Source organism: Boleophthalmus pectinirostris, unplaced genomic scaffold (genome assembly GCF_026225935.1).
Source record: "Boleophthalmus pectinirostris isolate CB_2022bp ecotype Guang Dong unplaced genomic scaffold, ASM2622593v1 HiC_scaffold_13, whole genome shotgun sequence".
Classification (NCBI taxonomy): domain Eukaryota; kingdom Metazoa; phylum Chordata; class Actinopteri; order Gobiiformes; family Gobiidae; genus Boleophthalmus; species Boleophthalmus pectinirostris.
The window spans coordinates 2,253,508-2,323,156 of NW_026571036.1; the positions used below are offsets into that span (position 1 = coordinate 2,253,508).

At 43.3% G+C, this 69,649-nt stretch overlaps 5 protein-coding genes across 5 annotated transcripts in view; 2 read left to right on the forward strand and 3 right to left on the reverse strand.

Moving 5' to 3' along the window:
• Nucleotides 1-3,107: 3,107 nt before the first annotated feature.
• Nucleotides 3,108-20,189, forward strand: LOC110164254 (disintegrin and metalloproteinase domain-containing protein 17-like). Its single transcript, XM_055149747.1, is given in 20 exon segments — nt 3,108-3,383; nt 4,523-4,655; nt 5,645-5,775; nt 5,853-5,941; nt 6,689-6,886; nt 8,273-8,377; nt 9,602-9,688; nt 10,424-10,534; nt 12,378-12,522; nt 12,761-12,852; nt 13,604-13,756; nt 13,895-14,094; nt 14,254-14,364; nt 14,366-14,389; nt 15,009-15,112; nt 15,206-15,333; nt 16,459-16,626; nt 17,046-17,102; nt 17,373-17,648; nt 19,330-20,189. Coding segments are annotated over 20 exon segments (2,676 nt in total). The 5' UTR covers nt 3,108-3,292; the 3' UTR covers nt 19,603-20,189.
• Nucleotides 20,190-20,349: 160 nt separating this feature from the next.
• taf1b (TATA box binding protein (Tbp)-associated factor, RNA polymerase I, B) lies at nt 20,350-35,235 on the forward strand. Its single transcript, XM_055149802.1, has 16 exons — nt 20,350-20,566; nt 21,979-22,077; nt 22,784-22,868; nt 23,986-24,083; nt 24,797-24,895; nt 26,601-26,772; nt 27,356-27,515; nt 29,015-29,114; nt 30,442-30,589; nt 31,198-31,378; nt 32,265-32,299; nt 32,382-32,469; nt 32,796-32,866; nt 33,011-33,077; nt 34,114-34,281; nt 34,578-35,235. Exons 1-16 carry the CDS (start codon nt 20,549-20,551, stop codon nt 34,915-34,917), a joined length of 1,929 nt encoding a protein of 642 aa, XP_055005777.1. The 5' UTR covers nt 20,350-20,548; the 3' UTR covers nt 34,918-35,235.
• A 2,745-nt stretch (nt 35,236-37,980) lies between these two features.
• LOC110164261 (cytochrome c oxidase subunit 7A2, mitochondrial-like) lies at nt 37,981-42,599 on the reverse strand. The gene is made up of 4 exons (XM_020929297.2): nt 42,451-42,599; nt 42,057-42,143; nt 38,445-38,529; nt 37,981-38,244 (listed from the first exon to the last, which is right to left on the reverse strand). The coding sequence occupies exons 1-4, from the start codon at nt 42,466-42,468 to the stop codon at nt 38,186-38,188; spliced, it is 249 nt and encodes an 82-aa protein (XP_020784956.1). The 5' UTR covers nt 42,469-42,599; the 3' UTR covers nt 37,981-38,185.
• A 6,575-nt stretch (nt 42,600-49,174) lies between these two features.
• Nucleotides 49,175-66,111, reverse strand: LOC110164252 (cell cycle control protein 50A-like). Its single transcript, XM_055149477.1, has 8 exons — nt 65,836-66,111; nt 63,108-63,395; nt 61,704-61,823; nt 59,355-59,462; nt 58,761-58,848; nt 55,356-55,499; nt 53,415-53,630; nt 49,175-52,246 (listed from the first exon to the last, which is right to left on the reverse strand). Exons 2-8 carry the CDS (start codon nt 63,348-63,350, stop codon nt 52,053-52,055), a joined length of 1,113 nt encoding a protein of 370 aa, XP_055005452.1. The 5' UTR covers nt 63,351-63,395; nt 65,836-66,111; the 3' UTR covers nt 49,175-52,052.
• A 1,943-nt stretch (nt 66,112-68,054) lies between these two features.
• Nucleotides 68,055-69,649, reverse strand: part of LOC110162152 (filamin-A-interacting protein 1-like) — a 39,324-nt gene continuing 37,729 nt past the window's right edge. The window contains exon 8 of the mRNA XM_055149475.1: nt 68,055-68,265. Within this exon, the coding sequence (XP_055005450.1) occupies nt 68,089-68,265 (177 nt within the window). The 3' untranslated portion in view covers nt 68,055-68,088. The remainder of the gene's footprint in view (nt 68,266-69,649) is intronic.

Sequence of the window (69,649 nt, forward strand, 5' to 3'; positions counted from 1 at the left end):
CAGGACTAAACCCAGGACTAAACCAGGACTACACCAGGACTAAACCAGGACTAAACCAGGACTAAACCAGGACTGAACCAGGACTAAACCAGGACTAACCAGGACTAAACCAGGACTAAAACCAGGACTAAACAGGACTAAACCAGGACTGAACCAGGACTAAACCAGGACTAAAAGCCAGGACTAAACCAGGACTAACCAGGACTAAACCAGGAAACTAAACCAGGACTAAACCAGGACTAAACCAGGACTAAGGACTAAAGGACTAAAGGACTAAAGCAGGACTGAACCAGGACTAAACCAGGACTAAACCAGGACTAACCAGGACTAAACCAGGACTAAACCAGGACTAAACCAAGGACTTAAACACCAGGACTAAACCAGGACTAAACCAGGACTAAACCAGAACTGAAACCAGGACTAAACCAGGACTAAACCAGGACTAAACCAGGACTAAACCAGGACTGAACCAGGACTAAACCAGGACTAAATCAGGTCTCAGAGGCAGCGTCAGCTCCGTTGGACTCTGCAGTTTTCTAACACCAAAGTCGTTGCACTTTTTTATTTTATTTCGTTGTTTTAGATCAATATCGTGATTTAAAATGTCATAATTATAACAGAAGGATCCACAGGGGTCAGAGGTCACAATAAAGAAAACACAAGCACTACACAGCTGATTTAAATTAAAATAATTGATTTAAATGTATTTATTTATTTATTACTGTTCCCGTGTGAAAACTGCATCATTCTGTGACACTACAGCGCCCCCTGGAGGAGAAGCACGATCATCCGTTTAATATGAGGCTTTTATTTGAGATTCATTTTTAGAGGAAATGTTTTTTGTTTTGAAACTTTTCATCAACAGTCCCCGGGGGCGTGATTCTAACTGTAGGCACTGCTCTGTCTGAAGAACTGTGACTCGAGGAAGATTTTAATCTGAGCTTTAACACAATCTAATCTAATCTCATCTAATCTAATAAATAAATAATAATAAATAAATAAATAATAATAATATGACAAGGCAGTTATGAGGATTTTGAATTTATTTATCGACAAAATACCGAAATAAAAACACCAGCATCATGTAGAGCAACGTAAAGCATGATCATGTCCTGGTTCAGTCCTGGTTCAGTCCTGGTTTAGTCCTGGATTAGTCCTGTTTTAGTCCTGTTTTAGTCCTAGTTTAGTCCTGGATTAGTCCCTGTTTTAGTCCTGGTTTAGTCCTGGTTTAGTCTTGGTTTAGTCCTGGTTCAGTCCCGGTTCAGTCCCGTTTTCGTCCTGGTTTAGTCCTGGTTTTAGTCCTGGTTTAGTCCTGGTTTAGTCCTTTTAGTCCTGGTTTAGTCCTGGTTTAGGTTTGTCCTGGTTTAGTCCTGGTTTAGTCCTGGTTTAGTCCTGGTTTAGTCCTGGTTTAGTCCTGGTTTAGTCCTGGTTTAGTCCTGGTTTAGTTTGTATATAAAAGTGTGTACAGTGCGCGTGCCTCGGTGCAGGTCCGTGCGCGCGCGCAGGGGGCAGCGGTAAAAGCGCTCGTGAGCTCAGAGTTAAAAATAGCGTCGCAGATGTCGCGCTTACGTCACGTCTTAATAACACTCACGCGCTGTAAACATAAACACTCACGCGCTGTAAACATCTGTAGGATCACATTAAACACGTGTGTAAATGTGTGCGTGTGTGTGTGTGTGTGTGTGTGCGTGTGCGTATGCGCGCGCGTGTGTTGCGGTTGCACGCGGAGGATTTCTGGCACTTCGCAGATTCCACATGTTTGACTCACGCCGCGCGTCAAGTTTACGCACAGCACCGACGCAAAGTGACGCGTTCCTTTCAAAGTAAAGTGTCACGTAAACAGCCTAAGAGTTTATATAGAAGTATTAGTAGTAGTAGTAGTAGTAGTAGTGGTGGTGGTAATAGTACAATAGTAGTAGAAGTAGTCGTGGCAGTAATAGTAGTATAATTGCAGTAAAATAGTAGTTATAGTAGTATATTAGTAGTAATAATAGTATAATGTAGTAGTAGTAGTAGTAGTAGCAGTAGTAGTAGTATAATAATAGTAGTAGTAGCAACAGTAGTAGTAGTAGTTGTTGTATAATAGTAGTAGTAGTAGTATAATATTAGAAGTAGTAACAGTAGTAGTAGTAGTAGGTAGTGGTGGTATAGTAATAGTAAATAGTAGTAATAGATAGTAGTTATAGTAGTATATTAGTAGTAATAATAGTATAATGTAGTAGTTGTAGGAGCAGTAGCAGTAGTAGTAGTATAATAATAGTAGTAGTAGCAACAGTAGTAGTAGTAGTTGTTGTATAATAGTAATAGTAGTAGTATAGTAGTAGTAGTAGTAGTAGTAGTAGTAGTAGTAATAGTAGTAATAGTAATAGTAATAGTAACAGCAGTAGCAGTAGTGGTAGTAGTAGCAATAGTAATAGTAGTACTATAATAATAGTAGTAGTAGTAGTAACAGTAGTCGTGCAGTAATAGTAGTATAATAATAGCAGTAGTAGTAGTAGTAGTAGTAGTAGTTATAGTAGTAGTAGTAAGAGTAGTACTAGTGTAGTACCAGTGCTAATAGTAATAATAGTAGTATTAGTAGTAGCAGTAGTAGTAGTAATAGCAACAGCAGCAGCAGTAGTAGTAGTAGTAGTAGTAGTAGTAGTAGTAGTAGTAGCAACAACAGTGGTAATAGTAGTATAATAGTAGTAGTAATAGTAGTAGTCGTAGTAGTATTAGTAATAGTAGTATAATAGTAGAAGTGGTACTAGTAATAATAGTATAATGTAGTAGTAGTAGTAGGAGCAGTAGGAGTGGTAGTATTAGTAATAGTAGTATAATAGTAGAAGTGGTACTAGTAATAATAGTATAATGTAGTAGTAGTAGTAGGAGTGGTAGTATTAGTAGTATAATAGTAGTCAAAGTAGTAATAGTAGTGTAATAATTCGTCAGTCTGTCCCAGGGCAGCTGTGGCTACAGTAGTAGTTTACACCACTGAGTGTTGAGTGAATGAAAAATGAAGTGTTAAACACTTTGGGGATCTTGAAAAGGCGCTGTGTAAATGCAACGATTAATTAATTAATAATAGTTAATAACGTTAGCAGTGGTAGTTTTATTGTGAAGTTGTGTTTCCGGTGTCGCGTGTTTCGGTGGAGCTTTCCTCGCGTGTCGCTCGTGTTTCTCTTCCGGCTCTTCGGTTCTTCTTGGGATTTTCGCTCTTTGTACAAACCTTTCCCGCTGTAACTCTCCCCAAAAATGACTTTAAACTAAACTTTTTGACTTTTTGAATCCCGCTTCAGTCCGCGGATCCACGATGGTCCCGCCGCGGCTCGTGTGCGCGTGTCTGTGGGTTTGGGTCGCGACAGGCGCAGTTTCTCCGCCGCAGCCGCCGCGGGAAGAGTACGGTGAGTCCAGCCCGTGTACGTGAAGAGCCAGGCCGTGTACGTGAAGAAATGACGAAATGAAAGTGTAAAAGTTTCGTGCGAAGTTTAACCCGCAGCGGAATACGGAAGCCCCGAGGCGAAAGCGGAATCTGTGACAGCGAGATTTTAATTATCATGTCTGGGATAGTCCCGGTTTAGTCCTGATTTAGTCCTGTTTAAGTCCTGGTTCAGTTCCGTTTAATTCCAGGTTAAGATCTGATCTGGTTAAGTCCTGTTTAAGTCCTGGTTAAGATCTGGTTTAGTCCTGGTTCACTCCTGGTTAAATCCTGTTTAAGTCCAGGTTAACGCCTTATTTAGACCTGATTAAGTCCTGGTCTAGTCCTGATTACATCCTGGTTTAGTTCTGCTTTAGTCCTGGTTTAATCCTGGTTTGACCCTGATTTAGTCCTGATTGAGTCTTGGTTAAATCCAGGTTCAAGTTCTGTTTACGTTCTCGTTTAGTCCTGTTTAAGTCCTGGTTAAGATCTTGTTTAGACCTAGTTAAGTGCTGTTTAAGCCCAGGTTTACTCCTGGTTTAGTTCTGTTCAAGTCCTGGTTTAGATCTGGTTTAGACATGATTAAGTCCTGGTCTAGTCTTGTTTAAATCCTGGTTTAAGTCCTGGTTTAAGTCCTGATTTTATCCTGATTTAGTCCTGGCTAAGTCCTACTTTAGTCTTAAGTCCCGATTGAGTCCCGATTGAGTCCCGATTGAGTCCCGATTGATTCACGATTTAGTCCTGGTTTAGTCCTGGTTTAGTTTGTCCTGACTTAGACCTGGTTTAGACCTGGTTAAGTCCCATTTGAGTCCCATTTGAGTCCTGGTTTAGTCCTGGTTTAGTCCTGTTTTAGTCCTGGTTTAGTCCTGGTTTAGTCACACTTTAGTCTTAGGCTTTTTACTGCCTAGGTACTTCAGTGATGTAATAATATTTTGTTTGTGGTTCAGGGTATTTATTTATTTTATTTATTTATTTTTTTTTGGTTTTAGACTTGGACTTTATGGATCCACAAGGAAATAATTTGATGTTTTTTATTATTTGTTTTGTAAATGTCGTCACGTGCTGTTGATGTAAATGTTTGTGACACACTGGGAGGGCATCTGACTCACTCTGATCCCGTCACAGACTCTCTGTACTCGCGGCTGGAGGACTTCGAGGTCTTGCCCTGGTCCGGACTTCAGACTCACTCGGTCCGACGCCGGGACCTGGAGCCTCAGAGCCACGGGGAGAAACTGCTCAGCTTCAGCGCCCTCAGCAGGTGACGCCCACACGCCGCGCCCGAAAAGTGACGCAGCGCAGCTTTAATGCTCCTGTGAACTCTTTAAAGCGCCTGTAAACCCTCTGCAACCCTGTTCTAATGTGAGGAAATGTTCCGCACTGAAGCTTTAACCCTGTTGTAAATTGAACCCATTTTATTTTGAGTTATAAAAGCTCTGATTGGCTGTTGTTTTCTCACTCTGCTTTGTGATTGGCTGTTGTTTTGGCAATCTGCTCTGTGATTGGCTGTTGTATTCTCACTCTGCTCTCCGATTGGCTGTTGTTTTCTCACTCTGCACTGTGATTGGCTGTTGTTTTCTTACTCTCCTCTGTGATTGGCTGTTGTTTTGGCAATCTGCTCTGTGATTGGCTGTTGTATTCTCACTCTGCTCTCCGATTGGCTGTTGTTTTCTCACTCTGCACTGTGATTGGCTGTTGTTTTCTTACTCTCCTCTGTGATTGGCTGTTGTTTTCTCACTCTGCTCTGTGATTGGCTGTTGTTTGGTCACTCTACTCTCTGATTGGCTGTTTTATTCCCACTCTGCGCTGTGATTGGCTGTTGTATTCTCACTCTGCTCTGTGATTGGCTGTTGTATTCTAACTCTCTTCTGTGGCTGGCTGTTGTTTTGTCTCTCTGCTCTCTGATTGGCTGTTGTATTCTCACTCTCTTCTGTGATTGGCTGTTGTATTCCCACTCTGCGCTGTGATTGGCTGTTGTATTCTCACTCTCTTCTGTGATTGGCTGTTGTATTCCCACTCTGCGCTGTGATTGGCTGTCATTTTCTTACTCTGGTCTGTGATTGGCTGTTGTATTCTCACTCTGCTTTGTGATTGGCTGTTGTTTGGTCACTCTACTCTCTGATTGGCTGTTGTATTCCCACTCTGCTCTGTGATTGGCTGTCGTTTTCTTACTCTGCTCTCTGATTGGCTGTCGTTTTCTCATTCTGCTCTGTGATTGGCTGTCGTTTTCTCACTCTGCTCTCCGCTCAGACACTTCCGGTTGTACCTGCGGACCAATGAGGAGCTGTTCTCCGAGGGGTTCAAGGTCGTGGTCGTTGAGGACGGAGTCGAGCGCGAATATCCCGTGAACCGCAACAACTACTACACCGGACACGTCATCGGTCAGACCTGGTTTAGTCCTGGTTTAGTCCTGGTTTAGTCCCGGTTTAGTCCTGGTTTAACCCGGTCTCTGTTCTAGGCGAGGAACACTCCAGAGTTCAGGCGCTCATCGATGACACGGAGTTCTCGGCTCGAATCCTCACACACGACGGAGAATTCAACATCGAGGTACCAGACCAGGACTAAACCAGGACTAGACCAGGACTAAACCAGGACTAGACCAGGACTGAACCAGGACTAGACCAGGACTGAACCAGGACTGAACCAGGACTAAACCAGGACTAGACCAGGACTAAACCAGGACTGAACCAGAACTAAACCAGGACTGAACCAGGACTAAACCAGACTGAACCAGGACTAAACCAGGACTGAACCAGGACTGAAACCAGGACTAAACCAGGACTGAACCAGGACTAAACCAGGACTGAACCAGGACTGAACCAGGACTAAAGCAGGACTAAACCTGGTTTAAACCAGAACTGAACTCGGACTGAACCAGGACTGAACCAAGACTGAACTTGGACTAAAGTAGGACTAAACCAGGACTAAACCAGGACTGAACTTGGACTAAAGCAGGACTAAACCTGGTCTAAACCAGGACTAAACCAGGACTGAACTTGGACTGAACCAGGACTAAACCAGGACTAAACCAGGACTGAACTTGGACTGAAGCAGGACTGAACCAGGACTATTCTAGGACTGAACCAGAACTTAACCAGGACTGAACCAGAACTTAACCAGGACCGAACCAGGACCGAACCCGGACTAAACCCGGACTAGACCAGACTAGACCAGGACTAGACCAGGACTAGACCAGGACTAGACCTGGACTAGACCCGGACTAGACCAGGACTGAACCAGGACTGAACCAGGTCTAAACCGCCTTTGACCTTCGACCTTGTGTGTGGCGTGCAGCCGTTGTGGAGGTTCAGCGCGGCGCCCCCTGATGGTCGTCTGCTCGTCTATCGCTCTGAGGACATCAAGAACCTGAGCCGAGTCCACCAGCCCTCGGTCTGCGGCTACACGACCTCTGACCCCTCGCTGCTCCTGCCCGACGCCGTGAGGGAGGGGCTGAGGGAGGCCCAAGAGACAGGTGAGACAGGGACTGCTCCTGCCCGACGGGGTTAGGGTTAGGTTAGTCCTGGTTTAGTCCTGGTTTAGTTCTGTTTAGTTCTGGTTCAGACCTGTTTTAGTCCTGGTTTAGTCCTGGTTTAGACCTGGTTTAGTCCTGGTTTAGACCTGGTTTAGTCCTGGTTTAGTCCTGGTTTAGACCTGTTTTAGTCCTGGTTTAGACCTGGTTTAGTCCTGGTTTAGACCTGTTTTAGTCCTGGTTTAGTCCCTGGTTTAGTCCTGGTTTAGACCTGTTTTAGTCCTGGTTTAGACCTGGTTTAGTCCCTGGTTTAGTCCTGGTTTAGTCCTGGTTTAGACCTGTTTTAGTCCTGGTTTAGTCCTGGTTTAGACCTGGTTTAGTCCTGGTTTAGACCTGGTTTTAGTCCTGGTTTAGACCTGGTTTAGTCCTGGTTTAGTCCTGGTTTAGACCTGGTTTAGTCCTGGTTTAGTCCTGGTTTAGACCTGTTTTAGTCCTGGTTTAGACCTGGTTTAGTCCTCCTGGTTTAGACCTGTTTTAGTCCTGGTTTAGACCTGGTTTAGACCTCTGGTTTAGTCCTTGTTTAGACCTGGTTTAGACCTGTTTAGTTGTTTAGACCTGGTTTAGTCCTTGTTTAGACCTGGTTTAGACCTGGTTCAGACCTGGTTTAGTCCTTGTTTAGACCTGGTTTAGACCTGGTTTAGTCCTTGTTTAGACCTGGTTCAGACCTGGTTTAGTCCTTGTTTAGACCTGGTTTAGAGACCTGGTTTGGTTTAGACCTGGTTCAGTGAAGACCTGGTTCATGTTTTCCTGAATTTCGTATTCGTATTCGTACTGATGAAAGTTTAATCGTAAATTTTCATTTCGTGATCATAATTCTTGACGTTGTAACTTTTCAGTTTGTGTTCTGATGGATAAAATACACACAATATATTTTATGTACAAGTCAATTCATTCCAGAGTTTATGAATATTATTTATTTATTTATTTTATGCTCAACTACAGACAAACCTGCACCGATTTCACAAATATGTAAACAAATATTTCTGAAAGTTTTTTTTACTCCATATGGTTTAGTCCTGCTTTATTTCTGGTTCTGGCTCTGCTCCTGCCTCACCTGTCTGCTCCTGTCTCACCTGTCTCACCTGTCTCACCTGTCTCACCTGTCTCACCTGTCTCACCTGTCTGCTCCTGTCTCACCTGTCTGCTCCTGTCTCTGTCTCACCTGTCTGCTCCTGTCTCACCTGTCTGCTCCTGTCTCACCTGTCTCACCTGTCTGTCTGCTCCTGTCTCACCTGTCTGCTCCTGTCTCACCTGTCTGCTCCTGTCTCACCTGTCTGCTCCTGTCACCTGTCTGCTCCTGTCTCACCTGTCTGCTCCTGTCTCACCTGTCAGAGTGGAGGTGCAGTCAGACGTACGACCACAGCAGAAACACCTGCCCGCTGCTGCTCGTGGCCGATCACAGATTCTTCAAAAACATGGGACGAGGAGAAGAAAGTATCACCCTGAACTACCTGGTACGAGACAGGAGCGCACCTGACACACAGGAGGGCACCTGACACACAGGAGGGCACCTGACACACAGGGAGGGCACCTGACACACAGGAGGGCACCTGACACACAGGAGGGCACCTGACACACAGGAGGGCACCTGACACACAGGAGGGCACCTGACACACAGGAGGGACACCTGACACACAGGGAGGGCACCTGACACACAGGAGGGCACCTGACACACAGGAGAGGGCACCTGACACACACACCTGGACACACAGGAGGCACCTGACACACAGGAGGGCACCTGACACACAGGAGGGCACCTGACACACAGGAGGGCACCTGACACACAGGAGCGCACCTGACACACAGGAGGGCACCTGACACACAGGAGGGCACCTGACACACAGGAGGGCACCTGACACACAGGAGGGCACCTGACACACAGGAGGGCACCTGACACACAGGGACCTGACACACAGGAGCACCTGACACACACCTGACACACAGGGAGGGCACCTGACACACATGACACACACACGAGGGCACCTGACACACACACCTGACACACACGGGAGGGCACCTGACACACAGGAGGTGACACATGACACACAGGAGCACCTGACACACAGGCACCTGACACATGTGACACTGACACAGTGACTGACACACCAGTGACACTTACACACAGGTGACCTGGTTTAGACTGACACACAGTGGTGACATCCTGGTTTGAGTCCTGGTTTAGTCCTGGTTTAGACCCTGGTTTAGACCTGGTTTAGACCTGGTTTAGACCCTGGTTTAGACCTGGTTTAGTCATAGTTTAGACCTGGTTTAGACCCAGTTTACATCTAGATTAGACCTGGATTAGACCTGGTTTTAGACCCTGATTTAGTCCAGATTTAGACCCTAGTTTAGTCCTGGTTTAGTTCTGATTTAATCCCTGATTTAGGACAGTCAAGGAGCATTCAGATTCACACGGGGAGGCGGTGGGAGGGCATCTGACACACGGGGAGGCGGTGGGAGGGCATCTGACACACGGGGAGGCGGTGGGAGGGCATCTGACACACGGGGAGGCGGTGGGAGGGCATCTGACACACGGGGAGGCGGTGGGAGGGCATCTGACACACGGGGAGGCGGTGGGAGGGCATCTGACACACGGGGAGGCGGTGGGAGGGCATCTGACACACGGGGAGGCGGTGGGAGGGCATCTGACTCTTTTGTAAAGGCAGATCTCGTTGCAGATCGAGTTGATCGATCGAGTCGATGACATTTACAGAAACACGACCTGGGACCAAGAGTTCAGCGGATACGGAGTCCAGATCCAACAGGTCAGACCCCGATTAGACCTGGTTTAGAACTTTTTAGACTCGGTTTAGACCTGGTTTAGACCTGGTTTAGACTCGGTTTAGACTCGGTTTAGACCCAGTTTTGTACCCATGTTTAGTACTGCTTTAGACCTAGTTTAGATCCAGTTTAGACCCGGTTTATACCTCGTTTAGACCTTGTTTAGACCTGGTTTAGACCTGGTTTAGACCTGGTTTAGACCTGGTTTAGACCTTGTATAGACCTTGTATAGACCTGGGTTTAGACCTTGTTTAGACCTGGTTTAGACCTGGGGTTAGACCTGGTTTAGACCTTGTTTAGACCTTGTTTAGAACCTTGTATAGACTGGGTTTAGACCTGGTTTAGACCTCATTTAGACCCGGTTTAGACTTGGTTTAGACCTCAGTTTAGACCTCGCTTAGATCTCGTTTAGACATGGTTTTGTCCCAGTTTCGACCTGGTTTAGACCTGGTTTAGACCTGGTTTAGACCTGGTTTAGACCTGGTTTAGACTGGGTTTAGAGCTTGTTCAGTCTAAACCAGGATATTTAATTTGTGTGTTTGTGCTTTTGTCTGTATATTTGTTTGTTTCTGTATTTGTCTGTGTTTGTGTGTTTGTATATTTGTGTTTTTTGTGTTTGTGTGTTGTGTTTGTGTGTGTTTTTGTGTTTTTTGTGTTTGTGTGTTTTTTGTGTGTGTGTGTGTTTTGTGTGTTTTTTGTGTGTGTTTGTGTGTTTGTAGATCCTGATAGAGAAGACGGCGACTCCGGTGTCTCCAGGACAGAGTCACTTTAACATGGAGGGAAGCCCAGTGCCCGGGAGAGACGTGTGGGACGTCAAGAGGCTGCTCGAGGTACTGCACCTGCCCCCGCGTGTGTCAGGTGCCCTCCCCGTGTGTGTCAGGTGCCCTCCCCGTGTGTCAGATGCCGTCAAAATTTTCCTCCACTCGAGTATTTTCTGTGTTTTTTTAACATGTGAGAGACATCCGCCGCAACTTCCTGTTCTCTGCCTCTAAATATTAATACATTTTAGCACGACTCAGCAAAAAACACCCATAAATACAGCTGAACAGGAAGTAGTGACGCTCACAGTGATTCTGCTGTTGCGCAAACACACAGTTAGGGTTCTGTTCTCTACTTCAGGATGTGTGTAAAATCCCTCGGTCGTGCAGGCAGAGTCCATGCTTCAGTTCCGGTCAAAACGCGGTTGGACACGTCCTTATATCTGCCTGAGGGGAGGAGCTAACTACACTGAAACTCCTCTGAACCTAACACACACACTTGTTTACAGTTTCTGTTTATTAGCTCGGCCTGTTGAACTTGCACTGAGCGTGAGGTAGGGACTGAATATTCAGCAACTGAATATATTTGGCTGAATATTGCAAAAAAAAAAAAAAAAAAGCCACATTTGGGCTTCCGGTGGACTGTAAGGCTACGTTCAGACTGCAGGGTTTAACGCTCAATTCCGATTTTTTTGTGAAATCCGATGTTTTTTCGAGGTTGTTCACATTTCCAGTTAAATGTGACTTGTATGTGACTCCAGTGTGAACATTAAACGGCCCAAAAGTGTCCCACATGTGACACTGGAGACACGACGACGTCAACCGCAGCGAGCGTCTCTGTGTTTACACAAGTTGAACAAACATGGACGCAGCATCGAGCACCTGGAGATTTTAAAGTTCCTCTCGTACCGGAGCCACAACATGAACAACTGACTTGTTTTAAGGAGGAGATTGAGAAGGAGAAGGACCAGGTTTTTGGTCGTGGTGTTTTGTGGTGAGTGGAGATGTGCTTCACTTCAGTGACAGAGTTCGTGAACAGTTTTCTCCTACTTCAGTGCAGAATAGTGACGTTTGTGTCTTGTTGATGACGTGTAGGTGGATGAATGTGACCTGACCGTTCACACTGAAGTCACATGTCAAAAGATCAGATATGGATCAGTTTCAGGAGCACAGATCCAAGTGTCCTGGGTCACATGTGAAAAAATCAGATCTGTGTGGTTCAGACTGACAATAAAAGATCAGATACAGGAACATAGAGGCAAAAAAATCGGATTTGGGTCACTTCAGGTGCAGTCTGAACACAGCCTATGTAAGGCCGAGTAGCGGTGTCTGACGCAGTGACGTAAACAACCAACGTGCAGTGACGCGGTGATCTGATGCCTTCTCTAAAATGTCGGCAGTGTGGAAATACTGAGGGTGCGCTCACGTTCCGCTCTCACACCTGCACAACCGAACTGGGCCACGGGCGATGACGTCTTCACACGACGGTGTTTGTTTACATGCGACACAGTAGAGCTGTCGCTTTAGCGGAGAAAATAAGTCCAGCGGCAGAAATATCTATTAAGTAGTGAGGCAGATGTGCGTCCTTTTATGATCCGCGCTCCTCCGTGAGTTTATGGAGATAAAAACGGCGCGGAACAGTAATGACAGCCGGAGACGAGAGGCGGATAAACTTCGGTCGTCACAGTCGTCACTGAAGGTCAGCGCGGACTTGCTGTATGTTTTAGGGCGGATTTTATTCACTGTTTTCTGGTAAATAGTAGTTTTTGCATGAGCTCCCCCTGCAGGCGTGGTGTTGTAACTGCAGTTTGGGTCAGATACACAGAATAGTATTGAGAGCTTTAGCCCCGCCCTCTTGGTTTTGGTGCATGTGTCTCTCTGACGGCCCGTGGCGCTCGCTCTGTCCTCTCTGCAGCAGTTCTCTCTGGACATCGCGGAGAAGGCGTCCAACGTGTGTCTCGCTCACCTCTTCACGTACCAGGACTTTGACGAGGGGACGCTGGGACTGGCCTACGTCGCCCCCTCCAAACCCGACATCCCCGGAGGACTCTGCTCCAAACGTGAGGACGGGTTTAGACCCAGCTTAGACCGGGTTTAGATCAGGTTTAGATCAGGTTTCAAACTGGTTTAGATTGGGTTTAGACCGGGTTTAGATCTTTAGTCTTCCTTTAAACTGGATTAAGACCGGGTTTAGACCAGGGCCTAGTTTAGACATAGTTTACACCTGCTTTAAACCTGATTTAATCCTGGTTTAGTCCTGGTTTAGTCCTGGTTTGATGTTTGTTCTTGTTTTTGCAGCGTGTCCGACTTCTTCAAACATTCAAAAGGCGATTTACCTGAACACAGGACTCACCAGCACCAAGAACTACGGAAAAACCATCCTGACCAAGGTGACGACCCACAGAGGCAGTAGTAGTACTTGTACTAGTAGTTGTAGTTGTACCGGTAGCAGTAGTAGTAGTACCTGTAGCAGTGGTAGTAGTAGTAGCACCTGTAGCAGAAGTAGTACCTGTAGCAGTAGCAGTAGTAGTAGTAGTACCTGTAGCAGTAGTAGTAGTAGTAGTAGTACTTGTAGTAGTACTTGTAGTAGTAGTAGTAGTACTTGTAGTAGCAGTAACATTAGTAGTAGTAGTAGTAGTACCTGTAGCAGTAACAGTAGTAGTAGTAGTACCTGTAGCAGTAGTAGTAGTAGTAGTACTTGTAGTAGTACTTGTAGTAGTAGTAGTAGTACTTGTAGTAGCAGTAACATTAGTAGTAGTAGTAGTAGTAGTAGTAGTACCTGTAGCAATAACAACAGTAGTAGTAGAAGTAGTAGTAGTAGTACCGCCTGTAATAGCAGTAACAGTAGTAGTAGTAGTACCTGTAGCAGTAGTAGTAACTGTAGCAGTAGTAGTAGTAGTACCTGTAGCAGTAACAGTAGTAGTAGTAGTACCTGTAGCAGTAACAACAGTAGTAGTAGTAGTCGTAGTAGTAGTACCTGAAGTAGCAGTAACAGTAGTAAAAGTAGTAGTACTTGTAGTAGTAGTAACAGTAGTAGTACCTGTAATAGCAGTAACAGTAGTAGTACTTGTAGTAGTAGTAGCAGTAACAGTAGTAGAAGTAGTAGTACTTGTAGTAGTAGTAACAGTACTTGTCCTGCAGGAGGCGGACCTGGTGACGACTCATGAACTCGGTCATAACTTCGGGGCGGAACACGACCCGGACAAAATGGCGGAGTGCGCCCCCCGAGAGGATCAGGGCGGGAAGTACGTGATGTACCCCATCGCTGTGAGCGGAGACCACGCCAACAACAAGGTGAGGGGCGGGGCTTACACCGGGTTTAGACCGGGTTCTGTTTTAGACCTGGTTCAGTCCTGGTCCTGGTTCAGTCCTGGTTCAGTCCTGGTCCTGGTCCTGGTCCTGGTTCAGTCCTGGTTTCTGGTTCTTCCTCAGCTCTTCTCCGTTTGTTCCAAACGTTCCATCGTGAAGCGTCTGAGGTGGAAAGCTCCGTCGTGTTTTAAACCTCGGACGGTGAACGTTTGTGGGAATTCTCGGGTGGAGCAGGGGGAGGAGTGTGACCCCGGACTCCTGCACCTGACCTCTGACCCCTGCTGCACCAGCACCTGCCAGCTCCGAGAACACGCCCGCTGCAGGTGAGACGCACCGCACCTGACGCACCTGACGCACCCGACGCACCTGACGCACCCGACTCACCCGACTCACCTGACACACCTGACCCCACCGCTGTCAGAAGCACCAGTCTGTACCTTCCGCTGTGGTTTTTACGGCTCATGTTCTCTCTCTCTCCTCAGCGACAGGAACAGCGCCTGCTGCAAAAACTGTCAGTTTGAGGTCAAAGGTCAAGTGTGTCAGGAGCCAATCGAGGCCACGTGTAAAGGCCACGCCCACTGCACAGGTAACACCCACCTGTCCCACACCAAGGACCGGGTTAGTCCCGGTTCAGTCCTGGTTCAGTCCTGGTTTAGTCCTGGTCTAGTCCTGGTTCAGTCCTGGTTCAGTCCTGGTCTAGTCCTGGTCTAGTCCTGGTCTAGTCCTGGTCTAGTCCTGGTCTAGTCCTAGTCCTGGTCAGTCCTGGTCTAGTCCTGGTCTCCTGGTCTAGTCCTGGTCTCCTGGTCTAGTCCTGGTCTAGTCCTGGTTCCTGGTTCTAGTCCTGTCTGGTCAGTCCTGGTTCAGTCCTGGTTCAGTCCTGGTCTAGTCCTGGTCTAGTCCTGGTCTAGTCCTGGTTCAGTCCTGGTCTAGTCCTGGTCTAGTCCTGGTCTAGTCCTGGTCTAGTCCTGGTCTAGTCCTGGTCTAGTCCTGGTCTAGTCCTGGTCTAGTCCTGGTCTAGTCCTGGTCTAGTCCTGGTCTAGTCCTGGTCTAGTCCTGGTCTAGTCCTGGTCTAGTCCTGGTCTAGTCCTGGTCTCAGTCCTGGTCTAGTCCTGGTCTAGTCCTGGTCTAGTCCTGGTTCAGTCCTGGTTCAGTCCTGGTCCTAGTCCTGGTCTAGTCCTGGTCTAGTCCTGGTCTAGTCCTGAGTCCTGGTTCTCCTGCCTGGTCAGTCCTGGTCTAGTCCTGGTGACAACAGTTCGTGTTTGGACAGCGGGCGCTGCGAGGGCGGAGTCTGTGTGCCCTTCTGCCAGGTGAAGCTGCAGGTGCCGCCCTGCGCCTGTAACGGTGAGTGCCCTTTGACCTTTGATGCGTGACCTTTGACCTGTGACCCCAGACTCATGTGGCGTGTGTGTGTGTGTGTGTGTGTGCGTGTGGCAGAGACACACTCGTCGTGTAAAGTGTGCTGCCTGACCAGCAGAGGGCGCTGTGAGCCGTACAGAGACGCTCAGGGACACCTGTACCTGAGGAAGGGCAAACCCTGCACCGTGGGATTCTGCGACGGAGAAGTGAGTTTATTTATATTTATCCAACGGTTTTATCGTCTCTGTGTCACCTCCGTGTTTCTGTGGACTTTGATCAGTTTAATGCCTCATTGTGGAACATTCCAATCAAATCAGTAACATCTCCATGGAGACGAGCACGTGGTAGAACCTCCTCCAGAAAAGTTACACACTGCAGCTTTAGGCCCCGTTTACACGTACATGGGTTTTTTTTAAAAACTGAGACATTTTCCTTCATTTGTTTCCATCTTTTACACACAAACAGCGAATTCGCCTCTGAAAACAAATCTTTCTGAAAATTCCGGCTCGAGTGGAGATTCTGGAAAACTCCGGTTTCACGTTTGTGCGTAAAGTGAAATAAACTGAGTTTTAGGAGCTGAGGCGCTGAAAGTGCGACCGACGTTTACCTTTTGTTATGATGACGACAGTGCGGGAAAGTGAGAATGTTCTGTGGACCACAGGTCCGGCTGCTCTGGTCCTCCGCGCTCGACCGCGGCTCGTTCTGAGGTGCTGCAGCGTCCGGACAGAAGTGTGAATCCTGTTTGTTTCGTTGTGTTGTTCTGAGCGTCCGTCTGCACACGTGTTGTGAAGGGAGGTACTGGACACCACCCCCCACTTCAGCTCATCTGTTTGTTCTGCTGAAACACTTTTCATGTGTTTGTATTTTCACACACTGATGGATCAGATCCATGAGCAGAGATGAACAAGAGCTCAAAGGTCTGTGATTTTACCACTTCTTTAACAGATCTGTGGAGAGGCGAGCCGCTCACTAATGCACGTTTTACAAAGTATTTTTGAGTAATCCTTAAAACTGTAATGAAATAAACGCTACAGGTTTGAATCTAATCCAGCTGCGCCCAGAGGTTTGGTGTAGTTCTGACGGCGCTCGATGGAGGATTTATGCAGGTCGAAGTAAACTAAAACTTTATTGAAAACGATGCTGCACGATGTGATTGTGGAAAACAGAGGGAGGGAAATATTTGTTTTTTAAAATACCCGACTCTGTGTAAACGTCGCCTTAATCACAATGATCTGATTTAGATCATTATGACAAACTCTTCCTCTCCTCTCTCTTCTTTCATTCATTTGTTTATTTGTTTGTTTGTTTGTTTGTCCGTTCTTTCGTTCCAGGGTAAGTGTATGAAGCAGGTGCAGGACGTGATCGAGCGTCTCTGGACTTTCATCGATAAACTCGACATAAACACGTTCGGGAAGTTTCTGGCCGACAACATCGTGGGCTCGGTGCTCGTCTTCTCTCTGCTCTTCTGGATCCCACTGAGCGTCCTGGTGCACTGTGTGGTACGTCCACAAAGTCCCGGTCTAGTCCTGGTCTAATCCCGGTTTAGACCTGGTTTAGTTCCGGTTTAGTTCTGGTTTAGTTCTGGTTTAGTCCTGGTTCAGTTCTTGTTTAGTCCTGGCTTAGTCCTGGTTTAGTCTTGGTTCAGTCCTGGTTTAGTCCTGGTTTAGACCTGGTTTAGACCTGGTTTAGTCCAGGTTTAGTCCAGGTTTAGACCTGTTACAGTCCTGGTTTAGTCCTGGTTTATTACTTGTTTAGTCTTGGATTAATCTTGGTTTAGTCTTAGTTTAGTCCTGTTTTAGTCCTGGTTTAGACCTGTTATAGTCCTGGCTTAGTCATGGTGTAGTCCTGGTGTAGTCCTGGTTTAGTCCTGGTTTGAATCTGAACTTTAAACTCATCCAAGTTTCTTTTTCTGTTTCAGGACCGAAAACTGGACCAACAATACGAACAGAACACCAAGTCCCTCTTCTTCCCCAGTGTAAGTCCCACTACAGGACCAGACCAGGACCAGACCAGGACTGGACCAGGACCAGACCAGGACCGGACCAGGATCAGACCGGGATCTGTCCTTGTTTAATCCTTGTTTGGTTTTGGTTTAATCTTGGTTCAGTCCTGGCCTAACCCTTTTTGAGTCCTAGTTTCAGTCCTAGTCTACTCCTGATCTAGTCCTGGTCTAGTCCTGGTCTAGTCCTGGTCTAGTCCTGGTCTAGTCCTGGTCCAGTCCTGGTCTAACCCTGGTCTCTTGCAGAACGGGGAGCTCTTGAGCAGTCTGGACTCGGCCTCCGTTCGGATTTTTAAGCCCTCGTTTCCGTCGGCGATGAAGTTCCAGTCGGCGTTTGGACCGAACCAGACCAGCACCCCCCCCGTGTCCTGCTCCGAGGGCCCGGACCCCCACAGAGACCCGCCCCACAGGGACCCGCCCCACAGGGACCCGCCCCACAGCGACGCCCACAGGACCCCCTCCACAGAGACCCCACCCACATGGAGCCCCTCATGGTACCTACAACTCTTCTACTGTATGGATGTCTATGGCTCAATGTTCAGCTGTTACCATATTCTGCTTGGATTTTCCATGGAAATAATAATGTTGAATTGTTGTTTCCGTGTTAAACTCGTTAAATCGTTTTTATTTCATGTGTGTGAGCGTCTGGGGGGGGGAGGTTCTGATTGGACAGAGACGCCAACGGATTTACGTCTTTGTGAAGAAAACACACACTTCATCTGCTCCCGGCTTTTCTGTCGTCTCAGTTTGTCGTTCCTCCACGGACACAAACACCGTCCAAACTTTTCCCGCGGTGATTCTGATGATTGTGAAGCAGCGGCTGGAGAATCGTCTCATCACACTTTAGGTCTGTGAGTTGAGGAGGAGAAGGGAGGAAGAAGACAAAACCTCAGTCCACTCCCACATCCCGCTCACAAATCCAAAGAGACGTGGATCAAAGTCCCGAGACACGACTGGTGGAGCCGGATCGAAGGACGACACGACGAACATGAAGCACCAGCAGCATTTTAACAAGAACAAACCACAAACATGATCCAGGAAGAAAATCATTCAACTTTAAAATCAGAATAAAGTAGGGTTGTCCCGATCTGATCACGTGATTGGAAATCGGCGCCGATCATGTGACTGCGGACTCGATCTGGACTCGGACATTATGTGTCGATCAGGTATCGGATAAATAATATATGTATATAACACACAGGACATAACAAGTTTTTCTGAGGCGCGGGATTTGCTCCGTCCCAGCGTCTGCTGTACTAGAGGTGCACTTACATTGGGACTTTTGGGTCGTGTCGTACTCGCCGCTGTTACCTGTGGTTCTGTGTTCTGTGTTCACACCTGCGCGGCCGATGGCGTCATTACACGTGCGCATGTTGCATTGCGGAGTTGGCACTTTTGGCGGAAAGGGTCCGTCCAGGGGCAGGAAGTGTCTATTGTCAGAATTAAGTTTAATTCCCAATAATCATTTTTTATTATGATTTAAGTGTTTACATGGACTTTTTTTAAAGCGGAATTCATTTTTATACAGAATTAAAGATCAAAAGGTGAAAAAAGTTTAAAGATTGTCTCAAAATCCAGATTAAAGTCTAACGGAGCCTCAAACAGCGTCTGTGTCGAGTATCATAGCAACCAAAGAGCCAATCAGAATGCTCGGGGAAGGAAGGCACCTGATTGGTCTGTTTTTAATGTTTGTAGCTATTCCACACTATTCCCGACTTTTGGCACAGTTTAGGAGTCACGCCGTGGGGACTTAAAGGCCAGTTGGTGAAGTAGTGCGCTCAAAATTTCCCACAATGCAACTTTAAAAGTCGTGTGCATCGGTGTCTCTAGAGCGAGCAGTACAGAGTGAAGTAAGTGTTTGGTTTATTCACATTTTAAAGTCGAATTAATTTCTTCCTGGATCATGTTTCTCGTTTCTTCTTATTAAAAATAATGCGGGTGCTTCGCATGATGAGATGATCAGAACCACTGCGGGAAAAGTTTGGACGGTGTTTGTGTCCGTGGAGGAACGACAAACTGAGACGACAGAAAAGCCGGGAGCAGATGAAGTGTGTGTTTTCTCCCCAAAGACGTAAATCTGTTGTTGTCTCTGTCCAATCAGAACCTCCCCCCAGACGCTCAGACACATGAAATAAAAACGATTTAACGACTTTTCTGTGGAAACATCAAGTCGGAATTATTATTTGTTTTTTGTTTTTCCCAGAATGCCGAGCTGCGCGGCCTCATGTCGGCGGACGGACACCGAATGGCCACGATCGAGGAGCAGCCCGACCTGGACCAATCGCAGCCCAGCGACCCCGAGCTCGACCAATCGCAGCGCAGCGAGGGGGCGTGGGCCAAACGGTCCTTCGACGATTTGACCGAAAACAAACCCAAGAGCCCGGCCTTCAGGGACCAGACCAGAACTAAACCGGGACTAAACCGGGACTACAGACTCCAGCACAGACAGCTCAGCCCCAAAGAGACACAGTGCTAGACCGGGACTGGGGCTGGACCAGGGTTTAGACCGGGTTTAGACCGGGTTTAGACTAAACTTGGTCTGGATGAATGTTTACTGAGCTAAAGACAATCATTAAAAAACAGCCATATAATTCTGTATATGAATGTGCCGGACTAGACCAGAACTAAACCAGGACTATGCCAGGACTATGCCAGGACTAGTCCAGGACTAGACCAGGACTGGACCAGGACTAGACCAGGACTAAACAATAACAGTAAAATCTTGAATCTGACTCTGGCCAGGACTATACCAGGACTATACCAGGACTGGACCAGGACTAAACCATAAACCAGGACTAAACCAGGACTAAACCAGGACTAAACCAGGACTAAACCAGGACTGAACCTGGACTGAACCTGGACTGGACCAGGTCTCTTTTGCCACATGTAAACCTTGAGTGTGAAGCTTTATCTGTATTTATTATTTAGTATTTGTTATATTTTTGTTGTTTAAATGTTTGGTCGTTTTGTTTTCAAAGTGCCTTAACGTCATAAATGTGTTTTTTGTTTTGTTTTGTTTTTTTGTCTTTGCTTTTACACATAAAGATTTAAAAAACAAAATCAGTTTTTTTTTTTAAACTGTTTTTATTTACATAGAGAAAAATCCCGCACACCGTCTTACTTGCAAATTGTGAGACTTTTGCAAAATCCTGATGAGCTCATTTCAAGAAATCAATTTATTCTCTCAAAATAAAAAATAAAAATAAAAGAGTTTGACTCCAGCTGCGGTTCCGGTTCCGGTCTGATGGGGGCGCTGTTGTGTCGTGCTGAAGCGGAAGTGAACGAAACCCAAACAAATTCACGTGGGGCCACAGAGCGGAGCACGGAGGAACAGACTCGTGGATTTATTTACTTTTTTATTTTTTTATTTTTTTTTACTTTTATTAAACTTTTAAATCTCTAAACTGCAGATTCCCGCGGACATGGACGAAGAGCTCACGGTGAGACGCGGCGCTTTTCTCTTTTTTTTAACGGGTAAACGGCGGGAGTCCGGCGCTACGTGCGGATTTACACTGGGTTTTACGTCACTAAGCCAGACTCCGCTTTCGTTCTTTTACAGTTTAATTTTGAACTGTTGATACTAGAATAAACTTATCATCTAGTTTAAAGATAACTTGATTTCTAATACCATAAACGCATGTGAAATCATTCGGTGCAAGTATATTTAGATGTTGTGTGTATTTTAAGTACATATGTGTCATATTTGTTGCCATGTTCATACAGTTGAATAAAATAAAAGCTAAACCTGTAGATAAGTTATAGCTCATATGTTATTTAGTTTTCTTTTTTCTTTTTTTTTTTAATACTAAGGTCTGGATAGAGATGGTTATTTCCGCTGATTTGCTAAAAGAAAACGAAAAAGTCCAGTCTTTACTTAAATATATAAAAATATTATTGACAGAGAAATTATTTTTACATGAGACACTGCTGCTTTAAATGATGTCCATCCTAATGTTAATGTCATATTGTTTAGTCCTGGATTAGTCCTGGTTTAGTCCTAGTTTAGTCCTGGTTTAGTCCTGGGTTTAGCCTTGGTTTTTGACCTGGTTTAGTCCTAGTTTAGTCCTGGTTTTAGACCTGGTTTAGTCCTGGTTTTAGACCTGGTTTAGTCCTAATTTAGTCCTGGTTTTAGTCCTAGTTTAGTCCTAGTTTAGTACTGGTTTAGTCTTGGTTTAGCCCAAAATGTGAAAACAGGAAAATCCCTCTGTGTAATCCATTTATTTCAACAAAGTAACTGTAATCCAATTACCACTCACTGAAACAGTAACTGTAACTGAATACAGTTACTTATAATTTGTACTCTGATTACTTAACTCCGGTACATGTAATCTGTTACTCCCCAACACTGCCCACGTGTCTCTATTTTTGACCAACCTGATCTAAACCAACAGTAAAAAGAAACATAAACTGTCATTTGTTTCAGTAAAATACAGAAAAGCTGCTTAAAAACGACCAAAACACAAAGAAAATGTGACTAAACTGACTCATAGTTTTTGTCATGATGGTCTCAGCAGAAACGTTTTCCTTAATCACGAACTCGTTTCACAATTTAATTATTACCAACAGGCACAACTGTACAAAAATATGAGGTGTCGCCCTGTATCTGCTCAACCTATATTTGATTAGAATATTATATTATAAACCAAAAGGAGAAATTAAATTTGTCAACTGGGCAAAAGTTTATTTGGTCGAAATGTTTCTTTCTTTTGTCCAGTTTCTTTTGCCGTGGATTCTATCTGAACGACTGAGTGATTTTAAACACATTAGAATATAAAGTTAATTAACTTTGGGGGGAAAAAACGCTCCAAACTCGTGTTGTGAGTAAAATCCTGTGGTTTTTTCTGTGTTTCAGTCGGGATACTCGGAGCCGTGTCCGCGCTGCTCTGAGACGTTCTGGGGAGTCACAGACGATGGACAATTCTTCTGCCAGAACTGCCACAACGTCATCGAGGTGAGCCACAGACGCCCCGGGGCAGACAGGGGCAGACAGGGGCAGACAGGGGCAGACAGGAGCAGACAGGGGCAGACAGACAGACGCATCTCAGTAGTGTTGTCATGATACTACAGTTTGTCTGGCTAAAACGTGGGGAACAAATGACATATTGTGGGAATGAAATAGTAATTTGAGGCCACGATTTAGTATCTTTTTTTTTTTTTTTTTTTTTTTTTTTTGCGCACATCATTCGGCGAGCTCCCTAGTTCTGGTTTTCTAGTCGGCGACCGAAGTAATAAGACAAGTTTCCAATCCACAATAATTAAAATAAATAGAGATGTGCGTGTCTAAAGAGCAATGGGGAAAAACAGACAATAATTATATTTTAAAAAACAAAAAAAAAACAGAAAAACAGTGCATTATAGTGAGGCCCCCAAACTCAAGTTCACCCAGGGCCCGCAAAATGCTGATTCTGCCCCTGCTGATTCTGATCCCACAATGAGAATAAAAACTCTTCCTTTAGACAACAGAATGCGATTTTTCACATTAAATCAAAATACTTTCTTTTCTATTCTAATTTTAATTTACTTAAAATTTTAACTAACATTTCTGTCTGATTAAATCCTTTTAAATGTCGTTTTAAACACTTCAAACTTTCCAGTGTTGATGCTTTGTCCGTATTTAAAAAATGCATAAATGAAAACTGACAGATTTGTTTTCTCAGAGGACGAGAGACGTCGTGGAGGCCGCTGCCCCGGGGATGTCCAGAGTGTCCAGCATCAAGAAGGGCCCCAGAGTCAAGAGAGCAGGTACCAGACCAGGACTAAACCAGGACTAAACCAGGACTAAACCAGGATTAAACCAGGACTAAATCAAGACTAAACCAAGACTAAACCAGAGCAAAACCAGGACTGAACCAGGACTGAACCAGGACTGAACCAGGACTGAACCAGGACTAAACCAGGACTGAACCAGGACTGAACCATCAAGAACTGTTTAATCCAGGAGTGTTAAACTCATTTTGTTCCGGGGTCGTTTCCAACCGACTTTGATCCAAAGTGTCCGGATCAGAAAACTCATGTCATATAAACCCCAAAAATAACAATAAGTTCAAATATTTGTGCAGAGAAACACAAATCTATTACAGAAATCTTTTTGAATTGATGAACTCTTTCTTTTACAAAATATTATAATATTATGAACAACCTGAAACTTTAACAAAAATTTAATTTCAACACAAAGTTTTAACATGAACTTGTATAAACAGGAATAAGTCCATTTTTGTTGTAAAATCCTGCACTCGGCTCCACTTTTCTCATGTTGGACATTTTTCTGATGAGGGTGTCACGGTCAACAGTCAAAACGATCGTCCTTTAAGAGCGTTTGGAAAGAGACAAGTCTTCATTTGTGCTGCTCTGGTGGGAGGGGCCACGTACAGAGACGCTGGAGACGCTGCTGTGATAAACACCACAGAAAATTAACACGATTTTAATAGAAAATATCATTCAAATATTTTAATAGAAAATCAGCAGAGGGCCAGATTAAAGGTCTTGGAGGGCCGGATCTGGCCCCCGGGCCGTATGTTTGACACCCCTGATTTAATCCATAAATGTCTCATTTGTTCTCTTGTGTCTGTGTCATTTGTCTGTTATTTGTGTGTGTTGTGTGTGTGTGTGTGTGTGTGTGTGTGTGTGTGTGTGTGTGTGTGTGTGTGTGTGTGTGTGTGTGTGTGTGTGTGTGTGTGTGTGTGTGTGTGTGTGTGTCTTGTGTGTGTGTGTTGTGTGTGTGTGTGTGTGTGTCTGTGTGTGTGTGTGTGTGTGTGTGTTTGTGTGTGTGTGTGTGTGTGTGTGTGTGTGTGTGTGTGTGTGTGTGTGTGTGTGTGTGTGTGTGTGTGTGTGTGTGTGTGTGTGTGTGTGTGTGTGTCAGAGGGGGGGCGTCAGTGGTTCGTCTGTGAGGGGTTCCAGTTCATTCTGAAGTCTCAGGCTGAAGCTCTGGTGCAGCTCGGAGTCGACCACAAGTTTAAGGTAAAGTTTCTAAAGTCCTGGGTTAATCCTGGTTTAGACCTGGTTTAATCCTGATTTAGTCCTGGTTTTAGTCCTAATTTAGTCCTGGTTTTGCTCTTGTTTAGTCCTGTTTTAGTGCTGGTTTAGCCTTGGTTTAGTCCTGGTTTTGCTCTGGTTTAGTCCTAAATTAGTTCTGGTTTAGTCCTGTTTTAGACCTGGTTTAGTCCTGGTTTTACTCTGGTTTAGTCCTGATTTATTCTTGGTTTAGTCCTGTTTTAGTTCTGTTTTAGACCTGGTTTAGTCCTGTTTTAGTTCTGTTTTAGACCTGGTTTAGTCCTGGTTTTAGTCCTAATTTAGTCCTGGTTTTGCTCTTGTTTAGTCCTGTTTTAGTCCTGGTTTAGTCTTGGTTTAGTCCTGGTTTTGCTCTGGTTTAGTCCTAATTTAGTCCTGGTTTAGTCTTGGTTTAGTCCTGGTTTTGCTCTGGTTTAGTCCTAAATTAGTTCTGGTTTAGTCTTGTTTTAGACCTGGTTTAGACCTGGTTTAGTCCTGGTTTAAACCTGGTTCAGACTTGGTTTAGTCTTGGTTTAGTCCTGGTTTTTGTCCTAATTTAGTCCTGGTTTTGCTCTTGTTTAGTCCTGTTTTAGTCCTGGTTTAGTCTTCATTTAGTCCTTGTTTCATTCCTGGTTCAGTCCTGGTTCAGTCCTGGTTCAGTCCTGGTTTGTTTCTGGTTTCAGGACGAGGTTCTGGTCCGTCTCTGGAGGTTGTATCTGCAGAAGAGTCGTCAGGCGTACACCTACAGGCCCGTGTGCAGCGCCTCCTTCAGGATGGCCTCTGTAATTACACTCACTTTAATGCACATTTATTCTGTTTCATTCACACACGTTTAACACTCAAACCCTGCACATTTACAGTTCTGAGTTCTTCTCTCAAACAGAAAACACTCTGTTCCACCTTGTGATGTCATCATGTGGTGATACAGGAAGTGCTCCACTGTGTTTTTAAACTCCACACACCTTCACTACCTTCACATTTGGATCATTTCAGCCGCTGGAGTCGCCGATTTCTACTGAACTAAACATAAAAACGGGCTGTTCACTTGAAAACTACCACTTCATGACATCACAAGGTGGAACTTTGGAAATGTAGACAGACTAATAATAAAAAAGTTACTCAAACATGTGAATTAAACAAAACGCAACTCCAGCGTAAAGGGGCTGGATTACGGAAAAAGTCATTATCACGATTATTTTGGTCAATATTGAAATCACGATTATTCAAACTATTATTTTTTTAGTTAAACGATGTATTTATTCAGCATTTCTCTCTCAAAAAAACCCCACAAACTTTCAAACTGAAAATAAATTCAGGCTGCAAATATGAACCTTAGAGCAGTGAACATGAATGTATCTAAAATAAACTGTACATCCAGCTGTTCTACAAGCTCTATATAAAAAAAATAAAATAAATATACTTATTTATATCCAAAATATCCCAAAATAAACTAGGACTTTAGAACCGTGTCCTGCTCAAACACGACTGAACGGAACTGAGCCACAGCCCGACGACGTCATCACGCGGCGCTGTTTGTTTACACGTGGCAGCAGAGTGTTTTATGTTTTAGAGGAGAAAATAAGTCCAGCGGCAGAAACATGTGTTAAATAGTGAGACAGATGTGAGTCCTGCTGCAAAACTCTCCTCTGAGTTTATGGAGATGATCAGAACCGTAACTCCACATCACTCACAGAGCACAGGGCTACGGAAGCCGAGAGGGTCACAACAAACGCAAACGCCGCAACAAATACAAATGCAACAACACGACAAAAAGCCACAACACGACAAAAAGCCACAACACACCAAAAAAAACCACAACGGAAATGACCACGGGACTCTATTTTAATGCAAACGCCGCAACAAATACAAACGCCACAACACATCAAAAAGCCACAACACATCAAAAAGCCACAACACATCAAAAAGCCACAACACAAAAAAAAAGCCACAACACATTAAAAAAACAAAGCCACAACACATCAAAAAGCCACAACACATCGCCACAACACACTCAAAAAGCCACAACACATGTGGTCACTTCTGTTGTGGCTTTTTAATGTGTTGCGGCATTTGCGTTTGTGTTGTGGCATTTGCATTCAAATAGAGTCCCGCGGTCATTTCCGTTGTGGCTTTTTTTGGTGTGTTGTGGCTTTTGCGTTTGTGTCGTCGCATTTGTATTTGTTGCGGCGTTTGCGTTTGTTGTGGCCCCTCTCGGCTTCCTTATAGGGCACCACGTGAATCCTCATAAAACTACGGTCGTCGTGCCTCAGTTATCACTTTCGCCGGCACATAATAGTTTCAACTCGATTTTATGAGTTTGGAGGTCGTTTGACACACAAATCGAAATCACGACTTAACTCCAGATCTGTTTTTGAGGAGGGAGCAACATTCGAACATGACCTAAAGCTCACAGGAGTCACTTTTACGTGATATTGGACCTTTTAAGTTAAATTCTTTTTTCTGGTTCTGTTTGTTCCTCTGAGTCAGGCCAGCTCGGACTCAGAGGGCGGTCCGGACTCAGGATCTGGTCTGGACTCGGTGTCAGGTCTGGACTCTGGGTCTGAACTGGACTGCAGGTCCGTAGCGGGATCTCAGATCTACAGCCAGGACTCTGACGGGTCTCAGGTCAGCGCAGTCGGGTCAACGGCCTCTGGCAGGGGTAAGAGCACACGGGAGGGCACCTGACACACACGGGGAGGGCACCTGACGCACGGGGAGGGCACCTGACACACACGGGGAGGCACCTGACGCACGGGGAGGGCACCTGACGCACGGGGAGGGCACCTGACGCACGGGGAGGGCATCTGACACACGGGGAGGGCATCTGACACACACGGGGAGGGACATGTTACGGTGTTTGGAGGAAATGTTGTGCCCCTAACTCTCTGATTGATTCGTTTGGGTTCTGAAGCTCTCTGATTGGTCCGTTTGTGTTCTGAAGCTCTCTGATTGGTCCAATTGTGTTCTGGACTCTCTGATTGGTCCATTTGAGTTCTGGACCTCTCTGTTTGGTCTGTTTGTGTCCTCGAGCTCTCTGATTGGTCCGTATTTATTCTAGAGCTCTCTGATTGGTCGGTTTGTGTTTTCCAGCGCTCTGATTGGTCGGTTTGTATTTTCCAGCGCTCTCTGATTGGTCGGTTTATTTTTTAGAGCTCTCTGATTGGTCCATTTGAGTTCTGGACCTCTCTGATTGCTCCGTTTGTGTTCTAAAGCTCTCTGATTGGTCGGTTTGTATTTTCCAGCGCCCTCTGATTGGTCGGTGGGCTCGTTGGACAGCGAGGCGTTCGTGTCTCAGTCGGGGAGGAGGAGGAGGGGGCAGATGTCCATGAAAAAGACTCTGGCTCTGCTCTACGTGGCTCTGGTCTGGAGTCGACAGCAGCTCACGCTCACCGACCTGCTGAGGTAAAGACACACACACACAAACACACACACACACAAACACACACGAGCGCTCGCCTTTCCACAGCTCTCACTCGGGACAGAACTCTACTTTACATTTTAAAGAGGAGGTGTGTGACTTCTCTGGGGTTTTAATGTCACATATTTAGATCACCTAATTCCTTTTATTGTTTTGAAAATACTATATTCAACCCTTTGCTCCCTGTGCTGAGTAGCTCCCCCTTCAGAGCACTATCACCGTACAATCAGCGTGCGTCCCGATAATAAAAATACTGCACATCACATCAGGTTTGTCAAGTCGCTGTGTACAGTTTTGCATTATTATTTTTATTTTTATAATTATTATTTCAGTTTTTATAATAATTATTATTAGCATTTATTATTATTATTATTATTATTTATTTTTTTTAATGTATTTTTATTGGTTTTATTTATTTATTGCTATTCTTTGATTTTGCTCTTATTTTATTTTATTGGTTTTATTATTTTAAGACTAGTATGATTATTTATTTTATTTTGTATATTTATTTTATTATTGCTGTTATTATTATGTATTTGTGTAGGACTTTGGAAACTGTTTGTGAAATGTGCGACAGAAAAGTGGATTGGATTGGAGAGTTGTCGTGTGGGAGTATGTGGGACGTAGGCTTGTGGGCGGAGCCTCGTACAGACTCGTACTGCCGCGAACCGTAGAGGCCTGTTCATACTTCATAACAAGAAAGTTTGTTTGGGCTCCGACATTTCGTACTTCAAAAGATGTTCTACTGGCGAACTGCCCCGCCCCCTCGCTCTAGCTCCGCCCCCCTCACTCTATACTGAGGGTGTTTCTTTTGTTTTTCTCCAGCCCGACCGCTTTTTTTTGTGTGTGTGACTTCTGCAAACTTGTCACCGAGGTTACACGATTATTACTTTTTTTTTACACCGCTTTTCGTCCGAGCCTAAATTGTTTACGATCTCCATCCGTGATTTTCTTGCCACGTGGCGTCTTTATCGTCATCGAGCGTCGTGTCGTACAGATGTTTGTATTGTCTCAACTCAACTTTTTTTTTTTTTTTTTCCTTGCTCCGCACTGGCGAGGAAACGGATAAACCACGCCCACATAAACAACCAATCAGAGCCAAGATGTGGGACGAAGTTGTGCTCAGTTGAGGCGTCAAGAACAAACCACAAGAACCAACCGGAGCTGGACCAACAAAACGACGACATTTTGATCATCCAGCTCTGGGTGCAAAAACAAAGTTCTTATGAAGTATGAATAGACTTTTAGGAGGGATTGAATAAGGCCTAGAGAGATCACTAAATGATTCAGACATGTATTTATGACTCGAAAACATCTTCAGGCGGGTTTTTGATGAGGAACAACGTTAGAACATGAGAGAAATATCCAGAAAATCACTTTAACAGAACACCTCGTCTTAAAGTTTGTTTCTGTTTCTGGTTTCTCATTTGTTTTTGTTTTTTTTTGCTTTTTCTTTCTGTTTTTCTGTTTTGTTTTTCTTCAGTCTGGTGGAGCAGGGCCTGGTGCCGTACCTCAACGCCTACGAATGTTTCCCCGAAGAAATGAAACTCAACAACAGAGACGGCCTCATCTTCAGAGTCCTGGTCTGAGCCGCGAGAGTCCTGATTTAGTCCTGGTTTAGTCCTGGTTTAGACCTGGTTTAGACCTGCTTTAGTCCCTATTTGGTCCTGCTTTAGTTCTGCTCTAGTACTTGGCGTAGTCCAGCTTTAGATCTGGTTTAGTCCCTGATTTAGTTCTGGTTTACTCTTGGTTTTGTCCTGGTTTAGACCTGGTCTAGTTCCTTGTTTAGACCTGGTTTAGTCCTTGGTTTAGTCCTGGTTTTAGTCCTGGTTTAGACCTGGTTTAGTCCTTGGTTTAGTACTTGGTTTAGTCCTGGTTTAGTCCTTGGTTTAGACCTGGTTTAGACCTGGTTTAGACCTGGTTTAGTCCTTGGTTTAGTCCTGGTTTAGTCCTGGTTTTGACCTGGTTTAGACCTGGTTTAGTCCTGGTTTAGACCTGGTTTAGACCTGGTTTAGTCCTTGGTTTTAGACCTGGTTTAGTCCTGGTTTAGACCTGGTTTAGACCTGGTTTAGACTTGGTTTAGACCTGGTTTAGACCTGGTTTAGTCCTGGTTTAGACCTGGTTTAGTCCTGGTTTAGACCTGGTTTAGACCTGGTTTAGTCCTTGGTTTAGACCTGGTTTAGTCCTGGTTTAGACCTGGTTTAGACCTGGTTTAGACTTGGTTTAGACCTGGTTTAGACCTGGTTTAGTCCTGGTTTAGTCCTGGTTTAGACCTGGTTTAGACCTGGTTTAGACCTTGGTTTAGACCTGTTTAGACCTGGTTTAGACCTGGTTTAGTCCTGGTTTAGACCTGGTTTAGTCCTGGGTTTAGACCTGGTTTAGACCTGGTTTAGACCTGGTTTAGTCCTTGGTTTAGTCCTTGGTTTAGTCCTTGGTTTAGACCTGGTTTAGACCTGGTTTAGACCTGGTTTAGACCTGGTTTAGTCCTTGGTTTAGTCCTTGGTTTAGACCTGGTTTAGTCCTTGGTTTAGACCTGGTTTAGACCTGGTTTAGACCTGGTTTTGACCTGGTTTAGACCTGGTTTAGTCCTGGTTTAGACCTGGTTTAGTCCTGGTTTAGACCTGGTTTAGACCTGGTTTAGTCCTGGTTTAGTCCTTGGTTTAGACCTGGTTTAGACCTGGTTTAGACCTGGTTTACCTGGTTTAGACTGGTTTAGCTGGTTTAGACCTGGTTTAGACCTGGTTTAGACCTGGTTTAGACCTGGTTTAGTCCTTGGTTTAGACCTGGTTTAGACCTGGTTTAGACCTGGTTTAGACCTGGTTTAGTCCTTGGTTTAGACCTGGTTTAGTCCTTGGTTTAGACCTGGTTTAGACCTGGTTTAGACCTGGTTTTGTCCTGATCTCTTTTCAGTCCATCCCGTCTTACTCTGTGATTCACTCCGAGTCCAAAAAACTGGTCAGTTTCCTTCAGCTTCCAGCTTTTCCTCCGATCACCTCCCAGAGTCTCCTGCACCCGCTGAACCTGAGCCGCAGATACATGACGGAGCTCAACCTGCCAGGTACGACCCTCTGACCCTCTGACCCCCTCTGACCCTCCTCTGACCCTCCTCTGACCCTCCTCTGACCCTCCTCTGACCCTCTGACCCTCCTCTGACCCTCCTCTGACCCTCCGACCCTCCAACCCTCCTCTGACCCTCCTCTGCTCCTCCCTCCCTGACCCTCTGACCCTCCTCTGACCCTCCTCTGACCCTCCCTCCCTGACCCTCTGACCCTCTGACCCCTCCTCTGACCCTCCTCTGACCCTCCTCTGACCACCCTCCTCTGACCCTCCTCTGACCCTCTCTGACCCTCTGCTCTGACTCCTCTGACCCTCCTCTGACCCTCCTCTGACCCCCTCCTCTGACCCTCCTCTGACCCCTCTCCCTCTCTCTGACCCTCCTCTGACCCTCTCTGACCCTCCTCTGCTCCTCTGACCCTCTGACTCTGACCCTCCTCTGACCCTCTGATCCTCCTCTGACCCTCCTCTGACCCTCTGACCCCCTCTGACCCCCTCTGACCCCCTGCTCCTCTGACCCTCCCTCCGACCCTCCTCTGACCCTCCTCTGACCCTCTGACCTTCTCCTCTGACCCTCTGACCTTCTCCTCGTCTGTCGTTCTTCTTCTTCAGATGAAATGTCCAAGTGGGTGGAGTCGGTTCTGGACCAGGCCGACCTCATGACCTCCAGCTGTTTGACCTTTGACCCCAGTCGTCGTCCTAAGCCCCGCCTTCCTCATTACGAGCTGCTGGCCGCCGCCGCCATCGTCGTCGCCATGAAGCTCCTGTTCGGACTCGACGACAAAACCGAGTGGTACTTTTACTTTGGTTTAGTCCTGGTTCAGTTCTGGTTTAGACCTGGTTTAGACCTGGTTTAGTCCTGGTTTAGTCCTGGTTTAGTCCTGGTTTAGACCTGGTTTAGTCCTGGTTTAGTCCTGGTTTAGTCCTGGTTTAGACCTGGTTTAGTCTTAGTTTAGTCCTGGTTTAGTCCTGGTTTAGACCTGGTTTAGACCTGGTTTAGTCCTGGTTTAGTCTTAGTTTAGTCCTGGTTTAGTTCTGGTTTAGTCCTGGTTCAGTCCTGGTTTAGTCTTAGTTTAGTCCTGGTTTAGTTCTGGTTTAGACCTGGTTTAGTCTTAGTTTAGTCCTGGTTTAGTCTTAGTTTAGTCCTGGTTTAGTCCTGGTTCAGTCCTGGTTTAGTCTTAGTTTAGTCCTGGTTTAGTTCTGGTTTAGTCCTGGTTTAGTCCTGGTTTAGACCTGGTTTAGACCTGGTTTAGTTCTGGTTTAGTCCTGGTTTAGACCTGGTTTAGTCCTGGTTTAGTCCTAGTTTAGTCCTGGTTTAATCCTGGTTTAGTTCTGGTTTAGTCCCGGTTTAATCCTGGTTTAGTTCTGGTTTAGTCCTGGTTTAGTTCTGGTTTAGTCCTGGTTTAGTTCTGGTTTAGTCCTGGTTTAGTCCTGGTTTAGTCCTGGTTTAGTCCTGGTTTAGTCCTGGTTTAGTCCTGGTTTAGTTCTGGTTTAGTTCTGGTTTAGTCCCTTTTTAATCCTGGTTTAGTTCTGGTTTAGTCCTGGTTTAGACCTGGTTTAGTCCTGGTTTAGTCCTGGTTTAGTCCTGGTTTAGTCCTGGTTCAGTCCTGGTTTAGTCTTAGTTTAGTCCTGGTTTAGTTCTGGTTTAATCCTCTTGTATAATCTTCTCTTTGTTTCAGGGAGTTGTCTTCTGAAGCCTCCTCAGATGAATCAGGTCTGATTTATATATTTTTTTAAATATTTATACCAAACATTTTTTTAAAATTTTATATTTAAATGTATATGAAATGTTTCAGGAGACGTGTTCAGTGTGAGGAGGTGGTATCGTCTGCTGCAGGCGGCTCTGCTCCGGAGCCACAGGAGGAGACTCCACCTCAAAGCCCAGTCAGTCCTGATTCAGTCCTGATTCAGTCCTGATTCAGTCCTCATGTAGTCCTGCTTTATAGTCCTGGTTTAGTTCTGATTCAGTCCTGTTTTAGTCCTGTTTTAGTCCTGGTTTAGTCCTGATTCAGTCCTGTTTTAGTCCTGGTTTAGTCCTGGCTTAGTCCTGATTCAGTCCTTGTTTAGTCCTGATTCAGTCCTTGTTTAGTCCTGGTTTAGTCCTGGTTTAGTCCTGATTCAGTCCTTGTTTAGTCCCGGTTTAGTCCTGGTTTAGTCCTGGTTCACTTTTGTCACTCTGACTTAATCTTTTCTAATTGTTTTGTTCACAGGAAGCAGTGGGTCCCAAAGAATCCGTTTTATTTCACTCATAAAGAAAAGATCGTGGCTCTGAAACGCAGACGTGAGTTTAGAAACACTGATCACTAATCAATACTAAAAAGACCTGGTTTAGACCTTGGTTTAATCCTGCTTTTTAGTCCTGTTTTAGTCCTGTTTTAGTCCAGGACGAGCGAGTCTCACGCTCTGCTCTCATTGGTCGTTTCAGGAGTGTCCGTGCAGCTCACTTCCTGTTTCAAACGCCTCTCGTCCGATCGTGACAGCGACACCCACAGGTGAGAACGAGACACTGACACATTATTTTATTATTTATCTGACACATTATTTTATTATTTATCTGACTTATTATTTTATTATTTATCTGACTTTTTTTTTTTATCTAACACATATTATTTTTTTATCTCACATATATATATATTTTTTTATCTCACATATATATATTTTTTTTTATCTCACATATATATATATATATATATTTTTTTATCTCACATATATTATTTTTTATTTCACATATATATATTTTTTTATCTCACGTATATTATTTTTTATTACATATATTATTTTTTTATCTCACATATATATATATTTTTTTATATTTTCACATATATTATTATTTTTTTTATCTCACATATATATATATATATTTATTATCTTTTATCTCATATATTATTTTTTAAAAATCTCACATATATATATATTTTTTTATCTCACATATATATATATTTTTTTCTCACATATACTATTTTTTATTTCACATATATTTATTTTTTTTTTATCTCACATATATTATTTTTTATCTTACTTATATATATTATTTTTTTTATCTCACATATATAATTTTTTTATCTCACATATATTTTTTTTTATCTCACATATATAGTTTTTTTTATCTCACATATATATATATATATATTTTTTTTTTTCTCACATATACTATTTTTTATTTCACATATATATATTTTTTTGATCTCACATATATTATTTTTTATCTTACATATATTATTTTTTTATCTCACATATATATTTTTTTTAATCTCACATATATATTTTTTATTTCACATATATATATATATATATTTTTTTTGATCTCACATATATTATTTTTTATCTTACATATATTATTTTTTTTATCTCACATACATTATTTTTTTATCTCACATATTTTTTTATTTATTTAAAATCAGGTTTGCGTCTCTTCAGGCTCCAGACTGAACGTGGATTTATTCTGTAAAAAACACACAGGGACATAAAACCCCCGGAGACTTTTGTTGTTGTTGTTGTTACTTTTGTTGCGTTTGTTTTGTTTTTCAGTGCGGCTCAGAGGGGCGGGGCCTGCACCTCTCACTTCCTGTGGGGGCGGGGTCTTGATGCGGATGGGCGGAGCATGCGTCACATGACCCTGAAGGGCGGGGCCAGGATCTCAGCGGCCAGTCAGCTTTCAGACGAGAGCTACTGGCACGCCCCCTTCACGGACTGTCGGTAAGTCCTGGTTTAGACCTGGTTTAGACCTGGTTTAGACCTGCTTTAAACCTGCTTTAGTCCGAGTCTTAATTCCGTTCTGGTCTCTGGTTTAACCCTGGTGCAAAACTAGTCCAGTCCCAGTCTAACCTTGGTCTAACCCTGTTTCTGGTTCCTTGTCTGGACTCTCTTCTAACCCTGGTCCGGTCTCTAGTCTCTGGTCTCTGGCCTTTGGTCTGTGGTCTGGTCTGTGGTCTCTGGTCTGTGGTCTTTGGTCTGGTCTTTGGTCTAACCCCGGTCTCTGGTCTCTGTCCCAGGAGGCACCTGTGGTCTCTCCGGGCCGACGTTCCTCGGATGTTCCTCTGGCTCCTCGACCTTTTCTGCTTCGTGCTCCAGCTGAAGTGGGACGTTTTGTTTCAGGCCGTGTCGACGTTGGAGCGAATCCTTTTCAAAAGCCAAAACCCACGGAGCCGGAAAAATCTCAAACGACGACAGAAAAACACAGAAACGCGGGAAAGCCCTGAAAAACCAAAAAGCCCCGAAACACGAAAAACCCCGGAAAGACGGAAAAATCCCACACGACTGAAAAGCCCCGAAACACCGACAAAGAGACTCTTGAGACGCTGCAGGGCCGAGCGTGAAGAGGGAACGCTCTGAATATTCCACGGATACACGGACTTTTCAAACTTTTCTGGGAATAAAGAATGTAAAGATTTTTAATTTTATTTATTTTTTTAATTTACGGTCGTACAAATGAATAATAATGTTTATGACGGCGCAAAAGTTTATTGTTTTATGATCGAACAAAATAAACCTCAATGACAATGAAAAAAATGTTAAGGATTTTTAAATTTTCTTACTAACTACTTACGAACTAATAATGATGATAAAGACGGCACAAAATTTTATTGTTTCTGATCATATCAAAATAAAAATTCATGTTAAAATGTAAAATAAAATCATGTTTTTAGTTCACGGTCGTGTTTTATTTGTGAGGACTGTGGATCTTCGAGGTATTTCCGTAAGATTTTATTTTTCTGTTGTTTTTTGAAGTTAGTAGAAGCTTTGATATGTTCGTCTAAACTCTTCCATAAATCTGCTCCACGTCTGTAACAGATTTTACTTTTGAAAGTTGTTCCAGAGAATTGTTTTTTAGAATTCATTTGACGCTCAGGTTGTGTTTGGATTCTGGGAGCTACAGATGAACACAGCTGCAAGGAAAACTATGTGGGATGACTTGGATTTCTGCATAAGTTGGGCATGAGGCTTTGACGTTGATGTCCTCCACGGTGTCCTTCCATAAACTCCATTATTGTTTTTTTTATTCTAGATCTGTCAACAAAAATGTGTGTTTGCAAGTCTTTATCTGAAACTCCTGGATTCCTCCTCACCTCATTGAACGTTCTGCTCTGTGCTCTTGCTGTCGACTTTACAGGACGACCGCGCCACAGGGAGCAGCAGCAGTGTTAGACTTTCTCTATTTGTAGACGGTCTGCGTTACTGTAGACCCGTCAACGCCTCAGACCCGTGAACATCGAGACTTTCAGAAACACTTTTGTGTCCCTTTCCAGCTTCTTCTTGAGAACAACTTTCTCAAAAGTCGTGTGAGTTTTTCTAGGGCAGCGCAGCTTTAACCAACACCTGCAAACTCATCACATTCACTGGACTCCAGGTCGGCGGAGCCCGGGCTCCCAGCAGCTCTTGGAGAAGTCATTAGACTAGAGCACAGGTGTCAAACATACAGCCCGGGGGCCAGATCCGGCCCTCCAAGACCTTTAATGTGGCCCTCGGCTGATTTTCTACTAAAATATTTTAATTATATTTCTTATTAAAATAATTTGTAATTGGTAATTTTCTGTGGTGTTTATCACAGCAGCGTCTCCAGCGTCTCTGTACGTGGCCCCTCCCACCAGAGCAGCACAAATGAAGACTTGTCTCTTTCCAAACGCTCTTAAAGGACGATCGTTTTGACTGTTGACCGTGACACCCTCATCAGAAAAATGTCCAACATGAGAAAAGTGGAGCCGAGTGCAGGATTTTACAACAAAAATGGACTTATTCCTGTTTACAGACAAGTTCATGTTAAAACTTTGTGTTGAAATTTTATTTTTCGTAAAGTTTCAGGTTGTTCATAATATTATAATATTTTGTAAAAAAAAAAAAGTTCATCAATTAAAAAAGATTTCTGTAATAGATTTGTGTTTCTCTGCACAAATATTTGAACTTATTGTTATTTTTGGGGTTTATATGACATGAGTTTTCTGATCCAGACACTTTGGATCAAAGTCGGTTGGATTCGGCCCCCGGACCAAAATGAGTTTGACTCTCCTGGACTAGAGGATCAAGTGCTTTTTCCACCCTGCACTGTGAGCTTTTACGTGTTGTATTCAATGAAAAATTTAAAACATAATTTTTGTGCAGTATTAGTTAAAGCAGAATGTGTTTGTCAATTTTTGTGACATGAAGATCAGGAGACATTTTATCCCCAATTTATGCAGAAATAAAGTAATCCCAAAGGGTTCATACTTTTTCTTGTAATTGTAACAAAGGACCAAACATTTTCAATGAAATATGAATATATATTAATAATTACAATTTTGAAATAGCTCATTGTCATTAAAATAAGACTCTAAAGCTCACGCTGGTGATGATTAAAACTAGATCATTTATAATTAAGTTTATAAATCCTTTAAATCATAACTGAACAGATATTTTAGTTTAAATAAGACAGAAAATTAACGATTGAACGGTTTTGTTTAAACTCCCTCTGGTGGTCAAACTGATAGAATGACAAGTGCGTTTATGGTTTTGTGCAGTTCATGATTTTAACCACTTGAGGCGCCAAAAACAACTTTCATCACAAATCAGTCACGTTTTACCAAATCTTAACATTTTCAACTGTAAAACTCTAAAAATGTAGATCAGTTGTTCAAAAATAATTAAATAACAAATTAAAATAATGAAATAACTCAGTTTATCATGACGCTCACAGTCAGAATCTCTGTTTTAAAGGTATTTTTGAGCTTTAAAACCACCTGCAATTGAGTAAATGTAAAGTTGAGCTGTTTAATGCCACACCGCGGAACATTCCAGACAGAGCAGTGACTTTTATGTATCGATACTAGGTTTAGGATCTAATTTCCGATACTTTCGACAGCCCTAATCTCCAGTGCAGCAATAAACGAAGAAAAAAAAACGTGAATGAAAAGCGTCCAAACGTTTGACGGGTCAGGAACGAGATCACACGTTTTCAAAGATTCTTTTTGGAGTTTTATGTTCTTCTGGAGTTTGGACGTTAGATTAAAGCTGCACTGTCACTTTTGTGGTGTAGGATCTGGCCGTGTGCTTGGTGACATCAAACTGAAAAAATGTTTTAGACCTTTTAAAAACACGGATTCTTACTGTAAGCAGGGACGCCTCTCCACAGAACTGACCACTGCAAACACTCGCTGGTCCCAATAAATACTGCTTTTCCCTAAATCTTTCACAGTAACAGATAATAAAGTGTCATTAACTCAGAAAAGTTAGTTATGTTGAAGTTGAAATCTGGAGCTTTTATTTTAAAGAAACTGCAGTGAAACGCCTCCTGCTGGTTTAAAAACGACATGACACTCACACTGGAATGAAAAAGTGAAGCCGTATAAAAACATCTGAGAACTGTTCAGGGTTGAATCTTGTACTTTGAGTTTTTTTTACACAAACAAAAGTGAAACAGAAAAGTGGAGTCATGAGTTTTTTATTGTTCTTTTGAACAGAACACAAATAAATATTGATCCCATGAACGTAAACAAGTGAAGTCTGAATCATATACAGCCAAAAGACGAACGGAACTGGACCGGGACCAGGACCGGACTCTGGACTGAGGAGGAGCCGGTCTGGGCCGGGTCCAAACTGTGTCTGGTCTAAACCTGGACTAAACCAGGGGCTATTCTTTCTTCTGAGGGAAAGCGGCCGTCACCAGCTCGTACACCACGTAACCCGCACCTGCAGAGAAAAAAACAAAAAACAACCAAAAAAAACTGTTTAAACAGACGAACCGAGACTAAACATCTGCATCCGACCAAAGCGTTCAGCCTAAAACTCTGAACTCTGTTAACGTTTCTACAAATAAACTCAGTGTCCGAGCTCAGAGCTGCATCAGAGCGTTGTGACGGCGCCCCCTGGAGTTTAACAGAGTCACTCACCCATCACTGTGAGCACCATCGTGGTCCTGTAGAGCAGAGAGTCGGAGCTGCCGCCCTTTAAATGCACCGGCATCCCGTTGTCCTCCTGAAACAAAATACACGTGAGTAAAAAAGTGCAGACGCGAGTAAAAAGTGGCCACAGGAGCTCACACATCACAGTATTTTAGAACAACAAGACACCGATTTATAAAACTGGGCATATAAACTGTAAATAAGCAGAAGACGAGTCGACAGCTGCAGCTGCTCTGGTTTAAACTTTTACACACACGAGATTTTACAGATTCCTGAACTCAAAAACATCACAAACATAAAACTGAACATCGTAAAACCAGAGCAGGTCCTCGGTTTAGTTCTGAAACTCAAACTCTCCTCAGGCTTTACTCTGGTTTAAAATCAGACGAAGACGGAAAAGAAAATGTAAATGATTAACACAAAGAAACACCAGCGGAATTTGAATAAAAACTCTTCAGGTTTTTGTGTTGAGCCAAAATAAAAACCTGCCGTGTGTTGCTCAAAACTCAGCATCTTCTTTTCCTTCAAGTGAAATGAAGTCAGATTTTCTTTTCTCGATGCTTAAAATATAAACTAGAGACGGGCATTTGATGAAATTGTCTTAATCGATCGTCGGAAGAATTAATGATCAATTATCGATTAATCATCAATGTTTTTATATTAAAATGATCATCATTATTATTACTATCTGCACTAATCTGCATCAATAAATTCAACTTTACGACATATAAACATAACGACTCTAGATCCACATCAGCTGTTTGACATTATAATGTGTTTAATTCAGTTTTGTTCAAATCTCACAGAAACAAAACTTAAAACCACATCACTAATTTACATAAACTAAGTGAAGATAAAACTCCAGCTCTTGTGTCGCTGATGTGGTTCAACTTGTGTTGGATTAAAAGACATGACTCAGGTGAATACAGGTCAGTGTGACCAGATTTGTGTTTGTCAAAACCAGGACAGCGTACGGGGGGAGGGGGGCGGGGCCTCGTCATCCACATTGAGCGACTCTCACCTGGAAAAACTTTTTCCCACTGGACACAGAAACATATGTGCTGCTTTATCCACTGTGCACATGGACTCACACTTGTCCCAACGCAACGGAAAGTGTGGAATTTCTTCTACAAATCCTGGTTAAATCCACATTTGTGCTTCGGTTCGTTACAGACTGACCCACTGTTTGTGTCTCGCTCCTTCTGATGCAGAGACACATGTACACACCTGTTTGGTCACGACACACACACATACATTCAGTTTGTCCATTAAAATGAACGGAATCGATGAAATTCTTAATGATCGATTAATCGATTAATCATGCCCATCTCTAGTATAAACGCAGCTTTATTTCACGCTTTTACTTTGGCATTTAAACTGATAAACGATGCACGTGCAGCGAGGACGAGGACGTGGAGGTGGACGTGCGTCAGACGGAGCCGCTGGAATGTGAGAGCTTCGTTTCCACACAGTGTCAGGTTCATAAAGATAGAACTCATGTGACCCGAGCGTCTAAGATTAGTTTAATGTACAGACGCTGTGAGCTCCTGGAGATTAGAAGCTCATCTTTTAAACAAGGTTTTATATTATTACACTAAACTGACTCTTGTGAGATTTAAATGATGTTAGAAAATCGTTTTCTCGTCACAAACAGAACTGGACTTGAGTTTTGTTTCATTCGCACGTGTTTAAAAACTGAAACGCTGCAGATTTAGACAAGAATTCTTCTCAGAAAACACCGTTCCACCTTCCAACGTGAAAGTAAAACAATATTCATGTGCAAAAATAAAAGCAACAAATTAAGATTCTAGAGGATTAAGAGAGTAAAGCAGTTTAGTTTATTTTTTATTTATTTTATTTTTTTACCTGTTCAGCAAAAAATAAAATTCAGCCCAGAGGAAAATTTTACTAGAACAAATTGTCTCCAAAAGCAAAATGAGACAGTCCAAGTTTTCTGACAAATAATGAATTTTTTTTTTGTTTTTTCGTGTTATTTTGAAAAACAAATGAACAAATGATAGACAGATTGAAATAAATAATTATTTTCAATCTATTCACAACTTCTCCTGTAAAAAAGCCATTTCAATAACCAAGTCATAAAATATTTCACACACAGGTGGACGTCTCTTCTGCAAAATCATTTATAGACGCCTCTTTCATTTAGTTTCCTTTATTAGGTTTGATCTACTGTAATTTATATTATTTTATGTTTCCATTCTTGATTTTTCCACTATGTCATGAATGATTGTACGACGGAGTATAAGGGTCAGATAAAAAATAAAAACCATGCTGGCGCTACGAGAATAAAGTCGTAACATTTCGACATTAAAGTCGTAATATTATGAGAATAAAGTCGAAGTCAGAAAAAGTCTTAATTTTATGAGAATAAAGTCGTAGTCAAAATAAAGTGGTAATATTAGGAGAACATCGGCGGCTCGTGGAGAATTTGGAGCATTTTGTAAAGGAGAAGAATCCGTGTATCATTCGTTCATTCGACTGAACAAGGACTGAATCAGGAATAAACCAGGTCCGGAACCAAACCAGAAAGACCAGGATTGAGACCGGGACCAGACCAGGACTGAAAATGGTTTAGTCCTGGTTTAGTCCTGGTTTAAGTCACAGAAATGGGAAATGGCGTTTCTGTGACTTTAAAATGCGATGCAGGGACTATTGTGCTGCACATGACTGAACCGGGACTGAACCGGGACTGAACCGTTTTCAGTCCTGGTCTGTTCCCGGTCTCAATCCTGGTCTTAGTTCTTGTCTGATCCTGGTTTCAGTCTTGGTTCTGGACTCAGTCCTTGTCTAAGTCCTGGTCTCAGTCCCGGTCTGGTCTCGGACCTCGTTTAGTCCTGGTTCAGTCCTGGTTCAGTCCTGGTTCAGTCCTGGTTCAGTCCTGGTTCAGTCCTGGTTCAGTCCGGAGGCGCAAATAATGAAGAAAATTGTTGTTCGTTTTCTTATTTTTGGTTTTATATTGAAAAACAAAGTAGTTCTTCTGACGCATTTTTCACTTTGACTTTGATTTTATTACGACTTTATTCTCATAATATAACAACTTTATTTTAACTTCAACTTTATTCTCGTAAAATTACTTCGACTTTATTCTCATAATATTACGACTTTAATGTTGAAATGTTACGACTTTAATGTCATAGCGCCAGCATGTTTTTTATCTGACCCTTATACTCCGTTGTATGATTGTGAGTGTCTGCGTTATGTGTTTATACTGTAAATGTTGTGTAAATGTGTCATAAATAAATAAGTTTAGGCCCAAAAGTCGCAGTTAGCCCTAAAACCAAATGACATTTCAAGGTGGAACGGAGCATTTTGAGGTCTGGGGATGAAAACAGAATAATTCAGGATCGCACAAACACGTGTACGTGAAAAAAACACATCTGTGGTTTGTTTTTGAAGAGGTAAAAATGAGTTCGCGTTAATAAAACTGTTGGTGGTTTGACTCTGGGGTCATCGTCTCACAGTCACGTCCTCTGATGCAATAATCTCACTGACATGTTTTATTTCAACACGACAACGAAGCAATGGAACAATTTTAAAAGCATAAACTCATCACAGACCAGATACGTGTGATTTTTTTTTTACCTGGAAGAGTTTCTGTTTGTTCGGGACCGGGTTTCCTCGCCGCGCCGCGCTGCTGCTGATGCTCCGCCGAGCCACCGCCTGGAGCGCCTGAAAACACACAAAAACAGCACATTTACAGCGACATTCTGGACTAAACTCACCCGGACCAGGTCACGTCCTCCACACAAACGTCCCGAAAGGAATAAGAGTTAAAAACGAGAGGACGGAAGCGGCGTTAGCTCCCATGCTAAGCTAAATGCTAAGTGGCGGCTTTGGCTCTGACCCCGGTTCTAACTTTAGCTCATTTAAACCACATTTCCGGTGAGACTCGTTCAAAACGTTAAACTCACGGTGTGGCGCGTGTCTCCCGGTGTGATCGAAACGTGTTAAAAGTGAAATAAAAACAGAAACTCACCTGTACGTGTCTGAACATCGCGAACTGTCCTCAAAAGACTTCTGCACAAGGACACCGGAGAACTACACTTCCGCTTCAAAGATTAAAAACTACATTTCCGCTGTAAATGGACTACACTTCCGCTTAAAAAAAAAGTACACTTCCGCTTCACAAAACTACGACGGAGTATAAGGGTCAGATAAAAAAAAAAAACATGCTGGCGCTACGAGAATAAAATCGTAACATTTTGACATTAAAGTCGTAATATTATGAGAATAAAGTCGAAGCCATAAAAAGCCGTAATTTTACGAGAATAAAGTCGTAAACTTACAAGAATAAAGTAGTAATTTTATGAGAATAAAGTCGAAGTTAAAATAAAGTCATAATATTAGGAGAATCATCGGCTGCTCGGAAAGTCTGAACGAGTGGAGAATGGAGAATTTGGAGCATTTTGTAAAGGAGAAGAATCCGTGTATCATTCATTCATTCGACTGAACAAGGACTGAATCAGGACTGAACCAGGACTAAAATAGGACTAAAATAGGGCTGAACCAAAACTAAACCATTATTAAAGTAGAACTAAATCAGGACCAGACCAAGACTAAACCAGGACTAAACTCGAGACTAAATCAGGACTAAACCAGTACTAAACCAAGACTAAACCAGGACTGAACCAGGACTAAACCAGGACTGAACCAGGACTGAACCAGGACTTAACCAGACTAAACCGGAAACTTAACCAAGACTAAACCAAGACTAAATCAGGACTAAACCAGTACTAAACCAGACTAAACCAGGACTGAACCAGGACTAAACCAGGACTTAACCAGGACTAAACCAGGACTAAACCAGAACTTAACCAAGACTAACCACGACTAAACCAGGACTAAACCATGAGGGTGGCCAAATTTGTCTGTTAGTTTAAAAATAAAATAATATAAATTTGATTGTTGGACAGTTATTATTTCCACACAAAAAAAACTTATATTGTACACACATTTAAAGCTACAGTGTGTAACTTTCTGGAGGTGGCATCTCATGATTCTATGGAAGAAGAAAGTTAAAGCCAGACTTCGGAACATTCTCCATGAACATAGACACGTTTTGTACCAGACTGTGTAAGATTATCGTTAAAAGAAAAGTCATTTCCCTGGAAACAAAATGAAAACGAGACACAGGATTCTGACATATTTGACACTTTTAATATTTTCTTGTATTTTTGGTTGAATTCCACGTTTACATTTCAACACGACGTCATATCAAAACAACAATATTCACACACGTTTGTCACATGCAGCAGGTCCGTAAAACGTCACAGGTTTTTACAGCGGCGGAACGTGAAGCAAAAATAATAAAGTTCTGTTCAAAAGTAACAGTTTTAGATTTCTGTTCTTTTACTGAAAGATGAACTTCAGCTTCAGCCGGTCTCAAACTAAAATAAGAATACTTTTACTTTTCAGTCGACAATAGGACTGAACCAGGTTTAAACTAAGACTAAACCAGGTCTAAATTAGGACTAGACTTGGACTAAACCAGGTCTAGACTCGGACTAAACCAAGACTAGAAAACTATAATAAAAATACTTTTACTTTTCAGTCTATAATAGGACTGAACCAGGTCTAAATTAGATCTAGAACTAGGTCTAAACCAGGTCTAAACTAGTACTAAACCAAGACTAGACTAGGACTAAACCAGGTCTAGAAAACTATAATGAAAATACTTTCACTTTTGAGTCTACAATAGAACTGAACCAGGTCTAAACTAGGACTAAACCAGCTCTAGACTTGGACTAAACCAGGGCTAGGTTTGGACTAAATCAGGACTTATTTAGATCTAGAACTAGACTAAACTAGGTTTAAACTAGGACTTAACAGGACTAGTTTGGGACTAAAACAGGTCTAAATTAGATCTAGAACTACTAGACCAAACCAGGTCTCAACTAGGTCTAAACCAGGTCTAAACTAGGACTAAACCAGGGCTAGACTCAGACTGAACCAGGGCTAGGTTTGGACTAATTCAGGACTAAATTAGATCTAGAACAAGACTAAACCAGGTCTAAACTAGGGCTAAACCAGGGCTAGACTTGGACTAAACCAGGTCTAAACCAGGTCTAGACTCAGTGGTGGGCCGTCAGGGCCAGCAAGGCCTTCTCTGCTGGCCTAAACATGCTCAAGAAAAGTAAATTTATGTTATTTTATTTTCATAAATATGTAAACAAAATGATTCTCTATTCTCTGTATTCTTTACGTCATATTATTTCCACTTAGTCGAGTGGCTTCCAATAGTGTTTTTTATGGTAGAGTTTTTAACCAATTATATTTCAGCTAGCTTGTGTTGTCAAGTAAATTAAATTTGCTTGAGACCTTCAGAATAAACAGAGCAGGCCCCTGTGCACTGTAAGTGAACGGGCACAGTCAGGTTGCAATAGCCAATCAGATCTCGATTCTGCGTACCAAGGCTAGCTAGAAGGTCTTACGCTGAACTCGACCCGTGTGCGCGTTCGGTGATTGGATTAGCACTTGCTAGGGCCTGACAAGCGGCAATCTGGAGAATTGAAATAAACACGGAAATTCAAGAGCCAGCTGTATTTTTAACCCATAATGGCCGAAGGAGAAGACATTGATCTGGTTGCAGATCTACTTTCCACGCCATTTTCAAGACGGCCCTTTCAGGAAAAGTTGGATATCGTAAGAAGAGGTCGCTTAACCCCTGCGCTAGCTAGCACACTACCAACGTCTCCACACCAGCATTCTGGACAACATTCTTTCCCAGACACGGACTCGATTTCAGGACCACGAAAGGCTGATGTTTCTCTCCCTTCTCGACCCTCAGCACTTTCAGATATACAGGAAAAAATTTCCACAAAACAGCCTTCTCCAGCTTAACACAGAGCCACGGATCATTATTTGATCTTCCCCGACTTAAAACAGAACTGACTGTAATGTATGCCATGGTTGATTTTGAAGGGAGAAGTCCAGCTGATCTTCATGATTTTCTTCGGAGCAAAAATCTGAGTGAGAGTTTGGGACAACTTTACGCACTGGCCTGTTTGGCTGTTACTATCCCTGTATGCAGTGGATACAGGGATCTGTCGAGCGGTCATTTTCAACGTTAAAGCGTATTAAAACTTATGCCAGAAACACGACCGGACAGAAACGGCTTTCAGCATTAGCCTCCATGTCCATAGAAAAGGACTTACTGATGGACCTAAAACGCGCCGATAAACTGTACAACAGAGCCACTGAAGTGTTCTTGAGAAAAGAAAGGAGGCTCGACTTTATTTTCAAATAAGCAGACGCTGTTGAGAACTATGTTGGTGAGTAAATGCATTTTATTTTCAATTTCTTCTTGTCATTGCAATATTTTCAGTTATTTGCTGTTGTATAGCCTATTCTCAAAAATGCAAACGATCTCTTAACTTTATTTTCAAAGAATAGTTTGTTTTGTTATTGTCTGGTTGGTGTCTTATATGAAACGGCGACATTGCGCAATTTATTAGACAGACTTGTTTAAGATCACACAGCGTAATTTTGGTGGCATTTTGTTTAGTATTTTTAAATCACCTTTTTATTTTTGACAATATCTGTGAACTTAGTTTCCTAATCTTAATTGTGAATGCATACTTGATGGTTTTAAATGCTCCTGAAATAAAGTGCTGCTTGACTAGCCTATATTGAGGTGAAGTTAATGTATGGGGCGTCACTGAAGGCCTAAGGTTGAAATGCACGGCCCGCCACTGCTTTCTTAATGAAAATACTTTTTGAAAGTCGACAATAGGACTGAACCAGGTCTAAACTAGGACTAAACCAGGTCTAAATTAGATCTAGAACTAAACTAAACCAGGTCTAAACTAGGACTAAACCAAGACTAAAAAACTATAATGAAAATACTTTTACTTTTCAGTCCTGTTCAGAAACATAAGTTTAGTATTATCGTTTTCAAGTCCTGGTTTAGTCCTAGTTTAGACCTGATTTAGTCGTATTGTAGACTTCCTTTAGTCTAGTTAATTTAGTCCTGGTTTAGTCCAAGTCTAGCCCTGGTTTAGTCCTAGTTCTGGATCTAATTTAGACCTGTTTAAGTCCAAGTCAAGTCCCGTTTAGTTCTAGTTTAGACCTGGTTTAGTCCTATTGTAGACCTGCTTTAGTCTACTTACTTTAGTTCTGTTTTAGTCCAAACCTAGTCCCAGCTTAGTCCAAGTCTAGACCTGGTTTAGTCTCGTTCTAGATCTAATTTAAACCTGTTTTAGTCCAAGTCTAGTCCGGTTTAGTTCTAGTTTCGACCTGGTTCAATCCTTTTGTAGACTCGTTTTAGACTAGTTATAGTCTTAATTCAGACCCGGTTTAGTCCGAGTCTAGACCCGATGGGTTTTAAGCAAATAAAATTAAAAATAAGAAAATAAAAACGGGTTCAAGTCTTTATCAAAATTAATACTTTTGAAACTTTATAAAACCTCAAAACGTGTCCAGAATACTTTTACTTTTGCCTCTTTCAGTCCATGTTTAAACAAATATTTTAATACTTTTACTTGAGTAGATTTTGAGTTTATTTTGCTGCTTAAATGGAGCCGTTCTTGTTCCACCGCTGCGAGTTTGAGCGTTGATGCTGCATTTACACAAAAAAAAAAAAATAAAAAACAAAACAAAAAAAAAGCACATTTTCTAAAGTAAAATCGCCCTGAGGAGGAGGAGGCGCGTGCAAAAACTGGCGAAGCTTAAACGTTTCCAAATGGACTCGAAGCGCGAAACGACATTTAAAAAGCTCAAGTGAAAGTCAGTGCATTTGTTAAAGCGTCAGTGTTTTGTGCAATAATAAAAAAAATAATAAAATAAAATAAAAAATAGGCACAAAATCCAGCCATTAAAAAAAAAAAAAAAAAAAACAGCTCTGGACAATTGAATTTCTCTCATGCACCAGAAAAACAAAACAGTTTATTTACAAAAAACTTTTCCTTATTCCAGTTTCTCTTGAAGTGCGCATGATCAAGAAGAAAAAACAAATTAAAAACTGAAATAAAAATTTAAATAAGCCAAAAACAAAAACAAAAAAACAAAAAAATCGTCAAATTGGGGCAAAAAAATCTTAAATCCTTGTAACTTTTTTATCTCAGGGTCAGTTTTTTTTAAGCTTTTCTCCGTGGAAATGTTATTCCTTTGTCTGGAAAGTTCCACAATATGACTTTAAACCTTTCTGTCGTCACGGAGACCAAACCGGACCAAGTTCCAGGTCAGATCTGCGGAGAGGCGACCCCCGCTCACCAGTCAGAATTCGTGTTTTTTTTCCTCTGTACTGTTGAGCTCTAAAACCTCCTGTGACGGAATAAATGTAAAGTGGAGCTGTTTAAAGTCACACTGCGGAACATTCCGGGCAGAGCAGCGACGTATCCACGGAAACCAGCAGGTGAAAAGTTACACAGTGCAGTTTTATAGACGTGATAGTGTTTCAGTGACGTGAGGTCGGACCTGTCGTCGGAGGCACTTGAAGCGGGACGTCGCCAAATTAGAATTTTTATTTTACTCTCTGGATTTTAACACCGCGTGAGTCTTTTTATTTCATTTTGTTTAATTGTTTTTATTTGATTTTAATCATTTTTAAGAATTTTTTTAGCTTCATGCATTTTAAGACTTTTTATTTATTGTTTTTATTTATGATTTATTGTCTTTTATTGTTTTAATTTGTCTGAACAGCTCTTTGGAAACTCTGCTATAGAAATAAAGTGGATTGAACTTTTTCACAGTTGTCAGAAATGTCTCGCTGTAGGTTTGTGGAACTTCTGGTTAATGTTTTTCTGTGTAAATGTGTGTGTAAATGTGTGTGTAAATGTGTGTGTAAATGTGTGTGTAAATGTGATGTGTGTCTGGAGATGTCGAATATTTAAACTGCACAAATTTGTTTATCTATTCTAATATCGACATCATGAAATCAATTTTTTATTTTAATTGTAGAATCAGTCTGAGTGAATAAGCTGAAGTTGGTTGAAGATTTGGTGATGGGGCAGATTTAAGAAACTGGTGGAGAATATGACATTTACACACACATTTACACACACATTTACACACACACATTTACACACACATTTACACACACATTTAGACACAGAAAACCATTAACTGGTTTATTTATAATCCGTGTGTCATTTCTTCATTTGTTTTTCAATATAAAACCAAAAATAAGAAAACGAAAAACAACAGTTTTCTTCATTTTTTGTCTCCAAAACCAAAATGAAAAAACAGATAATAATTTGTTTTTTTCAGTTTTTCGATTTTGTGTTTAAATGAAAAATGGAAAAAAACTGATAACGACTGTTTCCCGTTGATGTGACTTCAGTGACTGCGATGCTGAAGTGAACCAGGACTGATCCAGGTCCGGGACCAGACCGGATTCCGAGCAGTGACTATGAGCCTCAGCTTCGAGCTCCAACCCTGCCATGGGCTCTGAGCCTCCGGTCTGGTCCCGGTTTCAGTTCTGATCTCAGTCTCCGTCTGGTCCCTGTCTGGTCCCAGTCTTGGTCTGGTCTCGGTCTGGTTCTGATCTCAGTCTCTGTCTGGTCTGGTTCTGATCTCAGTCTCCGTCTGGTCTCTGGTCTCGTCTGGTCTGGTCCCAGTCTTGTCTGGTCCGGTCTGGTTCTGATCTCAGTCTCGTCTGTCCCGGTCTGGTCCCGGTCTGGTCCCAGTCTGGTCTGGTCCGTCTGGTCGGGTCCCTGGTCTGGTCCAGTCTGGTCTGGTCTGGTCTGATCTCAGTCTCCCGGTCTGGTCCCGGTCTGGTCCCAGTCTTGGTCTGGTCCCGGTCTGGTTCTGATCTCAGTCTCCGTCTGGTCCCGGTCTGGTCCCGGTCTGGTCCCAGTCTTGGTCTGGTCCCGGTCTGGTTCTGATCTCAGTCTCGGTCTGGTCCCGGTCTGGTCCCATCCGTATTCGGTGCAAAAGTCCGTCATCGCAGCCGTGGGAGTCACGTAAACGGGAAACGGTCGAGATCCGTTTTTTCCATTTTTTGTTTAAACACAAAAAAATGAATCATTATCTTTTTTTTTCATTTTGGTTTTGGAGACAAATAATGAAGAAAATCGTTGTTTTTTTCATTTTATTATTTTTAGTTTTATATTGAAAAACAAATGAACGAACGACACAGGGATTATTTATTTATATTTTGTGCCTGCACTGACATTATTACTAGTTCTGTATGTTAACGTTTACGCAGTGACAGTGACAGTCACAGGGGGGCGCTCTACACTATTATACACTTTTTAACCTACTGTGCAGCTGTGGTGATGCTCTAACGTCATTTTGTTGTGATTTTATGTGACAATGACAATAGAGGAGTTGAACAGAACTGAATCAGAAGTTCCACAAACCTAAAGCGCGGCACTTCTGGGCAAATGCGAAAAAGATGAATTGAACTGGATTATCTGTATTTTTACGTGAACATTATCAGTCGAAGTTTGGACTCACGTGTCAGTGTTTCATCTCTGTGTTTACTCCTTTATATATTTGATTCCACGCACAGAGGACTCAAATATATGAAGTAAACAGTTTGAGATTATGTATCAAAGACAAAAAAAAAGAAAAAATTATAAGTCATAATTAAATCCTTAAAGGTCCAGTAATACAAAACTGTAAACTCAAACTGTAAACTCCTGAACAGGACATGACACGAACGCTCGGACTGATCACAGCAACATCAAATCAAATCGTTTTGTTGTTGTTTTTTTCTAGTGTTTTCAGACAGATTTTTTTTTTTTTTTTACTAATGAGCGCACTGTGTCACCATGGTAACTGCTGAACATTCCGCCATAGACACACATGTAGATGTCGCTGCAGAGTGTGAACAGCAGGTTGAGTGTCTTGGCGGTTTGCGTCTGTGGATAATCGTTAGTTTCAGTATCAAAAAAAAGCGACGTGTCCAAGAAGCTCTTACAGCAGCAGCTCGATTTTCTCGTCTGGTCTTATTTATTTATTTTACCGTATTTTTCGGACTATAAGTGTCACTTTTTTTTCATGGTTTGTGTGTTTCCTGTGACTTGTTCTCCGGTGTGACTTCTGTATTAAAATGTTTTTGGTGAAGTGTGGAGAGGTTCTAGTCTTGTGTGTGTGAGGATTTCTGCTGCTCCTGTTCCTCCTGCACCACTGTCACTTGGCTCTACTGCGCATGTCTCCTGCAGAAAGAGCCTCCGTCCTGTCTGTGTCATGTCAGTCGATCGCACCGTTACTTTAAATTTAAACAAACTTATAAAGACAAAGACTGAGAAGACTGAACACAAATGAAACCAAAAACAAAATCAGACTCTGCAGATTACAAACTGCAAGTCGTGAAATCTGCAGCTGAAAACGGAAATCGAGCAGCAGAAAGAAAGTTTGGAGTGAGAGAGAAACTTGTGACACCGGGAGGATGAACCATGAAACTTTCCTGAAGTCACTGGACGGACAAAGTCTGGACTTCAGTGACACCGAAACCATCCTGTCGGGATTCAGAAAGACCGAATAATTCAGTAAATATAACCAGGTCTAGTCCCCGTCTAAACCAAGGTCTAAACCAGGACTAAATGAAGCTGTCCTAAACCAAGTCTAGGTCTAACTGAGGTCTAAAACAGGTCTAACCATGATCAGAATCAAGACCTGGATTCAACAAAGTCAAAGCCAGGTCTAAACTAGGTCTAACCAAGGTCTAACCAAGGTCTAAACCCGAAGTCTATCCCGAGGTCTAACCCGTGGTCTAAACCAAGTCTAACCAAGGTCTAACTCGAGATCTAAAATAGGTCTAACCCAGGTCTAACCCAAGGTCCTTCAGTGACACCAAAACCATCCTGTCGGGATTCAGAAAGACCCAAATAATCCAGTTACTAATAACAAAGTCTAGCCCCAGTCTAAACAAGGTCTAAACAAGGTCTAAACCAAGGTCTGAACTGGAAGCTGTCCTAAACCAAGTCTAGGTCTAACTGAGGTCTAAACCAGGTCTAAACCCGAGGTCTATCCCAAGGTCTAACCCGAGGTCTAACCCGAGGTCTAAACCAAGTCTAGCCTAGGTCTAACTCGAGATCTAAACCAGGTCTAACCGAGATCTAAACCAGGTCTAACCCGAGGTCCTTCAGTGACACTGAAACCATCCTGTCTGGATTCAGAAAGACCAGAATAATTCTAACTGAACTGAGTCTGAGTCTGACGACAGCGACACAGAAGAGTTTGTGTCTCTGTTTACCTCCGGAGGTCGAGTTGTTCAGAAGTGACACGAGGATGAAGAATTGAATGGATTTAGTGATTTGGAGTGAGATGGAGAGTTTGATAAACTTGTTCTGTTGTTTATGTTCTAGTTTATCTGAAGAACTGTTCATATGTGACGTTAACAGTCTGTTCTTCTCTCTTCTATTGTTTTTACCACAACTTGACTTCACACAGGAAATGTCGGCTCCTGATCTCTCATTTTACAAAATACATTTCCCCCTAAAAGTGGCACTTATATATGTTTTTTTTTCCTTCATTTTTTGGCTGGAGCGAACTTATAGTCCAAAAAATACGGTATTTATTTTTTTACTTTCATGGTAAAGTTGGACGTGTGCGTTTGTTTACAGCTCGTTCGATCGTTTCCTTTTGGCTAAAACAGTTCGTACTTCTCGGCGTACGGGACATTGCGCTCGCTCAGTTGTTGATGTCGGCGTTGTTGTTACGGTTACCGTACTTGTGGTGGATGAAGAGCAGCACGACGCCGAGGAAGAAGCAGACGGAGCCCACGGTGACGTAGGCGATGCCCAGGAACGGGTTCTTCCCCCCCATCCACGACACGGTGCTGAAGATCACGCGCTTACGGCCCTCGAAGCTCCGCACCGGGAAGTCTGAGGGGAGTCAAGGAGCAGAGCGGGCACAGAGCGGGCACAGAGCGGGCACAGAGCGGGCACAGAGCGGGCACAGAGCGGGCACAGAGCAGGCACAGAGCGCACAGAGCACAGAGCGGGCACAGAGCAGGTACAGAGCGGGCACAGAGCGGGCACAGAGCGGGCACAGAGCAGAGCACAGAGAGCGGGCACAGAGCAGGTACAGAGCGGGTACAGAGCAGGTACAGAGCACAGAGCAGGTACAGAGCAGGTACAGAGCGGGCACAGAGCTGGTACAGAGCAGGCACAGAGCAGGTACAAAAGAGGGGACAGGAGGTACGAAGTGGGCACAGAGCGGAAAAGAGCAGACACAGCGGATAAAGAGAGGGCACCAGAAGGGACAGAGTGGGTACAGTGGGTACAGAGCGGGTACAGAAAGGAACAGAGCGGGCACAAGGAGGAACAGCATGGGTAGACAGAGGAAGAGCGAACAGAGCAGAGGGGTACAGAAGAGGAACAGAGCAGAGAGGAAAAGAGCGGGCACAGTGGGTACAGAGAGGGCACAAGTAGGAACAGAGCGGGTACAAGGAGGAACAGAGCGGGTACAGAGAGGAACAGAGCGGGTACAAGGAGGAACAGAGCGGGTACAAGGAGGAACAGAGCGGGTACAAGGAGGAACAGAGCGGGTACAGAGAGAACAGATACAAGGACAGAGTACAAGGAGAGAGAGACAGAGCGGGCAAGCAGAGGGTACAGAGAGGCGCACAAGTAGGCAACAAGAGCGGGAGGACAGAGCGGGTACAGGAACAGAGCGGGGTACAAGACAAGGACAGAGCGGGTACAGGAGGAACAGAGCGGGTACAAGGGTACAAGGAGGACACAGAGCGGGTACAGGAGAGGGTACAAGGAACAGGCGACAGAGAAAGGACAAGGAGACAGAGCGGGTACAAGGAGAACAGAGACACGGAGAGAACAGAGCGGGTACAAGGAGGAACAGAGCGGGTACAAGGAGGAACAGAGCGGGTACAAGGAGGAACAGAGCAGGACAGGAAACAGAGCGGGTACAGGAGAACAGAGCGGGTACACAGAGCGGGTAGAGCAGGGTACAGGAGGAACAGAGCGGGTACAGAGCGATACAGATACAGGAGGAACAGAGCGGGTACTACGTACATACAGAGGAGAGACATACATGTACAAGGTGGACCTGGAGGAGCAGTGTAGTTTCCGCGTGGCAGAGTGGGCACCATGTTGCTTTTCTTCTGGATGACGCGGTAGAGTTTCCTGAAGGTGGGCAGCGCCGCCGTGCGCATCCACACGATGAAGTCCTCGTTGATGAAGCCGTTGTTCTCGGGGTCGGCGTCCAGCTCGTACACCGGGCGGCGCCAGTTCACCGGCTTCACTGTGCCTGGAGGAGAGCGGGAAACAGGGAAAAAGGTCAAAAATACAAAAACGGTATGACACAAAGTGGGATCACACCTCGAAGTCGGGCGAAAAGAAAAACAGCAGCCAAAAATCGTGCAAATTCTCCTGTCGTCTGAGTGTTGTATCTAAATATTCTTAAGGTTCGTTCACACCAAAGCGTCAAAGCGTCCAGTTTCTATGTAAAGTCGAAGTGGACGCGCGACTAGAGCGTCCTGCGTTTTTGCGGCGCGTCTTCCGAGTGTTTTGGCGTCAAAGCTCTAGACGCGCGTCCGAGGCGTCAGCGTCAAGAAGTTGAAAATGCTGAACTTTTCACGTCACACGCTGCGTCGACCAATCAGGGACGAGTATCCAGAGACGCAGCGACGTTATTATCAGGAAGAAAAACCCCAGAACCAGAACCACAAACATGAACAGAGAATAAATATATAATAAATATATACACCACAAACACCGAGACGATCGCGAGGACTACACCAGACTAAACCAGGACTACAGGACCAGGACTACGGACTACCAGGACTAAACCCAGGACTAAACCAGGACTAAACCAGACCTAGGGACCCAGGACTAAACAGGACTAAACCAGGACTAAACCTAGGACGGACCAGGACTAAACCAGGACTAAACCAGGACTAGACCGGACTAGAGGACTAGACCGGGACCAAGACTAGACCGAGACTAGACCAAAACTAGACCGGAGACTAGACCTAAACCAGAGGACTAGACCGGGACTAGACCACAAGGACTAGACCGGTATAGACCAGGTCTAGACCGGGACTAGACCAAAACTAGACCGAGACTAGACTGGGACTAAACAAGGACTAGACCGAGACTAGACCGAGACTAAAACCAAAGACTAGACCGAAGACTTAGACCGAGGACCGAGACTAGACTGGGACTAAACAAGGACTAGACCGGTATTAGACCAAGACTAGACCGAGACTAGACCAAAACTAGACCGAGACTAGACCAAAACTAGACCTAGACTAGACCAAAACTAGACCGAGACTAGACCGGGACTAGACCAAAACTAGACCGAGACTAGACTGGAGACTAAACAAGGACTAGACCGGTATTAGACCAGGTCTAGACCGAGACTAGACCGAGACTAGACCAAAACTAGACCGGGACTAGACCTAGACTGGGACTAGACAGGGACTAGGACCAGACCAGACTAGACCGGACTAGACCGGGACTAGACCAAAAGACCAGGACTAGACCAGGGGACTAAACCAGGACTGATCAGTGTCATTAGTGGAGTATAAATATAAACTCGCTCCAGTCGTCGAGTCGATTTCCTCCGCTGATGTTTTTTTTACGTCATAAAAACACTAAAGTCTCTCAGTCTGGTCTGACATTGTTTTGGGAAAAGACCAGGACCGGGCTCTTGTTTCCAGGGCAACGGACGCACGTCAAGTATTTTTCTCCCGTTCGTCCACGACGTCAAAGACACGAGCGTCGGGGCGTCTGAACTCAAATGCAAAGGCTCCGAATAGAGACGTCGAGGCGTTTTTTGACGCTTTGGTGTGAACGGCCGTTTAGATACTAGACGAGACCATGAGGGAAATCACAATCTATTATAATAACAAAAGAGAAAAAATATAAATGATAATAATAAATTCTAAATAAGGAGAAAAAATAACAAAAGACTGGAATAATTCTCTAAATGTTCCTGCCAGACTTCGAGCGTTTGGAGACTCGTCTGAACCTTGGAAGGCGGCCGTCAGGTTGGCGCTGACCCCGGGGTTCCTGAACTTCACGTGTTTGTCCGTCCACCAGGCGATTCCCGTCGAGGTCAGAGCCACCGGAACATGAGTCCCGTTCGGATCGATGTAAAACAGCTCCAGGGAGTCTGAGGAAATACACAAGGATTTAATACAACAAGAGCAGAGACGGAGGAGAAGAGACAGAAGAGGAGAGACAGAGACAGAAGAGGAGAGACAGAGACAGAGAGGAGAGACAGAGACAGAGAGGAGAGACAGAGACAGAGAGAGAGACAGAGACAGAGGAGAGACAGAGACAGAGAGGAGAGACAGAGACAGAGGAGGAGAGACAGAAACAGAGGAGGAGACGGACAGAGACAGAGGAGAGAGAGAGAGACAGAAGAGGAGAGACAGAGACAGAAGAGGAGAGACAGAGACAGAAGAGGAGAGACAGAGACAGGAGGAGAGAGAGACGGAGACAGAAGAGGAGAGACAGAGACAGAAGAGGAGAGACAGAGAGAAGAGAGAGACAGAGACAGAGGAGGAGAGACAGAGGAGGAGAGACAGAGACAGAAGAGGAGAGACAGAGACAGAAGAGGAGAGACAGAGACAGAGAGACAGAGGACAGAGAGAGGAGGAGAGACAGAGGAGGAGAGACAGAGACAGAAGAGGAGAGACAGAGACAGAAGAGGAGAGACAGAGAAGAGGAGAGAGAGACAGAAGAGGAGAGACAGAGACAGAAGAGGAGAGACAGAGACAGAAGAGGAGAGACAGAGACAGAAGAGGAGAGACAGAAGACAGAGAGAGACAGAGAGAGAGTCAGAGAGAGAGACAGAGACAGAGGAAGAGACAGAGAGGAGAGACAGAGACAGAGACAGAGAGGAGAGGAGAACAGAGACAGAGAGGAGAGAGACAGAGACAGAGAGGAGGAGACAGAGACAGAGGAGAGACAGAGACAGAGAGAGAGAGAGAGGAGAGACAGAGACAGAGAGAGAGAGAGACAGAGAGAGAGACAGAGACAGAAGAGAGAGAGAGGAGAGAGAGACAGAGAGCAGAGACAGAGGAGAGACAGAGACAGAGAGAGAGACAGAACAGAGGAGAACAGAGACAGAGAGGAGAGACAGAGACAGAAAGAGAGAGACAGACAGAGACAGAGACAGAGAGAGAGAGACAGAGACAGAGGAGAGAGAGAGAGGACAGAGAGAGAAGAGGAGGAGAGACAGAAGAGGAGAGAGAGGAGAGAGAGAACAGAGACAGAGACAGAGAGAGAGAGAGACAGAGACAGAAGAGGAGAGACAGAGGAGGAGAGAGAGAGCAGAAGAGGAGAGACAGAGACAGAAGAGGAGAACAGAAGAGGAGAGACAGAGACAGAGAGAGACAGAGAGAGAGAGAGACAGAGAGGAGGAGAGACAGAGACAGAGAGAGGAGAGAGAGACAGAGAGAGAGAGAGGAGAGACAGAGACAGAAGAGAGAGAGACAGAGGAGAGACAGAGACAGAAGAGGAGAGACAGAGACAGAAGAGGAGAGACAGAGACAGAAGAGGAGAGAGAGGAGGAGGGAGAGAGCAGAAGAGGAGAGAGACGGAGGAGGAGAGACAGACAGAAGAGGAGAGACAGAGAAGAGAAGAGGAGAGAGGAGAGACAGAGAGAGAGACAGAGACAGAAGAGACAGAGACAGAGAGAGAGAGAGACAGAAGAGAGAGAGACAGAAGAGAGGAGAGACAGAGAGAGGACAGAGGAGGAGAGACAGAAGAGGAGAGACGAGGAGGAGAGAGAGAGGAGAGAGGAGGAGAGACAGAAGAGGACAGAAGACACAGAAGACAGAGAGAGAGAGACAGAAGAGGAGAGACGGAGGAGGAGAGACAGAAGAGGAGAGACAGAGACAGAAGAGGAGAGACAGAGGAGGAGAGACAGAAGAGGAAGACAGAGAGAGAGAGAGAGAGACGGAGGAGAGAGAGACAGAGCAGGAGGAGGAGAGGAGGAGAGAGACAGAGACAGAAGAGGAGAGACAGAGACAGAAGAGGAGAGACAGAGACAGAAGAGGAGAGACAGAGACAGAGAGAGACAGAAGAGGAGAGAGAGGAGGAGAAGAGACAGAGAAGAGAGAGGAGGACAGAGGAGGCAGAGACAGAGACAGAAGAGAGAGGACAGAGACAGAAGAGGAGAGACAGAGACAGAGAGAGGAGAGATGGAGAGAGAAGAGACAGAGAGACAGAGAGAAGAGAGAGAGACAGAGAGGAGAGACAGAGACAGAGAGGAGAGACAGAAGAGGAGAGACGAGAGGAGAGGAGAGACAGAGGAGAGACAGAGGAGAGAGGAGAGACAGGAGGAGAGACAGAAGGAGAGAGAGAAGAGAGAAGAGAGAGACAGAGAGAGAGAGAGAGAGAGACAGAAGAAGGAGAGAGAGACAGAGACAGAAGAGGACAGAGACAGAGACAGAAGAGGAGAGACAGAGACAGAGACAGAGAAGAGGAGAGACAGAGAAGAACAGAGGAGACAGAGAGACAGAGACAGAGAGAGGAGAGACAGAGACAGAAACAGAGGAGAGAGAGACAGAGACAGAAGAGGAGAGACAGAGAAGGAGAGACAGAGAGGACAGAGACAGAGAGGAGAGACAGAGAGGAGAGACAGAAGAGAGAGAGACAGAGAGAGAGAGACAGAGGGAGAGAACAGAAGAGGAGAGATGGAGAGAGAGAGACAGAAGAGGAGAGACAGAGAAGAGAGAGAGAGAGAGACAGAGAGAGACAGAGAGAAGAGGAGAGACAGAGAGACAGAGACAGAGAGAGAGAGAGACAGAGAGAGACAGAGAGAGAGAGACAGAGAGAGGACAGAGAGAGAGGAGAGACAGAGACAGACAGAAGAGGAGAGACAGACAGAGGAGAGACAGAAGAGACAGAGACAGAAGAGAGAGAGATGGAGGAGGAGACAGAAGACAGAGGAGAGACAGAGACAGAGAGAGAGACAGAGAGGAGAGACAGAAGAGGAGAGCAGAGACGGAGGAGCAGAGCAGGAGACTGACAGGAGCTGACAGGAGCGGGCAGAGCAGACAGGAGCAGACAGGAGCAGACACAGGAGCAGGCAGGAGCAGGACAGGAGCAGACAGGAGCAGACAGGAGCAGACAGGAGCAGACAGCAGAGGAGCAGACAGGAGCAGACAGGAGCAGACAGGAGCAGCAGACAGGAGCAGACAGAGCTGACAGGAGCAGGACAGGAGCAGACAGGAGCAGACAGGAGCAGAGGCAGGACAGGAGCAGACAGGAGCAGACAGGAGCAGACAGACAGAGCAGACAGACAGAGCAGACAGGAGCAGGAGCAGACAGGAGCAGACAGGAGCAGCAGACAGGAGCAGACAGGAGCAGACAGGAGCAGACAGGAGCAGACAGGAGCAGACAGGAGCAGACAGGAGCAGACCGTTGAACATGCTGTTGGCGATGGCTCCACACGGGGCGATGGGTTTGTATTCGTGGAAGGCGTACGGTTCACACTCTTTACTCGGCTTCTACAAACACACACAGACAGAGAGGAAATGAACAAAGAAGATATGATCATTAAACTTATTATTAATTATTAGTTCTAATCTCTGACTCTGTGCATTATTCTGTTATAACTGTGACATTTTAAATCACAAAACTGATTTAAAACAATGTAATAAAATAAACAAGAGCGCTGACTTCAGCGTTAAAACTGTGAAACTGTAAAACATGGAGCAGTGGAGCTGAAACCGGTGGGAGATCGACAAAATGGGGAAAAAAAAGAGATTAAAGATTCCTCAAATATGCGCGTGTCAGTCCAAATACAACTTCAGACAGTCAATGACACGGTGAAAAGATCTGAAAAGTCCACTTTACAAAAAATGTCATTAGTCCAAACGTCTGTTAGTTTGAGTGTCTTACAGTGAGAGGGCAGGTTATGCCTGTGTTAGTTTAAATGTTTTAGCTTGTGTTAGTTTCCAGGTGTTTCCAGGTGTTTCCAGGTGTTTCCAGGTGTTATCGTGCTGTTGCTTACAGTGAGGGAGGTCAGGTCTCCGTTGAGTTGACTGTCGTCTCTGGACTTGACGTAGCGTCGATGGTTTTGGTAGAAGTTTGAGAGTCCATAATACATGAACACGTTACTCTGAAAAACAAGAGGGATTTAATCCACAATAAACACACAAACAGGTTTAATATTGTATAATTATCTATCTATTTATGCAAGAAATGTCTGTCTCCTTCTGCTGGTTTGTTTGTCTGTTCGGCTCATCTGACTGATCTCAAATTCAGAGGGTGTCATCCTATTGGGACGGGTGTGTGCAGCGCCAAGTTTCATGTTGTTAGATCGTTTAAAATCAGTGATATATTTTAAATATAAACAAGTTTTGGGATCTCTCTCCTGTCTCTTAGTATAATATAATCATATTAACTCAGAGTTTAAGTTCAATTCACATTCAGGTCACAGAGTTAGATTCAGAGACACAGAATGTGTACTGCACAGTGGTGTCGTTTATGACTTTTTATTCTCTTATTTTCTCATATTTAAATTTTTCCATTTCTAAACTTTTCTTTTTCACCTCATAGGCCTGGTCGTCTTTACAATATACTGTGTCAGAAGGGCCACCCGACAAGCAGACGCCGAATGACCCGAATTATTTTTAAGAAGAATAAACGTTTACATGATCGTGGAGTAAATTAAATTCAGCTTTAGAATCAGAATAAATCACCCACCACCACATTCCAAATAATCATTTTCATTTGGAATTAAGTGTTTACATGGACTTTTTAAAGCAGAATTTTTTTCATTTATTTTTTTATTCAGAATGAAATTACTTTTATTCGGAATTAAAACTCATGTAAACGTGGCAATTATAGGCCTATAGAAGTTCATTTTAAAGTATTCACCTCGTAGGCCTGGTGGAGGTTTATTTTTTTATAGTTTATATTTTAAATGTTTTACCTCGTAGGCCTGGTGGAGGTTTATTTTTATGTTTTTTGATGTTTTACCTCGTAGGCCTGGTGGAGGATTATTTTTTTATGTTTTTTTAAAATGTTTTACCTCGTAGGCCTGGTGGAGGTTTATTTTTATGTTTTTTTTGTTTTATTTTTATGTTTTTTGATGTTTTACCTCGTAGGCCTGGTGGAGGTTTATTTTTATGTTTGTTTGTGGTTTTACCTCGTAGGCCTGGTGGAGGTTTATTTTTATGTTTTTTTTGTGTTTTACCTCGTAGGCCTGGTGGAGGTTTATTTTTTTATGTTTTTTTGTGTTTTACCTCGTAGGCCTGGTGGAGGTTTATTTTTTTATGTTTTTTTGATGTTTTACCTCGTAGGCCTGGTGGAGGTTTATTTTTATGTTTTTTGTGTTTTACCTCGTAGGCCTGGTGGAGGTTTATTTTTTTTATGTTTTTTTGATGTTTTACCTCGTAGGCCTGGTGGAGGTTTATTTTTTTATAGTTTATATTTTAAATGTTTTACCTCGTAGGCCTGGTGGAGGTTTATTTTTATGTTTTTTGTGTTTTACCTCGTAGGCCTGGTGGAGGTTTATTTTTTTATGTTTTTTTGATGTTTTACCTCGTAGGCCTGGTGGAGGTTTATTTTTTTATGTTTTTTTATGTTTTACCTCGTAGGCCTGGTGGAGGTTTATTTTTATGTTTTTTGATGTTTTACCTCGTAGGCCTGGTGGAGGTTTATTTTTTAATGTAGTTTATTTATGTTATGTTTTACCTCGTAGGCCTGGTGGAGGTTTATTTTTATGTTTGTTTGTGTTTTACCTCGTAGGCCTGGTGGAGGTTTATTTTTTATGTTTTTTTTTATGTTTTACCTCGTAGGCCTGGTGGAGGTTTATTTTTATTAGTTTTTTTAATATGTTTTTTTACCTCGTAGGCCTGGTGGAGGTTTATTTTTATGTTTTTTTGATGTTTTACCTCGTAGGCCTGGTGGAGGTTTATTTTTTTAATGTTTATATTTTAAATGTTTTACCTCGTAGGCCTGGTGGAGGTTTATTTTTTTATGTTTTTTATGTTTACCTCGTAGCTTGGAGGTTATTTTTATGTTTTTGATGTTTTACCTCGTAGGCCTGGTGGAGGTTTATTTTTATATAGTTTATATTTTAAATGTTTTACCTCGTAGGCCTGGTGGAGGTTTATTATTTTTATGTTTTTTTTTGTGTTTTACCTCGTAGGCCTGGTGGAGGTTATATTTTTTATGTTTTTTGATGTTTTACCTCGTAGGCCTGGTGGAGGTTTATTTTTTTAATAGTTTATATATTTAAATGTTTTACCTCGTAGGCCTGGTGGAGGTTTATTTTTATTTTTTTTTGATGTTTTACCTCGTAGGCCTGGTGGAGGTTTATTTTTTTAATAGTTTATATATTTAAATGTTTTACCTCGTAGGCCTGGTGGAGGTAGAAGGGGATGGAGCAGGTGCAGGGGCTGGTGCTGTTCCAGCTGAAGTTCTGAGCGCAGTTAAAACACGGACTGGACACGTCCACTCCAGTGTAATCAATCTGAAAACAAGAGAAAAAAACACACACATGTGAAGAGGAAACAGAGAGAAGAGGAGGAAAAGAAGAAGAAGAGGAAAAGAAGAAGAAGAGGAGGAAGAGGAAGAAGAGGCGAGAGGAAGAGGAGAAAAGAAAAAGAGGAAGAAAAAGAAATGGAAGAGCAGAGCAGCAAAAGATGAGGAAAAGCAAGAGGAGGACAGAGGAAAAAGAAAAGGAAAAGAAAGAGGGGGAGAAAGGAAAAAGAGGAAGAAGAAGAGCAGAAAAAGACGAGGAAGAGGACAGAGGAAAAAAGGAAGAGAAAGAGGAGGAGAGAGGAAGAAGAGGATAGAAAAAGGAGAGAGGAAAAAGAGGAGGAAGAGGAAGAAGTGGAGGGAGGAAAGAGGAGAGAGAAAAAAGAGAAGAGGAAGAAGAGGAGAGAGGAAAAAGAGGAGAGAGGAAGAAGAAAGGGAAGAGAAAGAGGAGAAAAGAGGAAGAAGAGGAGAGAAAAAGGAGAGAAGAAAATGAGGAGGAAGAGGAAGAAGAGGAGAGAGGAAAAAGGGGAGGAAGATGAGGAGGAGATAGAAGAAAAGGAAGCGAGAGGAAAAAAGAGGAGGAAGAGGAGAGAGAGGAAAGAAGAGGAGAGAGGAAGGAGGAGGAAGAGGAGAGAGGAAAGAGGAAGAAGAGGAAAGAGGAGGAAGAGGAAAAAGTGGAAAGAGGAAAAAGAGGAGGAAGAGGAGAGAGGAAAGAGGAAGAAGAGGAGAGAGGAAAGAGGAAGAGGAAAGAGGAAAAAAGGAGGAAGAGCAGAGAAGAAAGAAGAAAAAGAGGAGGAAGAGGAGAGAGGAAAGAGGAAAAAAGGAGGAAGAGGAGAGAGGAAAGAGGGGGAAGAGGAGAGAGGAAAAAGAAAAGGAAGAGAAAGAGGAAGAGAGAGGAAGAAATAGACAGAAAAAGAAGAGAGGAAAAAGAGGAGGAAGAGGAGAGAGGAGGAAGGGAAGAGGAGGAAGAGGAGAGAAGGAAGAGGAGGAAGAGGAGGAAGAGGAGAAGAGGAGAGAGGAAGGAGAGAGGAAAGAGGAGGAGGAAAGAGGAGGAAGAGGAAGAAGAGGAGAGAGGAAAGAGGGGGAAGAGGAGGAAGAGGAGAAAAAGGAGAGGAGGAAGAGGAGGAAGATGAGGAAGAGGAGAGGAGGAAGAGGAGGAAGATGAGGAAGAGGAGAGGAGGAAGATGAGGAAGAGGAGAGAGGGAAGAGGAGAGGAGGAAGAGGAGGAAGATGAGGAAGAGGAGCAGTCGTTTCTCGTGCGCCGCGTGCGTCTGACCTCGAACTCTCGGATGTTGTTGGAGGTGACGTAGAGGCCGATGCCGATGGGGATGAAGATGAGTCCGATGATGAAGAAGGCGGGGAGCACGGAGCCGGCGGTGAGGACGGGCTGCCACGCCGGGAGCCTCTGCTGCTTGAACGCCGTGTTCTCCGGTTTACGCCCGCGCAGGGAAGCCCCGCCCATCCCCGCCACGCCGATGTGCCCGTCCTCCTCTTTGGCGTTGTACCCGGACGCCATCATGGTTCAGGACGAAGACGAAGGCGAGGAGAAAGATGACGACTCAGACTGAAGAACAGCACAGACACAAACTGAAAACGCTCTGTTCCACCTTGTGATGTCATGTGGTTATACTGGAAGTGCTCCACTGTGTTTTTAAACTCTATACTGCAATTTCACTATGACCTCTTGTATAGCTGGGATTTTTTTATAACTTATTTTTCTATTTTATTTTATTTCAACTTGCTAGGGATGTGCAAAAATACCAAAATATCAAAACATCATATCGTTTTATGTGATGATTCAGTATCGATATCGTGTGCTGCTGTATCGATATATCACCAAGAGGATTTTTTGGTTTATTTTACTAAATTATTTTGTTACAGTTACAGTTTTGTTGTTTGTTCAGAGGAAGGAAACTTGTTTATGCGACACATTTGATATTTTCACAGTTTTGTTGATTAAAATGTTTGTGTGTCTTGAACTTTGCACAAAGACTTTTAGTGTCACAGACATGATTTAGACTTTATTTTTTTATTGAACCGTATCCAAATCCAAAGCTCTAAATCAGGGGTGTCAAACATGTGGCCCGGGGGCTGGATCCGGCCCTTCAAGACCTTTAATCTGTCTCGGCTGATTTTCTACTAAAATATTTTAATGATATTTTCTATTAAAATCTTGTTAATTTTGTGTGGTGTTTATCACAGCAGCGTCTCCAGCGTCTCTGTACGTGGCCCCTCCCACCAGAGCAGCACAAATGAAGACTTGTCTCTTTCCAAACGCTCTTAAAGGACGATCGTTTTGACTGTTGACCGTGACACCCTCATCAGAAAAATGTCCAACATGAGAAAAGTGGAGCCGAGTGCAGGATTTTACAACAAAAATTCTCATCTGGTCACTAGATCAGACACACATAACCCTTTGGTTGACTCTGATCGACCCCTTTAAACTCATTTAGAAATACAAACATATTTTACAATTTTACTTCATGCATGGACTAAAGCTGCATTTCTTTTATTTGATTGCGATTTTGTTTTGTCTGTTAAATGATCTCCAAACTCATATAATTGAACAGAAACAATTTAAAGCTTAACAAAGTTTATTTTGGGATATTTTTAAATAAATAAGTATATTTATTTATTCTTTTTTAATATAGAGATTGTGGAACAGCTGGATATATAGTTTATTTTTGATATGATACATTTCTGTTTTTCTGCCTTATTTCATGTTAAACGTTTATTTTAATCATTTTATGTTTTATACATCGTAAAACTGCTCTAAGGTTCAAATTTGCAGTAGTACTTTATTTTCAATTTAAAAGTTTTGCGTAAATTATCAGTAACAAAGTGTTTTTCTTGAGAGAGAGAACTGTTGAATAAATGCATCGTGTAACTAAAAAATAATCGTGATTTCAATATTGACCAAAATAATCGTGATAATGATTTTTTTTCCATAATCCAGCAGCTCTAACTTTGTCATAACATAAACTCTTCCCAGTCTTACCAGCTCGTCAGAACAACGCTATTTACTGCTTTTTATTGTTAGGTATCCTCAAAAAAACATTCAGCGTGTTCTCTTAAAAATAACCACTGGAATTTATCGATTCAAATCAAAAAGAATTTATTCCCTAAACAATACAATTCTAATACAGAGCTCTGGGTCAGATTGTTGTCCCTAACTGCCTATGGCTACAGAGGTCTTACGATCAGGCAAATCTGACTGCCTCTGAACTAACTTAACCCAGTTTTTATAGACATGAATATGCAAATAATATGTTGAACAGGTAACGCCTTGAATCTTCCCTGGAGTTTCTCTGCGTTCCTTTAGGTTTACGGAGTTGACAGTAGCCCAATGTAAATCACCAGTTTGTTTAGTTTCACACCAGGCCGAACCATCTCCACTGCTGCTGCTTTACAATGAATTTCCTTAAAAGGACACAACCTACATCTGCAAAGGATGACCTCAAAAGCAAACATGTTTCACACAGTGGTGCCTTTAAACATACATAAGATTTCAGTGGTTAAACAACTCAATGTGTAATACTCAAACAAATATATAAATTCAATGTTTAATATGCACATGTGATGCATTCAAGAAACTTCACCACTTGGTACAGCCTTCATTATAAAGAAACACAATTAATATTCTGCAGAATTAAGTTAAGCGTTTAATATTTTCTGTTTCTCACGTGGCTCAGTGGAAAAAAACAATTCCCCACGCTGCTCAAAACAACACCATTTTATAAACCTTTTACTTTAATAATAATATCATTACATATTTACTTTACATCTTATTTATTTTCCACTAGTTTTTTATTTGTGTCCTAATCTGTGCAGAGTCAATAACATAGAAACAGGACCTCTAAATTTAATGCAAAAAAAATGTAAATAAAGTAAATAAATAAAAGACAAAAGTCCGTGCATTTCTACACCAACAGCTGCTAAATTCTATCCTGGTGCACGTTTGTGTCTGTGAATTGCACAAGTTAAACTCAAAAGTCACTTCTTACCTGCTCAGACTCAGACCTCTGCAGTTTAATGTTTTTAGCCGCAGAGCTAACGGATGCTAACGGCGCAGAAATCCCGCTGTTTCCGGATTTAACGCGGATTAAAGTTCAGAGGAGCGTTTGTCTGCGTGTTTTTTTTAAATAAAATCTCTAACGCGTGTGTAATGTTTAATGAGAGTGTGTTTAGTGCGAGTTTTTATCGCGTGAAGTCATAATGTTCGCCCGTTAGCCCGTTAGCCTCCGTCAGCTGAGCGTGTTTGTGTTTGTGACAGAGGCGCCACCTACAGGCCCGGGGAAGAACTGCAGGAGAAAGAGAGAGAAGAGGAGAGAAGGAGAGAAGAGGGGAGGAGAGGAGAGAGAGAGAGAAGAGAGAAGAGAAGAGAGAGAAAATGAAAGAGAAAGGAGAGAAGAGGAAGAGGGGAGGAAGCGGAAGAGGTTAGAGGAGAGAGGAGGAGAGAGGAGAGAGGAGGACAGAAAAGAGAGAGAGAAAGGAGAGAAGAGGGGAGGAGAAGAAAAGGAGAGAGAAAGGAGAGAAAATTAGAGAGAAGAAGAGAGAGAAAGGAGTGAAGAGGGGAGAGAAAAAAGAGAAAGGAGAGAAGAAAAGAGATAAAGGAGAGGAAGGAGAAGGGAGAGAAAGGAAAAAAGAGGGGAGGAGAAGAGAGGAAAGGAGAGAAGAGGGGAGGAGAGAGAGAAGAGAGAAGAGAAGAGAGAGAAATGAAAGAGAAAGAGAGAAGAGGAAGAGGGGAGGAGCGGAAGAGGTGAGAGAAAGAAGAGAAGAGGGGAGGAGAGGAAATTAGAGGAGAGAGGAGGACAGGAGAGGAGAGAAGAGGACAGAAAAGAGAGAGAAAAGAAGAGAGAGAAAGGAGTGAAGAGGGCAGAGAAAAAAGAGAAAGGAGAGAAGAAAAGAGATAAAGGAGAGGAAGGAGAAGGGAGAGAAAGGAAAAAAGAGGGGAGGAGAAGAGAGGAAAGGAGAGATGAGGGGAGGAGAGAAGAGGAGAGAGAAAGGAGAGAAAAGGAAAGAAGTAGAAAGAGAGACAAATAGAGGAACATTTAACCCAGCGATTCCCAAACTGTGGTGTGTGTTCTCCAGGAGAACGCAGAACGTGACGTGGGACTAAAGGTCTGTTTATATTTCATAAGAACATAAGAACTTCGATCTTGTTCTTGAGGTGAGCACTTCTCTCTCGCTCCGTCCTCTCGCTCTTTCTTTTCTTTTCTTTCTCTGGTTCTGTGGGAGTGAAAATAATAAAAACGCAGTCGTAATATTTTGTTGTTTATTGTCGTAAAATCCAACACAATAAAAAAGAACAAACGTGATTCACTTCAGACGCAGGAAACGAGGATCATTTTAACTTCAGGAGCTGAAACTGACGACGACAAAACTGGTTTTATTTGGTTTAAAGTACAGGGATTAACTCAGGTCTAAACCAGGTCTAAACCAGGACTAAACCAGGTCCAAACCAGGTCTAAAACCAGGTCTAAACCAGGTCTAAACCAGGTCCAAAACCAGGTCTAAACCAGGTCTAAACCAGGTCTAAACCAGGTCTAAACCAGGTCTAAACCAGGTCTAAACCAGGTCCAAACCAGGTCTAAACCAGGTCTAAACCAGGTCTAAACCAGGTCTAAACCAGGTCCAAACCAGGTCTAAACCAGGTCTAAACCAGGTCTAAACCAGGTCTAAACCAGGTCAAAACCAGGTCTAAACCAGGTCTAAAACCAGGTCTAAACCAGGTCTAAACCAGGTCTAAACCAGGTCTAAACCAGGTCTAAACCAGGTCTAAACCAGGTCTAAACCAGGTCTAAACCAGGTCCAAAACCAGGTCTAAACCAGGTCTAAACCAGGTCTTAAACCAGGTCCAAACCAGGTCTAAACCAGGTCTAAACCAGGTCTAAACCAGGTCTAAACCAGGTAAACCAGGTCCAAACCAGGTCTAAACCAGGTCTAAACCAGGTCTAAACCAGGTCTAAACCAGGTCTAAACCAGGTCTAAACCAGGGTCTAAACCAGGAAACCAGGTCTAAACCAGGTCTAAACCAAGGTCTAAACCAAGGTCTAAACCAAGGTCTAAACCAGATCTAAACCAGGTCCAAACCAGGTCTAAACTAGGTCTAAACCAGGTCTAAACCAAGGTCTAAACCAAGGTCTAAACCAAGGTCTAAACCAGGTCTAAACCAAGGTCTAAACCAGGTCTAAACCAAGGTCTAAACCAGGTCTAAACCTCGTCTAAACCAGGTCTAAACCCGGTCTAAACCAGGTCTAAACCCGGACCGTCACAGTTGTCCTCTGGGGTTGGGGCCCACGCTGGACTTCCTCAGGTGGATCTTCAGACTCTCGGCTCTGGACTCGAGGCGCGTGACGGACGACAGGCCCAGGAAGCACTTCGGTCCCCGGGGTCAAAGGTCGGGAGGTCATCGAGGTCGAGTCTGGACCGGGCTGAGACCAGAACCACAAACAGAACCAGAGAAAAAGGATTTAACGTTTTTTATACACACAGGAGCGTCTGTCAAAGGGGCTTTTGTCTTGGATTAGACCTGGTTTAGTTCTGGTTTAGTCCTGGTTCAGTTTCAATTCGGTCCTGAGTTGGTCCTGGTTTAGTCCTGAACAAGAACCAGGATGCAACAAGGGCTAAATGCAGACAAATCCTGGACTAAACCTGGACTTTGACTGGGTTTAAACGAGGATTTAACCAGGACCAAACCAGGACTAAATCAGAAACAAGCCAGATCTAAAAAAAAAAAGGATTTAAACAGATTTAATCTAGATCTAAACTAGGACTAACCTGGAACTAAAACAGATCTAAACCAAAACAGAACTAGACCAGGACTAAACCAGGACTAAATCAGTACTTGAACAGAACTAAACCAAGTCTAAACCAGATCTAAACCGCTGGAACTAAAACAGGTCTTACCAAAACAGAACTAAACCAGGACTAAACCAAAACAGAACTAAACCAGGACTAAACCAGATCTAAACCAGGACTTAAACAGAAGTAAGCTACATCTAAACCAAATCTAACCCGGAACTAAAACAGGTCTAAACCAGATTTAAACCAGGACTTAAACAGAACTAAACTAGGTCTAAACCAGAACTAAACCAAAACAAAACAATACCAGGATTTAACTAGATGTAAATCAGGACTTAAAGAGAACTAAACCAGGACTAAACCTGATCTAACTCAGAAATAAAACAGATCTTAACCAAAACAGAACTAAACCAGGACTGGACTAATCCAAATCTAAATCTAAATCAGGATTTAAGCAGAACTAAACTGAGTCTAAACCAGATCTAAATCAGGACTTGAACAGAACTAAACCAGGACTGTACCAGGACTTAACCAGATCTAAACCAGAACTAAAACAGGTCTAAAGCAAAACAGAATTAAACCAGGACTAAACCAGATCTAACTTGGAACTAAAACAGGTCTAAATCAAAACAGAACTAAACCAGGACTAAAACCAGGACTTGAACAGGACTAAACTATGTCTAAACCAGATCTAACCCAGAACTATAAACAGGTCTAAACCAAAACTGAACTAAACTAGGATTGTACCAGAACAGTACCAGGACTAAAACCAGGTCTAAACCAGGACTTGAACAGAACTAAACTAAACTCAATAAGGATCTAAACCAGGAACTAAACCAGATCTAAACAGATCTAAACAGATCTAAACCAGGACTAAACAGAAAAACTAAACTAGGTCTAAATAAAGATCTAAACCTGGAATTAAAACAAATCTAAACTAAAACAGAACTAAACCAGGACTTCACCAGAACTAACCTGGAACTAAAACAGGCCTAAACCAAAACAGAACTAAAC

Coding starts and splice junctions, on each gene's coding strand:
- LOC110164261 (XM_020929297.2), bottom strand. Junction 38,530..42,056: donor ACAAACAGAAACTCTTCCAG/GTAAAAAAAAAA, acceptor ATTTTGTTTCAG/GAGGACAACGGGATGCCGGT. Junction 38,245..38,444: donor GATGGTGCTCACAGTGATGG/GTGAGTGACTCT, acceptor TTTTCTCTGCAG/GTGCGGGTTACGTGGTGTAC.
- taf1b (XM_055149802.1), top strand. Junction 26,773..27,355: donor GTCAACGGCCTCTGGCAGGG/GTAAGAGCACAC, acceptor TGTATTTTCCAG/CGCCCTCTGATTGGTCGGTG. Junction 31,379..32,264: donor CTCGACGACAAAACCGAGTG/GTACTTTTACTT, acceptor TCTTTGTTTCAG/GGAGTTGTCTTCTGAAGCCT.
- LOC110164252 (XM_055149477.1), bottom strand. CDS start 63,350: ATGATGGCGTCCGGGTACAACGCCAAAGAGGAGGACGGGCACATCGGC. Junction 61,824..63,107: donor ACAACATCCGAGAGTTCGAG/GTCAGACGCACG, acceptor TCTTGTTTTCAG/ATTGATTACACTGGAGTGGA. Junction 55,500..58,760: donor CGCCAACAGCATGTTCAACG/GTCTGCTCCTGT, acceptor GTATTTCCTCAG/ACTCCCTGGAGCTGTTTTAC.